General features: G+C 44.6%; 1 protein-coding gene across 1 annotated transcript; it reads left to right on the forward strand.

Moving 5' to 3' along the window:
* Positions 1–1,588: 1,588 nt before the first annotated feature.
* Positions 1,589–54,705, forward strand: LOC133090081 (proton-coupled amino acid transporter 1). The gene is made up of 11 exons (XM_061188354.1): positions 1,589–1,679; positions 12,929–13,076; positions 18,759–18,849; positions 19,719–19,807; positions 20,279–20,374; positions 22,424–22,508; positions 23,084–23,302; positions 28,751–28,849; positions 33,082–33,248; positions 43,906–44,075; positions 53,712–54,705. Exons 2-11 carry the CDS (start codon positions 12,934–12,936, stop codon positions 53,981–53,983), a joined length of 1,431 nt encoding a protein of 476 aa, XP_061044337.1. The 5' UTR covers positions 1,589–1,679; positions 12,929–12,933; the 3' UTR covers positions 53,984–54,705.
* Positions 54,706–60,948: the final 6,243 nt, after the last annotated feature.

Consider the following 60,948-nt stretch of genomic DNA (forward strand, 5'->3'; position numbering starts at 1 on the left):
TCACTCTTGTGTACGTATAAGTGCCAACTTTGCACTTGCACAATCCTGAAAGGGAGCCCCTCCTTAAATTTTCCACCCAAGGCACCAGGCTCTGGGCCTGGTGTGGATATGCTTCTATTTTTCTTGGGTAAAGAGTGAAATTGCTCCATCATAGGATAGGTATGCGTTTAACTTCATAAAAAACTGCCAATGAGTTTTCCAAAGTGGCTGCACCATTGTACACTCCCACCAGCAAGGGATGAGAGTCCCAGTTGCTCCACATCCTCACCAACACATGATTGTGGTGATAGTTTCACAGGTGAATATATATGTTGAAAGTTATCAAATTATACACTTTAATTATGTGCAGTTTATTGTATATAAATTAAACCACAATAAAGCTGTTAAAATATTCAGTAAAAATTATATAATGCAGAAACATATTCCTATTAGAAATGTTAGGCAAGAACTTCCCTGGTGGCACAGTGGTTAAGAGTCTGCCTGCCAATGCAGGGGACATGGGTTCGATCCCTGGTCCAGGAAGAGCCGCGGAGCAAGTAAGCCCATGCGCCACAACTACTGAGTCTGCGCTCTGGAGCCTGTGAGCCACAACTACTGAGCCCTCGTGCCACAACTACTGAAGCCTGCACGCCTAGAGCCCATGCTCTGCAACAAGAGAAGCCACCGCAATGAGAAGCCCGCGCACCACAACGAGGAGTAGCCTCCCCCGCTCGCTGCAATTAGAGAAAACCGGTGTGCAGCAATGAAGACCCAACGCAGCCAAAAATAAAGTTATATTTTAAAAAAAAGTTAAAAAAAAAGATAATGAATATATTTGTCACCTTGAAAGTTTCCTTATGTCCCTTTATAATCACTCTCTCCTCTCCTGATCTCCTCAGCCATTCCCAGGAAACCACTGATGTGTTTTCTGTCAGTGTAGATTATTTTAAAATTTCTAGATTATATAAACATAATTTTTTTTTCTGGCTTCTTTCACTCAGCATAATTAAGATGTATCCATTCTGTACCTGTTTCAATGGCTTTTTTTTTTTTTTTTTTTTTTTTTGCTGCGTAATTTTTAAAAGTAAAACCTGCTAGGAGGAGGGAAGAGGAGCGTAGATAAGACATACACCCCCTGTTGCCATTAAAAAAATGTTACTTACATTTTTAAAACATATTAAAAAGAGGGTGTTGACTTACCTCACCGCCCCATTTCCAGTCGCAACCACATGTTTGGGCAAACGTTTAAAAGTATGACGAACGTTTTGAAAAGATGCAGTATTTCTCGATTATTAAGCGCAACATATGCTCGGTGAGACGTGTTAATGTACGGCGAGGGTAAAACTGAGCCACCTTTCACAAGCCCACAGCTCAGGAGACCGCGCTCTCCGCCGGGCCTGGATCTTCGACGCCCGGCTCAGGCCCAGTTCCCGCGAGCACCGTCCTTCCCACAGTGGCAGCTCCCGTCGCCAGGTGGTGCTGCGAAGCCGAGCCCCCGAGCCCGGCGAGAGGGGAGGAGCAGCCGCGCGCGGGAGCATGTGACCCGGGCCTCGGGTTTGGGAGCCTGGATCACGTGATGGCGCCCGGAAGCGGCTGCCAGGGCAGCGGAGGGTGGGGATGGCTAGGGCTCCAAGCTGAGGCAGGGAGTGGTGGGCTGCTGCGCTGAAGCTGGAGCCAGAGCCGGTGTCGGAACCCGAGCGGTGAGTCCGCGCGCTGATGGCCTGGGGCTGGCGGCGGGTCGTCGCCTTCTGCTGGACCCACGTCGCCTTCCTCCGGGCTCAGCGGATGCTCCGGGTCAGGCACCGACCGGCTTGGGCTGCAGGTCCTAGTCTCCTCGGTTTCCCGGTCGCGCTGCGGTGCGATGCGGGCACTCCTCCTGGATGAGGGGAGCTGGAGAATCCCTAGTCCTTCGCGTTGTCTCCCTTGACCTCCCCGACCTGTTTGACAGGTGTGGAAACTGAGGTCCCGAGACGGGTAGAATCACCGAAATGACCAGCTAGGGCTTCTGTTGCGCTTTCTAAAGGGGTCCGGACGTCGCGGGCAGGTTACCCGCCAGCTGCGGGAACCCTGTTTGGGACTTGCTAATAGCGGGTCTTTGGGTCATAGAATACCGAAACTACCAGGATTCTGCGAAATTATCTTCCGCAACCCCTTTCTAGAGCTGTGGGGAAATCGAGGTCCAAGAAGCGGTAGGGGTTGCCTAAGGTCATCCAGTGAGTTAGTCACAGCCCTGCGACTAGAATCCAAGTCTACCTGAGCTCCAGTGGCTTTTTGCTTTTAACCACATTGCCTCCTGCAGAAAACTTGACAGGTGGAAAAGCACGCTTTTCCTGTCCCCTTTTCTTTCATTCCTCTCCATTTTTTAGCTCTGCATTCTCCATCGCCGCCGGGATCTGCTTGGCTCTGGGTGTGGTTCCCTGATTCAGTGTTCACCGATTTTTCTGCAAACTCATCATTCTGTAGGTTTTGTTTCTAACCGTTCTGCAATTTTGTGTAAGTCATACCAAAATATGAAATAAGAAGCAGAGTACACTCCTGGGAAGGTAGGTGGCTCCCAGCTGAGGTTGTGGAGAGCCCTAACATTAACTTGAAGAATGTCAAGACCTTTGCTTTATTTTTAATATAGCTTGTTAGATTTGGGGAATGCTGGTCATTCGGATGGATGTTTTGCAGTTATTTGAGGCTTGCCGAAAGAAGATAGCAGCGTGGTGTAATGGAAAGAACTGAGACTGGGGAATCAGGAGATTTTGTTCTAGTTCTGACACTTGCTTTGCAACCTTGGGTAACTCCCATCCTTGCTTGGGTTTAGGTTTCCTAGTCTGAACAGTGATGGGGTGGAATCCCTAAGGTCTCCTTCTGCTGTGACATTCTCTGCATCTCAGTCTGTTTTCTATTCAGAGAGATTTTTTTCTCCCGTATATTAGTATTTCCCTTGCAAAAGGTTTAATTCAGTTGTCCAGGAAGCAGTTTCCCTACTTATTTCTAGGTTACCATGAAATGCACCTCCTCTTTCTACCTATCTCTGTATTATATCTAAGCTAAATGCTGATAGCTGAAAATGGTTTTGACTTTTATTATTTTAAATATGATCAAGGCCCTCTTTGATTCTTGTTGAGAGCCTAGTCTACAGTAATTAATGTGCTTGTATGTTTAGAGTGTGTTTTTTTAAAAGATGTTCTTGAAGTCAGGAGGACACAAAAGACTTGACCCTTCGCTCTGGGTTTGAGACTGTTTGGGGTGGAGGCCTTATGCAACAGAGCCTGCTCTGATGATCATATTAAGTCTCTCTCCCTTTGTTTTCTGATTGTGCCATTTATAATTGTCTACTCTTGAGTCCTTGTTTTTCCCTTTAAAGCATGTATCTGTTCATTTGGCCTCATCCCTGTGGCAGCTTGAAGTGCTCAGAGCTTTGTCTATTTTAAAGGCAGTGTAAGGAGGCGGATTCCATTTCTTTTGTAATGTTCCAGAGACCACAACTGGGACCGGTGGATGGAAGTGCCATAAAGGAAGTGGTTTTTGGGTGAGCATAAGAACTTTAAAAGAATTAGCGCTCTAGCATGTTGCAACACAGAGCATGGCAGTCCCTGTCTCTGGAGGTCATTGTCACTGGGCAGTTACTTTTGGGAATGTTGTAGATTAGGTCATTGTGTTGGGTAGAGGGTCAGACTAGATAAAATTTTAAGTTTTCTTCTAACTCAGAAGTTCTTTGAAATTCTAGGACTGGACTTGTTAGCATGTGGGATGTGAGGTAGAGTAGATGGAACCGAGGTCCACTTTTGTGAATGCTTTATTTTTCCCCTTTGCTCAGGTAACAATTCTCATATTAAATATTCCACTTTTTCTTTCTTTTTATACCTCCTCTCTTCCCCAGTGAGTGTCTCAGTTCTTTAAGTTCTTAATACCTCTTCCAGGGTCAGATGCTGAAGAGTCATTGCTGTTAATGGTATATTCCTTCTTTCCATTCTGACCTGAAGTGACACCCTAGAGCTGGGCTGAGTGAGTGGACTTTGGTTTCTACTTTTGCTGACTGGTCCTCATACTTTCTCCCAGAGATGTGTGACTACCCACTGAGTCCTAGGCTAGCTTTCTCGACTTTGGTTTCTACTTTTGCTGACTGGTCCTCATACTTTCTTCCAGAGGTGTGTGACTACCCACTGAGTCCTAGGCTAGCTTTCTCGACTTTGGTTTCTACTTTTGCTGACTGGTCCTCATACTTTCTCCCAGAGGTGTGTGACTACCCACTGAGTCCTAGGCTAGCTTTCTCGACTTTGGTTTCTACTTTTGCTGACTGGTCCTCATACTTTCTTCCAGAGGTGTGTGACTACCCACTGAGTCCTAGGCTAGCTTTCTCGACTTTGGTTTCTACTTTTGCTGACTGGTCCTCATACTTTCTTCCAGAGGTGTGTACTACCCACTGAGTCCTAGGCTAGCTTTCTCTTTTTCCCATAGAGGAAGCTCACATTGTCTTAACCCAGATCTTGTACCTCCTTCCTTTGGCCAGGCCTTACTGGGTCTGAGCACACAAAGCTAATCTCTATTTAATGAGTGTGGGGTCCAGTGGATAGGATATTCTGCATATGCCAAAAGAGAAACCTCCTGATGCTGTATTTGGTGCTGTCTCTTCTTTTTCCTCCCATACATTTCTCTTGGAATCCTTGACACCCAGGGCCAGTTCTCAATGACCCTCTCTAGTCGGAAAGACTCCTCTGTGCTTCCCTTTTCCAGGAAGTTCAGGAATCTGTCTACATGGGTTACTGGGATGCTCTTGGCACAGAGATCACTGTTTCCAAGATGGAGACCTGGCTCAGCTCTCCAGAGTGATGGAATGGAGGAAGTCCTGCAGCGCTTTATTTGTGTAGTGGCTCCCTGACTTGAACTTCTGACTTCTGTCCTTGAACTTCTCTCTAGTAATAACACAGTTGCTGCCATTAATGAGGGTCCATTATGTACCAGGCAACATAATTAACATCTTTTCCTTCTACCTTCATAACAATATTGTGATGTAAGCATTCTTAATGACATTTTTCAGATGAGGAAATTGAGACAAAGGGAGATCAGGGTCACACAACTAGGCTCTGAACTCATGTACTTTTTATTATTCAGGATTCCCCCTGTAGACCTAATCCTGCCCCAGTTTTGTTCCCAGGGAGATTTTAGGGAGAGTAGATGGTGTGTTAGAAAGAACACTGGACTAGGAATCTGGTATGCTGGATTCTAATCCCAAACTGTTAACCAGCTGGGGCCTTGGTTTTCTCACCTATAAATGGGAAACTGGAGCTTGGTCACCTGTCAGTCATGCCTGGTCCTAACATTTAGAGATTTTTATAATTGTGGGTAAAAAGTGAGTGTGTTTGCTCTTTCAGCTGCTTCCGTGCAGAGCCTGCTGATATCAGCAGCTGTTCTGCGGCTGTCCTTGCACCAGACCCTCTCAGGCAGGAGTCTCAAGTTAGGGAATGTACTTTTTTGGTAGATCAGATGGAGTCCTATCTGATGTCCTCTAAAATAAATCATGCGGATGTCAGAAATTTTCACTTCCCTCTCTGTAGACCACATATAGGAACACAGTCTGTGTCCTTGTTCATGTTTTTGGAATTCCAGCAACAGAGAAGAGAACGTATATCTAGAGAATTCGCTGTTTCTCTGGGTTCCAGAGAATGTAATTGTTTCAGAATAATAGGTAGCACTTTTAGTTTGCGTGTATCACCATTCCATGAACTTTGGTAGGAGGCGAGGCCTGCGGTATACCTATCATAAGATCATATATATGTGTTGTTTTTCATAGTGCTTTATATAAATCTGCCTGTAATCGGGATCATCTAAGAAGCTTGTTAAAATTAAAATGCTCAGGCTGAATCAGTTTGGGCCCAGAAATCTGTTTTGGTTTTTTTTTTTAGCAGTTTTATTGAGATATAATTCACATAGCATACTATTCAACCATTTAAAGTGTACAATAGCTTTTCCACTGAACTCACAAAGTTGTGCAACCGTCAACACAATCAATTTTAGAACATTTCATCACCCAAAAGAAACTCTGAACCCTTTAGCTGTCACCCCCTAATCCCTCCCAACTCCCTACCGCAAACTCCAGGCAACTACTAATCTACTTTTTGTCTATAGGTTTCCCTATTCTGGACTTTCATATGAATGAAATCATACACTATATGATCCTCTGTGACTGACTTCTTTCCCTTAGAATAATGTCTTCAAGGTTCATCCGTGCTGTAGCATCTATCAGTATTTCATTTCTTTTTATTGCTGAATAATATTCCATTGTATGAATATTCCACATTTCATTTATCCATTTATCAGGGTTTTTTTCCCCCATTTTTTGGCTACTAGGAGTAATGCTGCTATGAACATTTGTGTGTACGTTTTTCTATGGACATACATTTTCATTTTGGTATGTACCTAGGAGTGGAATCATTGCTGGATCTTATGGTAACTATGTTTAGCCTTTTGAGGAACTGCCAGACTGTTTTCCAAAGTGATTGCACCATTTTACATTCCCACCAGCAGTGTAAGAGGGAACCCTCTACGATTTGTCTACATCCTTGCGGATACTTATTATTATCTGTCTTTGAGTCTAGCCATCCTGGTGGGTGTGAAGTGGTATCTCATTGTGATATTTGTTTCTCATTTACCTGAGGGCTAAGGATATTGAGTATTTTTGCAGATGATTATTGGCTTTTTTCACATCTTCGGTGAAATATTATTCAGATCCTTTGCCCATTTTTTAATTGGGTTTTCATTTTATTATTGAAGTGTAATATATTTGCAGAAAAATTTTCCCATTCTGTGGGTTGTTTTTCACTTTCTTGGTGGTATCCTTTGAGGCATATACATTTTAAATTTTGATTAGGTCTAATTTACCTATTTTTTCTTGTGCTTCTGCTGTCGTATATAAGAAACTCTGCTTAATCCATGGTCACAAAAGTTTATACCTATATTTTCTTTTTTTTAATTAATTAATTAATTAATTAATTTTTTTGGCTGTGTTGGGTCTTCGTTTCTGTGTGAGGGCTTTCTCTAGTTGTGGCAAGTGGGGGCCACTCTTCATCGCGGTGCGCGGGCTTTTCACTGTCGCGGCCTCTCTTGTTGCGGGGCACAGGCTTCAGACGCGCAGGCTCAGTAGTTGTGGCTCACGGGCCTAGTTGCTCCGCGGCATGTGGGATCTTCCCAGACCAGGGCTCGAACCTGTGTCCCCTGCATTGGCAGGCAGATTCTCAACCACTGCGCCACCAGGGAAGCCCTATACTTATGTTTTCTAATAAGAGTTTTTATAGTTTTAGCCCCTACATGTAGGTCTTTGACCTATTTTGAGTTAATTTTTATATATGGTGTGAAGTAGAGTTACAACTTCATTCTTTTGCACGTGGATATCCAGTTGTCCCAGTGTCAATTGTTGAAAAGACTATTTTTTCCTCCATTGAATTGTCTTGGCACCCTTGTCAAAAATCAATTGACCGTAGGTATGAGAGTTTATTTCTGGACTCTAAATTCTATTCTATTGATCTATCTGTCTGTCCTTATGCCAATACTGTATTGTCTTGGTGTCACTGTAGCTTTGTGTAGCAATTGGGAAGTCCTCCAACTTTGTTCTTTTTCTCCAAAATTGTTTTGGCTAATTTGGGCCTCTTGAATTTCCATATGAATTTTAGAATTGGCTTGTTAACTTCTGCAAAAAGGCAGCTGGGATTTTGATAGGGATTCAATTGAATCTGTAGATCAATTTAGGGAATATTGCCATCTTAACAGTATTAAATCTTCTAATTCATGAATATTGGGATGTTTTTCATTTATTTAGGTCTTCTTTAATTTCTTTCAACAATGTTTTAGAGTTTTCATGTACAAGTCTTACACCTACTTGGCTAAATTTCTTCCTAAATATTTGATTCTTTTTGATGCTATTGTAAATAGAATTGTTTTCTCAATTTTGTTTTCAAATTGTTCATTGAAAGTACAAAGAAATACAACTGATTTTTGTATATTGATCTTATATCTTGCAACTTTGCTGAACTTATTAGTTCTAATGGTTTTTAGAGGATAATTTTTTATGTGTTTACAAGTCACCCTTAGAAGTATTGTTTAAATTTTAGTAATGAAGCTAACACTTTAGTACTGCCTCTCCCTCCCTCCTCTCTTTTCCTCTCCCCGACCTTCCCATGTGCCCTGAAAGAGACCTACAAACTCGTACAGATGGATTCTCCTTCCATTATTGGAATTCATCTTGTTTATTGTACTGAATTTGGAATAGAATTTAATCACTAAGTCTTAAATAGCTATCTTGAGAACATTTTAGTATTTTAAAAGTAAGTTCAAAAATGAGTTTAGTATTTTCAAAAGTATGAGTCTGATAGGTGGGGGAAAGATGCTCTTACAGTTTTTATTATCAGCGGTCTTTGTTGGAAATTAAAGAAATGTAAAATAAAATAAATACAAGGAGCCACCCATGCATCAGAAATAGCAAAAATAAAAATGATAAAATCCAGGAATTCCCTGGCAGTCCAGTGGTTAAGTCTCAGTGCTTTCACTGCTGGGGCCCAGGTTCAATCCGTGGTCGGGGAACTAGGATCCCACAGCCTGCATGCACAGTGTGGCCAAAAAAAAAAAAGATAAAATCCAAAGTTGGCAGGGTTATGCAAAGATAGGCATGTCCATATATTGCTAGTGACACTGTATGTTAGTTCAGTTATTTGTATGGTGATAACCATCTAGTTCTACTCCAAAGATATGACTTGAAAACTAAAAACTATTTGTAGGAATTTTTTTAGCTATGATGTAAGATAGTCCAAAAAAAAAAAAAAAAAAAAAAGCTCAAAAGCCAACAGTTGGGAGCTAGTGAATCAAATTATTTTATTAATATAATGACGGACCATTATATTACAATTAAAGATCATCAGTGTGTGTACTGTGTAGATTCAAGGAAGAGTAGATATAAAATAAGTGGAAAAAACCTTAAAATAATGAGAATATTGATTAATTAAAAATAGTTTATATGAGGAAAAAGAAGAAAATTTATCAAAGTTATACAAATAGTTGATATTTCAATGCAATTTTGGTTGAATGTACACTTGAAAAAAACAATATATACATATATACATTTGCCAGTAAACATGCAGACTTTTCTTATGTAGTACACTTTTTTTTTTGGCTGTGCCACGTGGCATGTGGGATCTCAGTTTCTTGACCAGGGATCGAACCCGCACCCCCTACACTGGAAGTGCGGAGTCTTAACCACTGGACTGCCAGGGAAGTCCCTTAGTACACTCTTTTGAGTCTAAATATCTTATGGAGATTTTTACTTTGTGTTGATGGGCCACACATATTGTATAAACTCTGTTCATTGTCCTCAAGAACCTGAAGGAAGAGCTGGTCTTGAACTCTTAAATATTACATCCGTCATTTGGACAGTTAACAGGGTCTAATAAAACCTCCCACAGGGCAGGAAATGGCAATTATAGCACTAGACGGTAGAAACCAGGTTTCATCACAGAGAGCCCAGGGCAAGGTGGCCATGGAGGCTTGCACTCAGTGGGGACAGCTAGAGAGAAGAGGAGGAGGCCTTGGTTGCCAGAAAGAGCCCTAGAAGGCACTCCAGGGAGTGACCACACCCACCCTCTACAGTGCTTCAATTCCTGCTTAGCAGCTCTGAGAGGGGGCTTCTGCTTGGATCTTTCCAGGGATAAGGAACTATCTCCTAGAGCGATCCATTTGGACAACTCCCTTTTTTTGAAAAATAAATTTATTTATTTATTTTTGGCTGCATTGGGTCTTTGTTGCTACACACGGGCTTTTCTCTAGTTGCTGTGAGCGGGGGCTACTCTTCGTTGCGGTACGCGGGCTTCTCATTGCGGTGGCTTCTCTTGTTGCAGAGCATGGGCTCTAGGCGCACGGGCTTCAGTAGTTGTGGCATGCGGGCTCAGTAGTTGTGGCTTGTGGGCTCTAGAGCGCAGGCTCAGTAGTTGTGGTGCACGGGCTTCGTTGCTCCGCGGCATGTGGGATCTTCCCGGACCAGGGCTCGAACCCACGTCTCGTGCACTGGCAGGTGGATTCTTAACCACTGTGACACCAGGGAAGCCCTGGACAACTCCTTTTGATAGTTGTCTTCCTTATGTCTAGCCAAGGACCTGCCTCCCTTTACTTTCCACCTACTGATCCTGTTTCTGAGTAATCTTTGAGGCTCCACAGAACAAATCTGATCCCTAGGACAGATTTTAAAGACAGTTTTTTTACCTCCCGAGTTGCCAGTTCTCCAGGTTGAAACTTCTCAGGGCTTCCAACCGTTCTTCATTTAGCTGGTTTTCTTCCCCCTCATGACCTTGGTGCTGACCCCTGGCTATACCGCAGTTTATCATTATCCCCATTATAGTGTGCTGCCTGGAACAGAGTACAAGGTATGGCAAAAAAGAACAGTTTGTCATCTCCCTGGGGTTCTCTCTTGTTGTAGTGCAACCAAGAATTGCATTAGTTGAATTGGCGTCTATTATGATATCATTGATTTCTGTTGAGCTTATCAACAACTAAAACCCATAAGTAGCATTTTTTTTTCCTTTTTCAACATGCACACCGTTGCCAAGCCACATCTTCCACATCCTGCAGTTGTTCATTGGACTTTTGATCTATAGATTTCAGCTTCTTTCTGAGCAGTTTTCTTAGTGATAATCTGCTGTGGGTCACAACATAAAGAGCCCTCTTTACAGTGTTTGAAATAAATTGAGCGTCTGTACCAAGTAAGCAAGAGTGGTTTTTGGTTGATGAGGAGGGATTGGGGAACTTGTCAGTGCCTGTTTTCTGTCCCTCTCCCTCAGTAATATGCAGGGTTCACCTGGAAGGCTGTGTTCCTCAGACGTTTTTGGTATATTGGAAGAGACTAGAAATTAGCTGCTGTTTGCGTAAAGAATTGCATTAATTGATTCCTGGAATATTAGAGCAATAGTTTGGTACACCATACACCCCACCCCCGCCTTTTTGAGCATGTGGAACTAAGACCCGAGACAAATAAGGAGAATTGCTCCAGGCTACTGAGCAAACTGGTGTTAGAGGCAGCTTTAGCACCGAGGCCTTCTGACATTCATAGAAATTAATTTAATTGCTTTTGCCTGAATAGCAGCTTTCAACTGTTCATACTGAGATACTAAATAGATTTTTTGTTTCCTGGCCCTCTTATGAATTTCATTGCCCCAGAGCTTAGATGACTTCCTTGAATTCCCCCACCATGTGAGTAAATGATGCAGACTTAGATATCTAGCAAAGTTGGCTCTGGTGGTGAAGTGAGGCAGGGACTTTCTGAGTCTCTGGGACTTCCAAGCCCTTCACTGGCTTTCTGTCAAGCACTTTCCTCGTGAGATTTTGCGTGGGGTCCTTCCTCCATTATAGTTGGTGGGAGAAAATGAGCTCACCCTTGGATCACTCAGGTGCTAGGTGGGGTCAGTTTCCAAAGAGTCCCTTGGGACTGGACCTCTGGGAGCACTTGACACAGAGCTGTCTATTCTCTGGCAGCTAGTGATGGGTGTTGGGCGGGACGGCGTGTTGTGATGGCCATCAGAGGTCCTGTCTCTTCACCAGGCATCTGAGGTAGCACATCAGACTCAGGATGGGCATCCAGCCGCGTGCTGGGGGAGAGCCCCTTATAGGCAGCTGGTTGTGCCAGTCTACCAAGTGTCAGAAGGATTTTTATTTGTAATTTTTAATGTTCATGGACCTTTTCTTCCTTACTTGATTGCGGATTCTTGGAGGAAGTTGAGTCTCTTTCATTATGACACTCCATCACTGCAACTGGCAGTGTATTCATTAGGTGTTTCCAGATTTAGGCAGGGCGTCAGGATGTATGTTTACGGCTTGGTGCTACCTGGCTGTAGCAGAGCAGGTCCCTTCATCTTTTGGGGGAACGATTCTTCATCTGTGAAATGAGTAGTTTGGAGTGACCTCCGAAGGCTCTTTTAGCAACCGTCTCTAGGATTCTGGGAGCCTACACAGCTCTCAAAATGTATCCTTATAGTGTATCTTAGCGAAGTCCTTGTATTTCTCTTTTCTGGTGTATAATTATTAAAAAACTCCACTCATGGGACACCACCCTCACCATCCTTCCTCAGCACACAATAGGAAGGGTTTCTTCTTTCACCAGCTTTTGAAAAATTGGCAAAAAGGGAGAAGGGTTGCGGCGGGGAGATGTTGCCACAAGGGCCAGTGGTGAGCACCTCTCATGCTCCTGGTCTTCCTCTGCGCTGCTTTCAGCTGCCATTTCAAAGTATGCAGGCTGGTTGCAAGAAAAGAGTCCTAGGATGAGGGAATGAGCATCACTGATGACCTCCAAAGAGTATAGGACATACCAGAAGTCATGGCAGAGAGAAAGAGAAGGTCATCTGTGGCTCTGGGACCTGGTGGCGAGTTTGAGCAGAATTAGATGATCTAGAAGGGATTTCTGGAATGCAGAAGGCTCTTTCTGGACCAAATGCAGAGGAAAAATAGAATACAGCTAGGAATATTTAGGTTCCCATCCTCTGAGAGCTTGCTCTTGGGGAAGATGGATGTAGATACAATGTCAGTATTGTTCAGGGTCCAAGAAATTAGCTCAAAGGAAGGGGTCGTTAATCCCAACCTAAGGAACGGGAAAGGCTGCCTAGAAGTGCCTGTCTGCATCTTCCCCCACCCCTCCCAAGCCCTGCCTCACCTTTGCTCTGTCCAGGTGTGCTGGCAAATTTAGAAACTTATGAGTGTGGCATCAACTAGATAGGTTGCGAGGGAGAAGCCAAGAGAGCTCAGCCCGCCCATGTGTACTTTGTACCTTTTTCATTTCTCTTGGTATCAGGCAACCTCATTGTACTTAATCCATAGTGCAGCTGTCACTGAGCTACTGTGGCAATGGCTGCTTCTGCCCCAGAGCCGACCCCAGGCTTGGAGCTAAAGACCCCAACCACTGGTGGTCTTAGCGCTGCCCCTGTCCCCCCAGTTACCATGTCCACGCAGAGACTTCGGAACGAGGACTACCATGACTACAGCTCCACCGACGTGAGCCCGGAGGAGAGTCCGTCCGAAGGCCTGAACAACTTCTCTTCCTCGGGATCCTACCAGCGGTTCGGGGAAAGCAACAGCACAACGTAAGTAGCTGTTCTGTCTACCCTCCTGGGTGGGATTCGTATTCCTAAATTCTGTATTAGTAACATAATCTCCATTAGAGTTATTTTTGCTCCCCTATTTTATCAATTCCCTACTTTACAGATGAAAGTAAGAGGTAAAGAGATTGAGTGAGTAATGGTGCTGAAGAGATTGAGTGAGTAATGGTGCTGAGATCTGCGCTCCTTGTCTGCCACTCTCTAGTCTGTTTCTTATTCTTTGTTCATTTCACCTGTGTGGTCCCAGAAGGCTGGTGCCGAGTAAGAGCCTGAACATCAGAAAAACTTCTAGAGAGAACATTCTCTTAATTTAGAACCATGAGTCATCTGTGCTAGAACCTTAAATGCCTCCAAGTCCAATTGGAAGCCTCCTTTGCAAAGTCTCCCCCAGACTTCTGTCCCCATCACCAATCAACTGGGACATTTGGTGGAAGAAGTAGGAAGAGGGAGGAATAACTTCTCCTGCCCTTAAAAGATTCAAGGGGTTGTTAAAGGTGATCTGCTTTGCATGCCCGTGGGAGGGCTTAAGTCTTCCCCTGGAAACTGAATTCCAAGTCTCATCTGGGTGAGGTTGGCCCTCTATGGGCCTCAGTTTTTCCAAATGTAAGATAAAATTGGACCCCCACCGTGAAGCTATACTGACTCACCCTTCAAATGAAAAGATTCAGAGGAGGGTTTTCTACTCCATTGAGTTGTCTGGCTCAGTTCTGAAAGTCAGCAGAGCCCCGACATTTTCTCTGGACCCCAGCATTCCATCTTTTGCAGCCCTTCTGTTTATTCCTCAGGCTTTGTCATCACCTGCTCTGTGTTCCCTTGTGGGTTGGGTGTGACTTACTGAGGGATCCATTATGTCCTTGACTCACACTGTCCCACTGTGACTGCCCAAGGAGACCATGGAAGCTTCTCTTGGAGTTCATTACTGGTGAAGCTCTGCCTGGCTGCAATCTCTCCTAGTGCAGGGCATTTTCCCTAGTGAACTCAGAACTAGAGGAGATGGTCGGCCCACATTATAAGCCCCTCTCCACCTCTAGCTGGTTTTCTGCTCATAAAGATTCAGTCTCCATAGCTTCTTTCTCCTGTGGCATGCTATTGTAGATTCCCCCATTTGCTTGCAGTGTTAGCTGATGGAAAAGATTGCTTAGACCACAACTGGCAGCAGTGAGGACTGTCTTTCCTCTTTTTTCCCTAACCTTACCTACCTAATTGGCTTCCCCCAGGTGGAAGGAGTGTCAGATGCAGCCAATGACATTTGATAGCTTCCCTTCAGAAGTCACTCTTGTTACTGTGAAATACTTCTTCCAAGCTTCTCTCTCTCTAGTTTCCTTTCCAGTTTTTGCTCCTTGTTCTTAGGCATCAGCTTGTCTATGCAGTGCTTGCCGTATGGGGTCTAGAGTTTCGTTTTTATTTTTTTCTTTTCTTTTTTTTGTCATTATGTTTTTTGGCCGCGAGGCTTGCAGGATCTTAGTTCCCCAGCTAGGGATTGAATCCGGGCTCTGGCAGTGAAAGCGCGGAGTCCTAACCACTGGACCGCCAGGGAATTCCCTAGATTTTCATTTTTAAAGGGACTTCTCTGAAGTTCAAAACCAACCAGCTAGTAACATCAGGGTGGTAGCTCATAGGTTTTGTATGTATTGAAGATAATGCGTGGTTGTCAGCTATTCTGAATATCTCTCTTTTTTGTTCACATTGGATTATAACTACTGGTCAACTGCAAATTATCTCCCCTTGTTTGCTGGAAATTGACCAATTGGAAGATACTTCCCTTGTCCTTGCTTTGGGACATTTTCCAGGGTGTACTTTTTCTGAGGGCCCATCCTGCCCTGACATTGTAATACAAGGTAGGTGACCAGGAAAGCCCATCTGTAAGTGATGGCAGGTATCACAATCCCATCATAAGTGGTACAGGGAAAAGTACTCCCTTGGGACTTGGAGGGTTGGTTGAGTACTTTCCTGGGGCCTGGATCCACACAAGCCTGGCATGTTATGTGTAGAAACATGCCAGGTATGATTAAGTATAAGCTGATTTGGGACCTAGTTAGCTCAATAGGTGAGAAGTGTTAGGGACAAGTTTTTGAGCTGGGTTCCTGTTTACTGGGACTTGCCCCACCATGTTATCTAGTTTTCCCAGGAACAAAGTATATGGAAAAAGTACATGGAACAAAGTACAAGAAGCAAAGTATATGTACTTTGTTACATGTACAAAAAGCAGGTACACACCAGGCTCTTCTAAGGGTTTAGGACTCAGTAAAAATCCCTAATCAGGAGTGCAAATAGGAACCCCAGATGCTTCCATGATGATGTGTTTGGTGAGGGTATTTCCTAAAACTTGAATGTTATCAAGCTGTCGACTACTTTGATGACAGCCTCATTTTTTACTCTTCTGGGCAAAGTTTTCTTGTTGCCCTATTGAGCTACATGATACTGCTCTTGATCAGGCTTTGTTACTTTTTCTCCAGGCTGGCAGGCTGCGAAACCAGTTGACTGAAACTGGTCTTCTGTAGCTTATCTGGAGCAGCCACTTGCAAAGTATGGTCTTCAGACCCTTTAGGGCTCCCAAGACCATTTTAAGAAGCCCACGAAGTCAAAACTGTTTTCATAATAATACTAAGATGTGATTTGTTTTTTCACTGTGTTGACATTTGCACTCATAGTTCAGAAGAAATGATGGGTAAAATTGCTGGCGCCTTAGTGTAAATCAAGACGGTGGCACCAAATTATGCTTGTCATCGTATTTTTCACTGTCACACATATACATATACAAAAAATAAGCCGGTTTCACTTAAGCACGTCCTTGATGAAGCAGTCAAATTACTAATTTTGTTCAATCTTGACCCTTCAGTACAGGTCTTTTAATATTCTGTGTGGCAAAATGGAAAGTACACATGCAATACTTCTACTGAACAACTAACAAACTATAGGTCATTCAGACCTGAGTACTTGGCAGACATTTTCTTGAAAATGAAAGTAATGAGACTGTCACCTCAAGAAAAACAATCAGTAGTATTTGTTGCCCACAGTGAAATTTGAGCTTTCGAGCAAAATCAGAAAAAAAAAAACCTCATATCCAGCACTGTGACCTTGACAGCTTCCCTCTACTCAAAGACTTTTCTGACTTTTCTGATGAGATTAGGGATGATATTAATGAATGTGATTTTTTTTGATATCGTATAATGAAATGTGCCAGCATTTGGAAGATCCACATAGCTCAGGGAATCAGTATCTTCCCCGATGACCAAAGGGCGATGTTAGAAAATTGTGCGTGGGTAAAAGATCCATCCAAGGAGCAAGATCACCGGTGGGTTTTCATGTAATAGAGGATGAAAAGGTCAGATTCCACATTACAACTAACTTCTAAGAAGCTACATGTGTCGAGTTTTGGTGTAGTATCAAAGAAAAATTATCACAATTGTCAGAAGAGGCTATTAAGATACATTCTAACTACATGTCTGTGTGAGGACAGATTTTCTTCAGGTACTTCCACCAAAACAACATATCACAACAGCTTGAATGCAGAAGTAGATAGTCCAGCTGTCAAACAAGACATTAAAGAGATTTGCAAAGAAGTAAAATAGTGTCCTTCTTCTCACATTATACTTTTTGGAAAATAGAGTTACTTTTTGTTAAAAATTGGTTATTTATATTAACATGTAATAGGTTTATTGTTATTTTAAATTAATAAATGTTTTAAAATTTCTTGGTTTAATTTATAATATAATATACGTCAGCAGACATAATCCATATAAGCAAAAACTGTTTGGGATCCTCAATACTTTATAAGTGTATAAAGGGGACCTAAGACCAAACAAGTATAAGAACAGATTTGGAGCGTCAAGAGACGACAGAGATTTGTGAGGCTTATTTCTCCCTCCCACCCCCCGCAGTTAAGACTCTGCAGTCCATGGAGTTGATTTTGTGATAGGTTGTATGGTTTTGGGTAATCCCAGCTCATAGCCATTGATTAAAAAGCATGATTTTGGTCAATTGCCTGGAATCCTGCTGTTTCAGAGCTGAAGTATGCTGTTCTGGTCCAGTCGCCTCACTCTACAGATGAGAGAACAGGCCCAGAGAAGGGAAGGGAATTGCCATATGGAGTTAATGGCAGAGCCAGGGCTGGAGGGACCTGATCTCCCATGAAACCCAGCTCAGAGGCATTTTGGGGAGGCCTCTGGTAGGCAGGTGGTTTTGGTACAGTGCTTATCTTTGACCTTAAGTGGATTAAACATTTGCCAAGATAGAAATTTGCTTAGTCCATCATCCTGCACTTAACCTCCTGGTCACTGGCCACTGATAATGAACGAGTCACCCCTGGACCCTTACAGTCCTTTAGTTTAATCCAGGAGAGCGCTTGCCTCTTCTCATTCAGACTTGAAGCAGTTTTCTTGATCTTGCCTGAGAAGCTTGGGAGACAGTAGGAAGGTCAAGAGATTTTCTTCCTGGAGGTAGAGGGAGAAAGGTTACTGAAAGTAAAATTCCTTTCCAGAGAGTGTAGATGGGTCTTATTTATTACGGTCTTTACAAGTTAACACATGACTTGCTTTCAGTTTCTACTGAATTGCAGATTTGAAGAAATATGTGGAAGCATCATTTAGGAGGTATTTAGGTTATTTGCGCAGAAGAATTTCCAGACAGTGCCAGGGACCAAATCCTGATTAAGTCTGTGGTACCATGTTTGATCTTTTCCGTATCCTGCTGGAGTAACAGAGGATGGAAAATGCTAAAGATGAGGCCACTGATGTCGGTCCTTTGAGGAGCTCCCATTCTGTATGGAATGCCCATCCTCACCCAACCTGAGCGGCCACAGAGCTGACACGCTCCTCTGTGTTGGTGCTCACGCCTGTGTCTGGGGGCGTGTTCCCAGGCTCTTCTTCCTTGTTGGCACACACACAGAGCCCTGCATAGGGCCCTGCTGGGCTCAGCCCAGGTCTCTGCACGCTACAAACCCTCACCTCCCTGCCCCTCCCTGGGCACTGTTCCTGGGCTTTTCCTAGGACAGGGATCTTTCTACCTTGGGTGGTTGTTAATGTGTCTGCCTTATCTCCTTGGAGACTTTTATTAGTTTCTAGAGACTGAGGTCCGTATCTGGTTCATGCTGATTTCCACCATTGCATTAACACAATGTTTTACACATTATAGATGGTATTTGTTGAGTGAAAAAATAATGAGGACACTTGAGAGACTTTACAGTTGCAGCTTCAGGCGGACAGTCTGTACAACAGATGAGGGAAAACTGTGTCCTGAAGGCAGAAGGATAAACTAGGTGACTGTGTGAAGAGGGCTTCTCCAATCTTAGGCATTTGACTTTTTTTTTTTTTTTAATAAAAAGTACACCAGGGACTGCAGACCCCCACTGTCCCTCTGATCTAATCTCCAAGAGAGGTGGACTTTTCAGATGCCCCAGGGAACAGAGTTTATAGCCCAGTGACTAAAAGAGTGGGCTCAGGGGCTAGACAGCCTGGGTTTGAATCTAGGCTCACACTCAAGGTACATGGCCTTGAGCAAGTTGCTCCCTCATGCATAAGGTGAAGTTAACACCTATCTCATAGGGTTGTTCTGGAAATTGAATGAGATAACTCATGAAGGCACTTAGCACAGTGCTAAGTGCTTGCTCAGTAAATGCTAGCTCTCGTTATTGTTAACATGCCCTTGTCTGCCTTCTTCCCACTTCAGGTGGTTCCAGACCCTGATCCACCTATTAAAAGGCAACATTGGCACAGGACTCCTGGGGCTGCCTCTGGCCGTGAGAAATGCAGGCATCTTGGTAAGGGTCTGCGTGTCGGTGCAAGGAAGTATTGTGACAAATTTTAGGAGACAATGGTTTTTTTTTTTTTTTAATTTACTTCATGGAAAACATTTTAAAATGGGAAGCTTTTCTTTTTCAAATTCAGTTGAGAAAAAGCAAAGTTCAGGTGTTCATTCATCTAAAGATATTTATTGAGGATCTTCTGTGTGCCAGGCACTATACTAGACTCTTAGAATATTATCAGTGAATAAAAACAGACAACAATTCCTTCCCTCATGGAGCTTACTTTGAGGCGAGGAGGAGGTACTTGAAAAGTTTCTGGCAGTTTCTATCAATAATATTAACTAATGAGTTAGTAACAGAAGTCTGTCCATTTTCTACACAGTCCTTCCATGCCCTGCCGTTAGATGGCCAACTCTGAGAATCTTATTTTTGTCTTTCATGATTCTCCCCTTATAGGCTGCCTGTCCAAAGCCATTCTGGTTTCTTTTAAAGTCGGAGAAGCTCAGAGACGGGGATTGTCCTCAGCTAAGGACGGTCTTGTGGCATTGCTCTAGAGAGAACTCTCCCCCTTCCACCACCCCTTAGCCTGTCTCTTCTTCCCAGACAGTCCCAGGAGCCTTCTATTCTGCCGATTGGCAACAGTCTCGGAATAGCCTTATCTTGTGTCATTCTCCTCCGGGAGATTAATTCTCTAGAAGGCCTGCTGAGGTTCAGATGGTGCCCGTCCTACTCAGCTCATCTCTGTGAGCACATTTGTCTCTCGAAAGCTCTGCTGGAAGTTCTGTCATTGGAAGGTTCCCTAGTAAAGTTTTGATCATTTGCAAATCCAGTTCTAATTCTGTCTGCTTGTCTCTCCCCCTCTTACCCACAACGCCTGTCCGCAGATGGGTCCCATCAGCCTGCTGGTGATAGGCCTCGTGGCTGTGCACTGCATGGGTATCCTGGTGAAGTGCGCTCACCACTTCTGCCACAGGTGAGAGCCCTCCGGGCCACCTCTCGAGTGACAGATTGTCCTTTGGGGTTCCGTTGCCAGCACTGAAAGTGAGCACTTAACAGAGATCACTCTGGACTCTGTGCTGGCTGAAAGTGGCTGCTAGTCATCACAGCACTGCCTTTCCCTGGCGATTTTTGTGTTCTTTCTTAGCTTGTTGTCATCTGTCGCACTTACTTATATCCAGTGGACAGAGACCACATTCTGGTTTTACGTGCTTTGTAATATTTACCCCATTGAAAAGGTTTACCAGATGGTTGTTAATTATAAGGAGAGTAACCGTCCCATTGACGTAAGACTTCTGCTCCTTGAAAGCATCAGACCCAGGACTCAGTGGTACGTCTCGGGTGGCTGATGGGGAACCGGCCCAGGTCTCCGTGAGCTATGTTTGTTCTGTCATTGTCGTTGTCTGACCCCTGCACTCTGCCCTTCCTCTCCCTCCCCTCCTCCCAGACTGAACAAGCCCTTTGTGGACTATGGGGATACGGTGATGTACGGCCTGGAAGCCAGCCCCATCTCCTGGCTCCGGAACAATGCCCACTGGGGAAGGTAATGGGTTTCCTTTTTCTTTGCGGCTGTGGCCGCCCGGTGTGGAGGCCTTCAGATAGGGAGGTGAGGTGTGGGAGACAGTGCAACTAGTGGGAAGAGCATTGCTTGGGTCTGTGGACTTGAGTTCTAGCTCAGCTCTGCCAGTGGTCATTTGTGTGACCCTGGGCTGTGTGACCCCTCCCTTCCCTGGGCCTCAGTTTCCTCATTGGTAAAACTTGGGGCCTGGCCTGAAAGATATTTAAGGGCTCTCCCAGCTTTGACAGTCTGTGACCAGTGATTATATTTCATCCCCTTGTTTGGTCAACAGATATATTTAAGCACACTCTTATAAGTGGTACAAAACAATTTTAGGTATAGGGACGGGGGTTTCCCTGAGGGATATTATGTAGTCCTGGCCCTCCAATAGACAGAGAAAGATGCATGGGTATCTTGAGAACAAGAGATCAGGAATAGGATATACCAGTAGAGACAGTCATGAGCTAGAAATACACCCCAGGAACCCTGAGAGGGAGGAGCCCTAAAGACGCTCTTGTCCGCCGTGCCAGATGAGAAGCGCACATGATAGGAGCTTTCAGGGCAGGGCACTGGGCAGGAGAAGGAAGGCTTCAAGGAGGAGGTGAGGTGAGCCAGAATAAATGGGTTTGTTAGGGAAAGAGACGTTTCAGGAGCTGGGTTGGGAGGTGTTTGGAAGTTTCTCCTTATGGTAACTTTTCAGATGCCTGGAGAGAAATATTCTACTGTTTGTTTCCTATTTGAGGAAACGGTGCATATAGATGTAGAAAATTGATAACATCGAGGGCTGAATCCTTTTTTTAAAAAAAATTGAATCACATTAAAGTTATGTTCTCCAGAAAAACTCCTTGTTGTGGTCATAGGGAGACTTTTACCTTCACACATAGTCAGCTTCTTCCTGTGATGCAGGATTATGTAATTCTTTCAGCATAGTCGTTTTCTGTGCCCGGGAGAAGCCAGATTGCCAAGTGACCACTGTTGGTTGGTTGGTTGTTAGTTGATTCTTTCTTCTCTCTTCTTCTCTCCTCTTCCTTTCTTCATCTCTGTTTTTTCCTCTCTCCTCCTCCTCTCTTTCCCTCTAGCCCCATATCTTCCCCCTCCTTCCTTACTCCCTCCCTCCCTCCCTTCCTTCCTTTAATAAAATTAATGTGTGCTTGTGGTTAAAAAAAAAATTTTTTTTTGGAACAAGATAGGAGAACATAAAGTGAAGAGTAAAAGTATATCCTGGTCACAGTTGCATGGGTTTTCTTTTGGAATTTTCTGAATATATACAAACATACACACATTCTTAACATTTTTTACACTAATTACCATACTATGCATACTGACTGGAAACTTGTTTTGTTTTTTTCCCTTAAAGGTCTTAGACATTTCTCTATCAGCACACGTAGATTTAAGATATTCTTTTTACCTGCTGTATTCTGTTTCATCTCATAATGGCCTATAATTTAATCATTTTCCTTTTGATGACCCCTTAGGTTGTTACCAGCTGTTGTTGTAACAGTGCTTCAACCAGCAGCCTGTTTTGGTACATCTATTTCTGTGTCCTTATGTGAGAGTCAGTTGGTTGTTAGATCCAAGTTATAGAAAGAGATCCGTGAAGGGGTCCACTTCTTGGGCTTTTATGCTGAGGGTTCCCTGTAGCTTTAGGACAAACAGTGTGAGAGGGGATAGGCGGGCCATGGGAAGGGGGGTAGCCAAGGGGCTGGGTAGTGGTCCTGGTGTATGTGCTCCGCCCCGGCCAGTACAGTCTCAGGACTGTCTCGAGTCTGCCTGACCACGTGCAGCATTCCTGACACGAAGCCAGGAAGGGAACCTCGGGAACCACACACATAGCACCTCCTTCACCTTCCTCCAAGGCTCTAGACCAGTGGCACGTGGCACATTTTCTCCTCTTTCTTGGGCACACTCATCCTTGTCACCTGATGGGAAGGGTCTGTGATGACTTGGGAATAAGCGCTGTTCAAACACCTGTCTCTCTGGCAGTCTTGCTTGCTATCATTACGATCTTTGTCTTCCTTCCTTCCCCACCTGCAGGCACACTGTGGACTTCTTCCTAATCGTCACGCAGCTGGGATTCTGCTGTGTCTATTTTGTCTTTCTGGCTGACAACTTCAAACAGGTAGGCCCTGGTAAAAAGAGAGACTGGCAAGAGATGAGTGGACTTTCTGTTTAGGATCTCTTCCAAGCCAGTTTTGTTCAACACAAGAATTGAGATCTTGACACTTTACATAGAACAGTGTCAGTGTCGTTTGATTTTATCTAAAGACCCAGGGCGTGGGACTTCCCCCGTGGTCCAGTGGTTAAGACTGAGCACTTCCACTGCAGGGGGCACAGGTTCGATCCCTGCTCAGGGAACTAAGATCCTGCATGCTGCGCGGCGTGGCAAAAAAAATTAAAAAAAAAAAAAAAATGAAAATTAAAAGAAAAAAAAAAACTTTATAGAGACTCAGGGTGTCGAGAAACCTCAAGATGTCTTGCTGTCCTGTCTTTAGGTAAGATGTGATCAAACCCAGCTCAGACATTCAGGTGGCTAACAATTACGAAGATCTCCAAAGACAGTTCACCGACCACTAACTTTCTATGTGGCCTTCTTCACACACTGAGCCTTTAGCCAAGAACCCCTTCCGGTGGGAGGGCCACTGGCCTTTGTCATTTGAGAGGGTTTCTCTGCTGCTTTTCTTCCCCTCATTCTAGGTGATAGAAGCAGCCAATGGGACCACCACCAACTGCCACAACAACGAGACGGTGATCCCGACGCCCACCATGGACTCGAGACTCTACATGCTCGCCTTCCTGCCCTTCCTGGTGCTTCTGGTGTTCGTCAGAAACCTCCGAGCCCTGTCCATCTTCTCCCTGTTGGCCAACATCACCATGGTGGTCAGCCTAGTTATGATCTACCAGTTCATTGTTCAGGTATGACCCCAGGCTCCCCGCTCCACCTCTTAAATAATCAGAGAAACAAAGAAAGTGAGTAAGTAGAACATAAATAGGGGTTTGTTACTTATGAGCAGTGTACTTAGGTTAGGGCTTCTCAGCGTGGGCACTGTTGACGTTTGGGCCGGATAACCCTTTGTTGTGGGGCCGTTCTGTGCATCGCGGGATGTTTAGCAGCATCCTGGTCTCTACCCACTAGGTGCCAGTAGCAACCGCTCCCCAAGTTACAACAACCAAAAGTGTCTCCAGACATTGCCAAATGTCCCCAGGGGGGCAAAATCACCCCCACTGAGATCACTGGTTTAGACTTTTTCCCAGTTAGAGAATTAAGACATGATCATTGTATAAGATTGGAAAAGAGAGAAAAATATTAAGATGATTCTTATATTAACTCATAACATTTATATTCTTATATTAAATAATATAAGAATCATCTTATTATATAATATATTGTAATAAGGAATATTATATTATTATTTTACCACTCCAGTTTTATATTTATTCAAATAGTAAGTAATTCCTTACCACTCCAGTTTTATATTTATTTGTCAGAATTGTAAATCCGGTGATTATTCCACCTCACATAGCCCATGTGGGCAGGTCTGTGGAGGTGCAGGAGAAGACATCTGTATATAGATGGGTAGAAGATCAGGCTGAGGAAAATGTGCCCTTAAACACTGGTTGATTATAGACATTTGCCAAGACTTGAGAAAAGGAAAAAAATGAAAGCATGTGAATAAAAGAATAACTTTAAAAAAAGGTATGTAAATTTAATTCCCCAAATAACTCATCAATACATACTTATTAAAATACAGACAACACAAGTACCTTTTGAACACTCTGTCTCCACCCTGAGTCTCCTCCACTCTGGGACCCTCTGTGTGTTTCTAGGTCCTGCGAATGCATTTACACACTGTATTCCTATGTAGAGAAATATATAAAGCAAAAATTGGTTTTGTGGGGTTTTTTTAACATAATTTAAAAAATTATTATATGTAGTGTTCATCTGCCTTGCTTTTTTTCTTTGACAGTGTCTCAGAAAGCCTTCCATGCTGATATACCTGGTTTTATCTCATTCTTTTTAATTGCTAAATAGTATCTCAGAGAATAGACGTGCTGTGGTTTCGTAGCCTGTCATGTATCATCTGTAGTGTCATTTAGTATTATGACAGTGAATATTTGTATGCCTTCCTTTTTGTGGACATGTATAAATACTTCTCCAAGATAAGCATCTAGAGGTGCTAGAGAGGCAATTGCTAGGCAGTGTGCACTGTAGAATTTTTTATATTGCCAAGTTGCTTTTTCCAAAAGCTATTTACCAATTTCACGTTGACTCCCTTCCACAGTTTGTAAGCAACCCCTTCTAGCCACACTGTATCAATCTTTTAAATTTGGCTCAGTCTGACAGGTGAACTTAGCCTCATTTTCACAATCTGCTTAACAGTGACCCGGTTGCGCCCTGATGAGGTTTCTAGGAAAACAGTGGGTCATAAAATACAAGGACTTCCTGTACTGAGGAAATGACATAATGCATTTAGACTAACAGTGTCATCAGTGAGCATTCACTGGTATTTCCTTCTCCCAGTAAGTCAGGTGGATGGCAGATATTGACTCTTCTCCTGCAGAACTATTTTCTTTTTTTCTGAATACAAATTTTTTATTCTGGGTGCTTTTTACCATTTCTAACATCATAAATAGCAAAAAGCAAACAAACAAACAAAAACATTGCAAAAACAATACAAAAAGATTTAAAATATATAATTTACATATAATAATCATGTAAGTATATGTCTTCATTATATATATTTTATTCATAATTTTGTTTATAGCTTTATTTTAGTATCTTTTATGGTTCTGGTAATGTAAGTGATATCCTTTATAAAAAGCCTTGCAATATTCTTACTAGCAGTCAAGGTGCAAGAATACCAAATCAAACTAGCCAAGGATCTAAGCAGAACTGTTTTCTAATGCATAAAATAGACAGCTGTCCATGTCCCATTTTTTTATGGGACTGGAAAGAGGACCTGTGAACACATGAATGACCATTTCCAGAGAGTTTCTTTCCCTATCTGGCCAATTAAGTTAAAACAAGCAAGGGTAAATAAGTGTATGATTTAACTTTGTAATTAGAGATCTCAGTCAGTGCCTAGGACACACTGCAGTGAACGTTAAAGACAAAAACGGGTGATGCCAGCTCACGTAGACACCGCATTTAATGTCAAACCACTGCAGGTTGTTGGACTGTGGTCGTTGCTGTGATCAGAGGGCTGGGATGGGAATATGGGTTCCATAGCATCTCAGTCCCCCCTGAAGGTAGTGTCCATCCAGGGCATTGTCTGTGCCTCATACAACCTGCGCTTTTGGATGAGGCAGCCCTGCTGACTTCCCGAGAGCGATTCTGAGCCTGTCTCTGCGCTCAGCCAGGAGGTAGGTTGTGATCTGATAGTGCTATCTGCCCGGGTCTGGCTGTGTGTCCAGGAGCTTCATTTTGATGTGGTACACAGCTAAAGATGTCCCTCTGGGTTGTTTTTGTTGCTGCTGTTAGTTCTGTCTCATCTTGGCATTTTGCCCTCTTTACCTTGTATTTCCTCCTGCTGTCCAAATTTCCTGAATTTTCACCTAAACCCGAGCCTGTACGTGACCCGTGCTCTTGCGCCTCAGGCTCATGCCATTGTAGGAAGTCGCCTGATGCCTTCCACGCGAGCAGGTGTCTTCATCATGTGCATGACAAATGGCACAGTTCTGAGCAGAGTGCCTTGCCCAGAAGGGCTCCCAATAAATGTGTTATCACTGCATATCCTTAATTCTTTTTTTTTGGCCGCATCGCACAGCTTGTGGGATCTTACTGAGGTCCCCTGACCAGGTACTGAACCCGGGCCATGGCAGTGAGAGCTCGGAGTCCTAACCACTGGGCTGCCAGGGAGATCCTTGATTCTGAGATGTATTTTTTCACAGTTAATAACGTTTCCAAAATTGGAGTACATCTGACAATGCTTATGTACATTTAACAGCATTTTTTCAAAAAGCTGTTACAATTATATGATACTGTGGTACAAATGAGGAGATAATATGTTGCAAGTGAGCCGATTTTAATTTGTACATTTCTTTGTAAATGAAAGTTTTTCCCCAAGTTTAATTCGTGGGGGTGTAAGGCAGTAGCAGTCATTACATATGTAGAATTATAAATTCCTTCTGCTGGTCTCATTCACACCGGTATCCCCTGACATGTATTTTGAAATTCCCTCTCAGATATCCCAGCCCGATCTGATGTATGACTCTGGGCAGTAGTCATCCATTAACCAACAGATCCACTAACCTCCTGTTTTCAGGAACTTTAGTTACACTGTGACTCAGGGATAATTACAGGGTGATCTCACCCTCATATTTCATCAAAGAACAGAAATATTTACGAGTCTTCTCTTCATTCTAGGAACTGAAGTGCTTCTTTTTTCTTTTTTCTTTTTTGGCTGTGTTGGGTCTTCATTGCTGCACGCAGGCTTTCTCTAGTTGTGGCGAGCAGGGGCTACTCTTCTTTGCGGTGTGCGGGCTTCTCATTGCAGTGGCTTCTCTTGTTGCGGAGCACAGGCTCCAGGCGCACGGGCTTCAGTAGTTGCAGCACGCGGGCTAAGTTGTTGCGGCACGCAGGCCCTACAGCGTGCAGGCTTCAGTAGTTGCGGCACATGAGCTCTAGGGCGGGCAGGCTTCAGTAGTTGTGGAGCGCAGGCTCTAGAGCACAGGCTCAGTAGTTGTGGCACACGGGCTTAGTTGCTCCACGGCATGTGGGATCTTCCTGGACCAGGGATCGAACCCGTGTCCCCTGGCAGGCGGATTCTTAACCACTGCGCCACCAGGGAAGTCCCTGAAGTGCTTCTTATGAGAGATCTAACTGATTTCTTAGCAGGGGATCAGGAAGAAAAAAAAAAGAAAGCATTTAAAAAATCCTTTATATTTTAGGAAGACTATAATATAATTGCTTTGAAATCTTTTAAAGAGAAGCCTATTACAGAGAGGAATAGTAGATATCTTTTTGCTCTCTGATATTATTCCATCACACTATTAGAACATGCCCCATATCTCTCTAGAGACCTCTTTAGTGAAATCAGTTTTAAAAGATTGTAAAAGGCAGTTTTAAAGTCATTTTTTAATCTAAAGGCCAAATTCTGAAAGGATGGCAGCTTCTCTCTCCTCTGAGTCCTGCTCCTTCAATACTGTCCATCACTAGAGACTCTTGCCCATTGGTCAGCTAGGTGGGTACATACTTACATTGTACCTGCAGTTATCAAGTGCCTTGGTTTTTATTTGCCTTCTTTTAAAAATGCTGTTTTTGCTATATTTTTCCCCATATGTGCTGATACTCCTGTCGTGTGCCTATCAAAAATATTTTCCAAGTGTTGATTTACAGAATTTTTGAAAAAAGAGAGAAAGGGAAGTAGAGAAAAAAAGAGAAAGTGCTCATCTAAAAATCTACCACCTTTCCCTCCAGCTTTATCTGTGTGGAGTGTTTATGTAGTTGTATCATGGTGAATATATAAATTTTAAAAATATTTTTCTCATTACTATTTCATAAGCAGTTTTCATGTACTACTTAGTTATCCCACTCTTTACTTTTTAAATAGTGCATAATATTCTGTGGTTTATTGGATGTGCAGTAAACTAACTGTTCAGATGTTTGGGAGCATTTGTTATCACTTACTGTTAAAAAGCCTTGCTCAACTTTTTTCATATTTTCATCATTTTTTTCCTACTTAGATTATATTTCTGGGGATGGGATTACCTAGTGAAAGAACATGATTCTTTTTATGCAGTCTCTAACATTTGAAGTTTTTTTTTAATAAATTTATTTTTTTATTTTTGGCTGCGTTGGGTCTTTGTTGCTGTGCGTGGGCTTTCTCTAGTTGCGGCGAGCGAGGGCTGCTCTTCGTTGTGGTGCGCGGGCTTCTCATTGCAGTGGCTTCTCTTGTTGCGGAGCAGGGGCTCTAGGCGCACGGGCTTCAGTAGTTGTGGCACGTGGGCTTCAGTAGTGTGGCTCGTGGGCTCTAGAGCGTGGGCTCTAGAGGGCAGGCTCAGTAGTTGTGGTGCACGGGCTTAGTTGCTCGTGGCACGTGAGATCTTCCCGGACCAGGGATTAAACCCACGTCCGCTGCGTTGGCAGGCGGATTCTTAACCACTGCGCCACCAGGGAAGTCCCAACATTTGAGTTTTTAATGGTACTTTGGGCTAGTCTTTCCCCAAAGCAAGTAGGGTTTTCTCAGCTTGATGGAAAAAAAAAAAAGAAAGGCTATAAATGACCCCAAATCATCTGTCAGATGTTAGACTTTCTCCCTTCAGAGGATCTTGGACTTAGGAAAGTTTTGACCTGTCTGATGCTGGGGTTGAAATCATGAATCTCTATATAGCCTTTGCTCTGTTTTATTTTCTCTCTTTCAGGATATCCCAGACCCCAGTTTACTCCCCTTGGTGGCATCCTGGCGGACCTACCCTCTGTTCTTTGGCACGGCCGTTTTTGCATTTGAAGGCATCGGGATGGTAAGAGTTGCACTGTGATTCTCTGGTGCCCTCAGTGTCCTTGAGGTCTGCTTTAAGGAATGCTGAGGAAATGCTATTAGAAATTATCTTCTGAGTTTTATTGGCCAGTTAATGAACAGCGTTTCAAAGACTCCACTGAAGTTTCCCAGCTCCAGCTTTTGGAAGTAAGTTGTATGTAATTTGAGAATGTTTCCCTTCAATCCCTCTCTGTTGCACACTCACCTCCTGTGTGTGCAGTAAGCAGCAGTGCAGGGCAATTCTGAACACAGGGTCTAGATTCAGACTGACTTGGGGTGAGTCCCGGCTCTGCCAGAGAGTAGCTATGTGACCTTGTGCAAGGACTCGCCTTCTCAGAGCCTTCATTGTTTGCTTCTGAAAAGTGGGCTTAATGTTTAGTAGTTGTTAGGATTCAATGAGATATGTGTAAAGTGCTTTGTACGGTCCCTGACATATGGTGAGCATTAAGTACTTTTTATTTTCGTTAATAATACTATTGATTTTATTGTTAAATCAATAAACATATGAATGAATTCTCTGCCCTGGAACACTGTTGAGCTGTATTTTCCTTGTATAAATGAGTAGCCTTTACTCCTAGCTCAGCTTCCCCGTGTTGGTGCTGTGATTTCACCAAATTCTTCTCCTAAAGGGAGGAATCTGTCACTCAGGTGTACCTATTTTGGTTTTTATTTGTGTTTTTCGTAATAAAGATCCAGAATTCTTCTCTGAAGAAAGTTATTAGCTCTGCTGGCCTAGGGCTTAGGAAATGGGAAGACAGTTCTTTCATGGAATATCTTTTTGTCCCCATTTGATTGTCCTGTCACCTTATACACTTTTAAGAAAACCTAGAAGCTGGACATTTTTTGTCACAATTTGAGGGATTGCCCCGGTGGTGTCCATGGAATGTGAAGCTCTAACAACATGGGGAAGGCTTTTTGAGTGATTGTGTGTACGTGGTTGTCCTGAGGTTTTGAACCTTTCCCTGTGCTTGCTCTTGGGGCTTCTCATTGCCCAAGAAGAATGTCTCATCTTTTTTTTTTTTTTTAATTTTTTAAAATAAATTATTTATTTTATTTTTGCGTTGGGTCTTCGTTGCTGTGTGCGGGCTTTCTCTAGTTGCGGCAAGCAGGGGCTACTCTTCGTTGCGGTGCGTGGGCTTCTTATTGCGGTGACTTCTCTTGTGGAGCACGGGCTCTAGGCGCGTGGGCTTCAGTAGTTGTGGCTCGTGGGCTTAGTTGCTCTGTGGCGTGTGGGATCTTCCCAGACCAGGGCTCGAACCCGTGTCCCCTGCATTGGCAGGCAGATTCTTAACCCCTGCGCCACCAGGGAAGCCCCAGAACGTCTCATCTTGATTCACAGACATATAAGGTTTCCCTGCTGCTGGGGCAGAGGCCTGAAGGGGCCTGTATTATAGCAGGAGAAAGAGGTCCCGAGCACTCGGGACTGGAAAGAAGAGGCTGAGTGAGTGCGGAAAGATGCCCGGGGTTCTTAAGGAACATTGTACTGCATTTGTCAGTTTTCCCTAACAGCACAGGGCAAAAATTGTTCTTTGCTTCATTTCATTAGCTGAGGCTTGGATACGGAGTGATTCTGTAATCGTCATTATCTGTTACTTCAAGATTTGTCCATGTTTTCTCTTTTTACAATAGAGACACTGCTGTTTTGACTGTTAGTTTGGATCTGAGGGCTGTTGGGCATGACCGGTAAGAGCTCTGGACTCACTGGGGTTTCCCGTGCTCTCTCTGTTTCTGCACCATTGGCCTGGGCTGGCCGGGCTGGAGGAGATGGGCACCCTGCCCTCTGGCTCCTGAGACCCTCCATAGAAAGAAACCGAAGGAAAGCTTAGAAACTGTTTCTCATTGGATGTGGATCAACTGAAGCTTGAGCCCCTTGAGCCGGTCGGGGGGGTTGCTGAGGGCCGGTTGGAGATGCAGAGCAGTGATGCGCCCCAGAGCCCCAGGCCTGCAGCAGGCTCGCAGTGTCTGCCATCGCCGGGTGTGTCTGGCTCAGACCTGCTCTGCCTGGTGGCCGCAGGCCCTCAAGGAAAATGAGCATAATGACAAGATCAAAGACAGCTGGGGACGGGGTGGGGCAGTTTGATGTTGCCCTGAGTCACATTTCGGGAGTCAGACCAGCCAGGGGCGGTTGACAGCAGATCATGAAGGTTGTCACAGTCACACTTGCTATTTTTCCTTTCCCTATACGAACCAGCCTTCATTAAGGGCCTTTCCTAACAGTATGGAGGTTCCTCAAAAAACTAAAAACAGGGACTTCCCTGGTAGTCCAGCGGTTAAGACTTCTCGCTCCCAACGCGGGTTCGATCCCTGGTCGGGGAACTAACATCCCACATACCGCAACTAAGCCCACATGCCGCAATTACTGAGCCTGCGCACTCTAGAGCTGGTGTGCCGCACCTAGAGAAGCCCACATGCCACAACGAAGACCCAGCACAGCCTAAATAAATAAATAAATAATAAAAATAAATTTATTGAAACAAAAACCTAAAAGTAGAGTTGCCATGTGATCCAGCAATTCTACTTCTGGGCATCTACCCAGACAAAACTGTAATTTGAAAAGATACACACACCCCTATGTTCATATCAGCACTATTCACAATAGCCAAGACGTGGAAGCAACCTAAATGTCCATTGACAGATGAATGAATAAAGAAGATGTGGCATATATACACACACACACACACACACACACACACACACAATGGAATATTACTCAGCCATTGAAAAGAATGAAATAATGCCATTTGCAGCAATGTGGATGCAACTAGAGATTATCATACTAAATGAAGTAAGTCAGAAAGAGAAAGACAAATATCATCTGATATCACTTATATGTAGAATCTAAAATACGACCCAAACAAACATATCTACAAAACAAAAACAGACTCACAAATAGAGAGGACAGACTTATGGTTGCCAAGGGGACAGGGGTAGGGAAGGATTGAGAGTTTGGGATTAGCAAATGCAAACTATTATATATAGGATGGATAAACAACAAGGTCCTACTGTATAGCACAGGGAACTGTATTCAATATCCTGCGATAAATCATAATGGAAAAGAATATGAAAAAGAATATATATATGTATGACTGAGTTACTTTGCTGTGCAGCAGAAATTAAACACAACATTGTAAGTCAACTGTACTTCAATAAAATTTTTTAAAGGAAAATTTTCATAATAAAAATTTTAAGTATTAAAAAAAAAATAAGGGGACCTTCCTTGGCTTTGGCTAATGTTAAAGAAAGTTCTGGGCTCCCTGGTGGTGCAGTGGTTGGGAGTCCGCCTACCAATGCAGGGGACGCGGGTTCGAGCCCTGGTTCAGGAGGATCCCACATGCTGTGGAGCAACTAGGCCCGGGCGCCACAGCTACTGAGCCTGCGTGCCACAACTACTGCAGCCTATTGCACCTGGAGCCCATGCTCCACAACGGGGGAGGCCACCACAATGAGAGGCCCATGCGCCACGGCTGGGGAGAGCCTGCGTGCAGCGGCAAGGACCCAACGCAGCCAAAAATGAATAAATTTAATAAAAAAAAAAAAAGAAAGTCCTCTGCTGTGAGGGAGAAGGCCGTGAGGATGAAATAGAGTCTGGAAACTGGGTTTTGTTATACATCTCCACGAGCCTCAATCTCCAGGGTCCTCTCGGTTTCTCTAACTTGGAGATTTCACTTGTCACTGCTAGTGCCCACCCCTTTTGAGGTAAGGAAACAGTTTCTGGGAACTGGAGTGGCAGTTTTCCCTGACCTGCATTTTGCACTCTTGGGACAGGTTAGCAGAGCTTTGATTTCAGGTGAGGTACAGCTGGCTTGGGCCACCACCCGTGTCTCTTCCTTGTTGCGCTGGATGGGCATGATGCGAGAGGGCCTGCTGGGTGCCATGCCACCTGCATTCGAGGGGCAAACAGCACTCCCAGCCCACAGGGATCTTGTAGCCAGAGGCAAAGAGCCAGCCTGTGCTAGGAGTCCTGGCTTCCGGGCCTGCCCGCCCTTACCTCCTGGGACTTCCTGCTTAGACAGTAGGCTCCAGAGCTCCTCCAGCTCGGCAAGCGTTAACTAATGAGGAACAGCTTGCATTTGTCTGTCTAGTCAAGGACAGATGTGCTTTGGGGGAATTTGGGGATAGAGAAGTTACTTTTTTCTGAGAATATTACTTTGTTGTTGTCATTGGCCATTAATGTTGCTTTATTCTATGCTTTCTCTTCTCTCACTACTCTCCTAGGTTCTGCCCCTTGAAAACAAAATGAAGGATCCCGGGAAGTTTTCGCTCATCCTCTATGTGGGAATGGCTATCGTCACTGTCCTCTACATCAGCCTGGGGAGTCTGGGGTACCTGAAATTTGGAACTAAGATCCAAGGGAGCATAACCCTCAACCTGCCCAACTGTTGGTATGTGGGGGAGGATGGAAGCCTGGGAGCACCGGGTTTTTTAAAAAATTAATGAGGGTCAGAATGTGTATTTTTCCTCCTCCCTATCTCTTAAATCAGCCCACTTCACTTTTTAAAAATTTTTATTTATTTTATTTATTTATTTTTGTCTGCGTTGGGTCTTCGTTGCTGCGGGCAGGCTTTCTCTAGGTGCGGCAAGCGGGGGCTACTCTTCGTTGCGGTGCGCCGGCTTCTCATTGCAGTGGCTTCTCTTGCTGCGGAGCACAGGCTCTAGGCACACGGGCTTCTGTAGTTGTGGCATGCGGGCTCAGTAGTTGTGGCTCGCGGGCTCCAGAGCACAGGCTCAGTAGTTGTGGCACATGGGCTTAGTTGCTCCGCGGCATGTGGGATCTTCCCGGACCAGGGCTCGAACCCGTGTCCCCTGCACTGGCAGGCGGATTCTTAACCACTGCGCCACCAGGGAAGCCCCAGCCCACTTTACTTTAACTCTCCCTTGCCACCAGCCCCCAGCCTAGCACCATCCCTCCTTGGCTGCCCACTAAGCCTTTTGGCTGGTTTCCCTGCCTGGGTCTGACTCTCTCTCCAGATCTGTTCTCTTCCTGTTACCCGTGTGAGCCATCTAACCCTTAGTCTAGTCATGCACTTCCCCACTGAGAAGGTTCAAAGGCTTCCTTCAGTTCTTATGATAAAGAGGAAACCTTCAGGTACAGTCAGGGCCACTCAGGCTCTAGCCCCACCCCTACCTTATTCCTTCTCAGTGAGGAGGACTCAGCCTGGGCGTCACTCTGTTTGAGAAACTTCTCTGATGTCTCAGCCGCAGCAACTTCATGTCTAGGTCAGTGGCCCTCCTCTCTGCTGCCCTGGAGTCCCGTGAGGATCCTGTCCTAATTCTTCTCCCATTGTGTTGTAGTTGTCCGTTTACCTGTACTGTGATCTCCCTACATTGTAAGCTCTGAGGGCAGCAACTGTCCAGTTCTTCATTCTGCTCCTAGCCCCTGGCACAATGCCTGGCGTACGATCAAAACCCAGTGAAAACTTTTTGAATGAAAAGGAGGACTAAGCGCTGAGACTGTGAGGCATTTATAAATGAGGAGAGGTTACCAGGAAGCCAGTGGGGCACAGAGGATAGAGGTGATCTGCCGTGTCCCAGCTCTATGGCCTTGGACAGATCACAGCTTCTCACTGCCTCAGTTCCCCTTTCTGGGAAATAAGAATAGTCATTTTTGCCGGGATTGTCATGAAGATCAAAAGATGTGTGTGAGCTTTCTAATACTGTACTGGCACTATGGAGAAGTAGGATGCTGCAAGAGCTTTATGCTTTGGGTGAGTCATTCTGATGGAAATGGATGCTGCATGGATTGGTTGATCCCCTGACTGATGGTGCCATTTCTCCCTGGAGATCTGAGCCCAGAAGCGTCAAGCATCCAGTCCATTGACCTTGAACCATTCTAAATAGACAGAGAAAGAGGAGGGCAAACGTGCTTGGTTCCCAGCTTCTGCTGTGCGTGTCCCATGGCTGTCACCTGCTCCATGTGCAGGTGCGGATGGAGCCTCTCACCATGGGCCCGGGATGCTTGGGAACCCTTCTGTATCTCATTTTCCCTAAGTCATGGTTGCTGTATTGTAGAGAAGCACAGAGACATACTGAAATGCTTCCTAAACAGGTAGATGTCACAGGGTGTGTCTTAAGCAGCAGTTCTTTTCGGAAGATTACAATGTCATTGCAGAGAGCAGCCGTGAGCAGATTCTGAGAAGCTTGTCAAATGCCCTAGGGATCAGAATAACCTTTCAGGCCAGTCTGGTTTTAGAGCTCTGATCAGTGATGCATTGTACCAGGACAGATTGAGAAAATTGAGAAAAACATTTTTTCAGGAGTATCAGTGTTTCGCACAGGACACCCTAATCAGCAGGGCTCTGGGGGCTAGGTTTGTTGTATGGCCAGCCAAGTGGTAGCCCTGAAATGGGCTTTTGTTTTCTGAAAGTCTTTCTCTTTCCCTCTGATGCTTGCTTTTAACTTTCCAAATGTTCCTGCCCTTTCAAGAGAGAAGAGTCAGGTGGTAGCTCGCATAAGTGAAGATAAATGGATCAGGAGCCACAGAAGCAGCCCACATAATCTGAAGCCATAGCTGAGCATCTGTCTTCTTTCCTCTGATGTTTCAAACCCACCTACCCTAATCTTTCTGCCTCCATTCGGGTGTGATTTATTTGGCCATCCCAGCAGGTGACTATCCTGATTCTAGACTTCCCAGCACTCCAGAAGGCTTTGGTGCTGCACTGAGTTTAATTATAGAGCCACTAGCTGGTTTCTTCCCCAAGGATTTTTATCATCTCTTCTTGGAGCAAGTAAGACATTTTGTCAATCTCAGTTTCTCCCAGGGTGTTCTGCTCATAGCATTAGAACATCTTCTAGGTATTAATTTCGACCACAGAGGAATTCAGTATGCATCATGCACAATATAATCACCACTTTTAAATAGGTTTCCAAGGGAGGGAGGTCCGTGTTTCTCGCTTCATAATGCATGAGGGTCTTATTTGAAGTGGAGCTTTGCTTAGGGGCAGTGTCCTTCCCTTTAATGATCAAGTCAGATCTGTGAATACTTATTGATCAGGACTTTTTTCTCCTCTGCACAGTCCTAGGCCTGGGATAAGATAGAGATGTCCCATGGTGAGTTAGCAGTCTCTCTGAGAAGCTACCCATGAAGCAGTAGTAGGATAGTAACCCTAGTGGAATGGAAAGATGGATTTTGCTCCTGCCTCTTGCCCTGTGTGGTCACTGTCTGATTCTAGGGAGCACTGAGTTGGATGGGAAGGATACAAATAGGCTTGTTGGAGATACACTGTATTTTTTTTAATTTATTTTTATTTTTTATTTTATTTCTTTTTATAACATCTTTATTGGAGTATAATTGCTTTACAATGGTGTGTTAGTTTCTGCTTTATAACAAAGTGAATCAGTTATACATATGTTCCCATATCTCTTCCCTCTTGCGTCTCCCTCCCTCCCACCCTCCCTATCCCACACTTCTAGGTGGTCACAAAGCATCGAGCTGATCTCCCTGTGCTATGCGGCTGCTTCCCACTAGCTATCTATTTTACGTTTGGTAGTGTATATATGTCCATGCCACTCTCTCACTTTGTCACAGCTTACCCTTCCCCCTTCCCATATCCTCAAGTCCATTCTCTAGTAGGTCTGTGTCTTTATTCCCGTCTTGCCCCTAGGTTCTTACTGACTTTTTTTTTTTTTCTTAGATTCCATATATATGTGTTAGCATACGGTATTTGTTTTTCTCTTTCTGACTTACTTCACTCTGTATGACAGACTCTAGGTCCATCCACCTCACTACAAATAACTCAATTTCACTTCTTTTTATGACTGAGTAATATTCCATATTATATATGTGCCACATCTTCTTTATCCATTCATCTGTTGATGGACACTTAGGTTGCTTCCATATCCTGGCTATTGTAAATAGAGCTGCAATGAACATTTTGGTACATGACTCTTTCTGAATTATGGTTTTCTCAGGGTATATGACCAGTAGTGGGATTGCTGGGTTGTATGGTAGTTCTATTTTTAGTTTTTTAAGGAACCTCCATACTGTTCTCCATAGTGACTGTATCAATTTACATTCCCACCAACAGTGCAAGAGGATTCCCTTTTCTCCACACCCTCTCCAGCATTTATTGTTTGTAGATTTTTTGATGATGGCCATTCTACTGGTGTGAGATGATATCTCATTGTAGTTTTGATTTGCATTTCTCTAATGATTAATGATGTTGAGCATTCTTTCATGTGTTTGTTGGCAATCTGTATATCTTCTTTGGAGAAATGTCTATTTAGGTCTTCTGCCCATTTTTGGATTGGGTTGTTTGTTTTTTTGATATTGAGCTGCATGAGCTGCTTGTAAATTTTGGAGATTAATCCTTTGTCAGTTGCTTCATTTGCAAATATTTTCTCCCATTCTGAGGGTTGTCTTTTGGTCTTGCTTATGGTTTCCTTTGCTGTGCAAAAGCTTTTAAGTTTCATTAGGTCCCATTTGTTTATTTTTGTTTTTATTTCCATTTCTCTAGGAGCTGGGTCAAAAAGGATCTTGCTGTGATTTATGTCATAGAGTGTTCTGCCTATGTTTTCCTCTAAGAGTTTTATAGTGTCTGGCCTTACATTTAGGTCTTTAATCCATTTTGAGTTTATTTTTGTGTATGGTGTTAGGGAGTGTTCTAATTTCATACTTTCACATGTACCTGTCCAGTTTTCCCAGCACCACTTATTGAAGAGGCTGTCTTTTCTCCACTGTATATGCTTGCCTCCTTTATCAAAGATAAGGTGACCGTATGTGTGTGGGTTTATCTCTGGGCTTTCTATCCTGCTCCATTGATCTATATTTCTGTTTTTGTGCCAGTACCATACTGTCTTGATTACTGTAGCTTTGTAGTATAGTCTGAAGTCAGGGAGCCTGATTCCTCCAGCTCCGTTTTTCTTTCTCAAAGTTGCTTTGGCTATTCGGGGTCTTTTGTGTTTCCATACAAATTGTGAAATTTTTTGTTCTAGTTCTGTGAAAAATGCCAGTGGTAGTTTGATAGGGATTGCATTGAATAATCTGTAGATTGCTTTGGGTAGTAGAGTCATTTTCACAATGTTGATTCTTCCAATCCAAGAACATGGTATATCTCTCCATCTCTTTGTATCATCTTTAATTTCTTTCATCAGTGTCTTATAATTTTCTGCATACAGGTCTTTTGTCTCCTTAGGTAGGTTTATTCCTAGATATTTTATTCTTTTTGTTGCAATGGTAAATGGGAGTGTTTTCTTAATTTCACTTCCAGATTTTTCATCATTAGTGTATAGGAATGCTAGAGATTTCTGTGCATTAATTTTGTATCCTGCTACTTTACCAAATTAATTGATTAGCTCTAGTAGTTTTCTGGTAGCATCTTTAGGATTCTCTATGTATAGTATCATGTCATCTGCAAACAGTGACAGCTTTACTTCTTCTTTTCTGATTTGGGTTCCTTTTATTTCTTTTTCTTCTCTGATTGCTGTGGCTAAAACTTCCAAAAATATGTTGAATAATAGTGGTGAGAGTGGGCAACCTTGTCTTGTTCCTGATCTTAGTGGAAATGGTTTCAGTTTTTCACCATTGAGGACGATGTTGGCTGTGGGTTTGTCATATATGGCCTTTATTATGTTGAGGAAAGTTCCCTCTATGCCTACTTTCTGCAGGGTTTTTATCATAAATGGGTGTTGAATTTTGTCGAAAGCTTTCTCTGCATCTATTGAGATGATCATATGGTTTTTCTCCTTCAATTTGTTAATATGGTGTATCACATTGATTGATTTGCGTATATTGAAGAATCCTTGCGTTCCTGGGATAAACCCCACTTGATCATGGTGTATGATCCTTTTAATGTGCTGTTGGATTCTGTTTGCTAGTATTTTGTTGAGGATTTTTGCATCTATGTTCATCAGTGATATTGGCCTGTAGTTTTCTTTCTTTGTGACATCTTTGTCTGGTTTTGGTATCAGGGTGATGGTGGCCTCGTAGAATGAGTTTGGGAGTGTTCCTCCCTCTGCTATATTTTGGAAGAGTTTTAGAAGGATAGGTGTTAGCTCTTCTCTAAATGTTTGATAGAATTCGCCTGTGAAGCCATCTGGTCCTGGGCTTTTGTTTGCTGGAAGATTTTTAATCACAGTTTCAATTTCAGTGCTTGTGATTGGTCTGTTCATATTTTCTATTTCTTCTTGGTTCAGTCTCGGAAGGTTGTGCTTTTCTAAGAATTTGTCCATTTCTTCCAGGTTGTCCATTTTATTGGCATAGAGTTGCTTGTAGTAATCTCTCATGATCCTTTGTATTTCTGCAGTGTCAGTTGTTACTTCTCCTTTTTCATTTCTAATTCTATTGATTTGGGTCTTCTCCCTTTTTTTCTTGATGAGTCTGGCTAATGGTTTATCAATTTTGTTTATCTTCTCAAAGAACCAGCTTTTAGTTTTATTGATCTTTGCTATTGTTTCCTTCATTTCTTTTTCATTTATTTCTGATCTGATCTTTATGATTTCCTTCCTTCTGCTAACTTTGGGGGTTTTTTGTTCTTCTTTCTCTAATTGCTTTAGGTGTAAGATTAGGTTGTTTATTTGAGATGTTTCTTGTTTCTTAAGGTAGGATTGTATTGCTATAAACTTCCCTTTTAGAACTGCTTTTGCTGCGTCCCATAGGTTTCGGGTCGTCGTGTTTTCATTGTCATTTGTTTCTAGGTATTTTTTGATTTCCTCTTTGATTTCTTCAGTGATCTCTTGGTTATTAAGTAGTGTATTGTTTAGCCTCCATGTGCTTGTAAGTTTTCAGATTTTTTCCTGTAATTGATATCTAGTCTCATAGCGTTGTGGTCGGAAAAGATACTTGATACAATTTCAATTTTCTTAAATTTACCAAGGCTTGATTTGTGACCCAAGATATGATCTATCCTGGAGAATGTTCCATGAGCACTTGAGAAGAATGTGTATTCTGTTGTTTTTGGATGGAATGTCCTATAAATATCAATTAAGTCCATCTTGTTTAATGTATCATTTAAAGCTTGTGTTTCCAAATATTTTCATTTTGGATGATCTGTCCATTGGTGAAAGTGGGGTGTTAAAGTCCCCTACTATGATTGTGTTACTGTCAATTTCCCCTTTTATGGCTGTTAGTATTTGCCTTATGTATTGAGGTGCTCCTATGTTGGGTGCATAAATACTTACAATTGTTATATCTTCTTCTTGGATCTATCCCTTGATCATGATGTAGTGTCCTTGGTCTCTTGTAATAGTCTTTGTTTTAAAGTCTATTTTGTCTGATATGAGAATTGCTACTCCAGCTTTCTTTTGATTTCTATTTGCATGGAATATCTTTTTCCATCCCCTCACTTTCAGTCTGTATGTGTCCCTAGGTCTGAAGTGGGTCTCTTGTAGACAGCATATATACGGGTCTTGTTTTTGTATCCATTCAGCCAGTCTATGTCTTTTGGTTGGAGCATTTAATCCATTTACATCTGAGGTAATTATCGATATGTATGTCCCTATTCCCATTTTCTTAATTGTTTTGGGTTTGTTACTGTTGGTCTTTTCCTTCTCTTGTGTTTTCCTGCCTAGAGAAGTTCCTTTAGCATTTGTTGTAAAGCTGGTTTGGTGGTGCTGAATTCTCTTAGCTTTTGCTTGTCTGTAAAGGTTGTAATTTCTCCATCAAATCTGAATGAGTTCCTTGCTGGGTAGAGTAATCTTGGTTGTAGGTTTTTCTCCTTCATCACTTTAAATATGTCCTGCCACTCCCTTCTGGCTTGCAGAGTTTCTGCTGAAAGATCAGCTGTTAACCTTAAGGGGATTCCCTTGTGTGTTATTTGTTGTTTTTCCCTTGCTGCTTTTAATATTTGTTCTTTGTATTTAATTTTTGATAGTTCGATTAATATGTGTCTTGGCGTGTTTCTCCATGGATTTATCCTGTATGGGACTCTCTGTGCTCCCTGGACTTGATTAACTATTTGCTTTCCCATATTAGGGAAGTTTTCAACTATAATCTCTTCAAATATTTTCTCAGTCCCTTTCTTTTTCTCTTCTTCTTCTGGGACCCGTATAATTTGAATGTTGGTGCGTTTAATGTTGTCCCAGAGGTCTCTGAGACTGTCCTCAGTTCTTTTCATTCTTTTTTCTTTATTCTGCTCTGCAGTAGTTATTTCCACTATTTTATCTTCCAGGTCACTTATCCGTTCTTCTGCCTCAGTTATTCTGCTATTGATCCCTTCTAGAGAATTTTTAATTTCATTTATTGTTTTGTTCATCATTGTTTGTTTGCTCTTTAGTTCTTCTAGGTCCTTCTTAAACGTTTCTTGTATTTATTCTATTTCCAAGATTTTGGATCATCTTTACTATCATTATTCTGAATTCTTTTTCAGGTAGACTACCTATTTCCTCTTCATTTGTTAGGTCTGGTGGGTTTTTACCTTGCTCCTTCATCTGCTGTGTGTTTTTCTGTCTTCTCATTTTGCTTAACTTACTGTGTTTGGGGTCTCCTTTTTGCAGGCTGCAGGTTCGTAGTTCCTGTTGTTTTTGGTGTCTGTCCCCAGTGGCTAAGGTTGGTTCAGTGGGTTGTGTAGGCTTCCTGGTGGAGGGGACCGGTGCCTGTGTTCTGGTGGATGAGGCTGGATCTTGTCTTTCTGGTGGGCAGGTCCATGTCTGGTGGTGTGTTTTGGGGTGTCTGTGGCCTTATTATGATTTTAGGCAGCCTCTCTGCTAATGGATGGGGTTGTGTTCCTGTCTTGCTAGTTGTTTGGCATAGGGTGTCCAGCACTGTAGCTTGCTGGTTGTTGAGTGAAGCTGGGTCTTGGCGTTGAGATGGAGATCTCTGGGAGATTTTTGCCATTTGATATTACGTGGAACTGGGAGGTCTCTTGTGGACCAACGTCCTGAAGTTGGCTCTCCCACTTCAGAGGCACAGCCCTGACGCCTGGCTGGTGCACCAAGAGCCTTTCATCCACACGACTCAGAATAAAAGGGAGAAAAAATAGAAAGAAAGAAAGAAAGAAGGTAAAATAAAATAAAATAAAGTAAAATAAAATAAAGTTATTAAAATAAAAAATAATTATTAAGAAAAAAATTTTAAAAAGTAAAATAAAAAAACAAAAAAACGGTCGGACAGAACCCTAGAACACATGGTAAAAGCAAAGCTATACAGACAAAATCACACACAGAAGCATACACATACACACTCACAAAAAGATAAAAAGGGAAAAAAATATATATCTTTGCTCCCAAAGTCCACCTCCTCAATTTGGGATGATTCGTTGTCTGTTCAGGTATTCCACAGATGCAGGGTACATCAAGTTGACTGTGGAGATTTAATCCGTTGCTCCTGAGGCTGCTCGGAGAAATTTCCCTTTCTCTTCTTTGTTTGCACAGCTCCCGGGGTTCAGCTTTGGATTTGGACCCACCTCTGCATGTAGGTCGCCTGAGGGCGTCTGTTCTTCGCTCAGACAGGACGGGGTTAAAGGAGCAGCTGATCTGGGGGCTCTGGCTCACTCAGGCTGGGGGGAGGGAGGGGTACGGATGTGGGGCGAGCCTGCGGCAGCAGCGTCCAGCATGACGTTGCACCCGCCTGAGGCGCGCCGTGTGTTCTCCCGGGGAAGTTGTCCCTGGATCACGGGACCCTGTCAGTGGTGGGCTGCACAGGCTCCTGGGAGGGGAGGTGTGGAGAGTGACCTGTGCTTGCACACAGGCTTCTTGGTGGCGGCAGCAGCAGCCTTAGCGTCTCATGCCTGTCTCTGGGGTCTGCGCTGATAGCCACGGCTCGTGCCCGTCTCTGGAGCTTCTTTAAGCAGCGCTCTTAATCCCCTCTCTTCGTGCACCAGGAAACAAAGAGGGAAGAAAAAGTTTGTTGCCTCTTCGGCAGCTCCAGACTTTTTCTCGGGCTCCCTCCCGGCTAGCTGTGGCGCGCTAGCCCCTTCAGGCTGTGTTCACGCTGCCAACCCCAGTCCTCTCCCTGGGATCTGACCGAAGCCCGAGCCTCAGCTCCCAACCCCCGCCCGCCCCGGCGGGTGAGCAGACAATCCTCTCGGGCTGGTGAGTGCTGGTTGGCACCGATCCTCTGTGTGGGAATCTCTCCACTTTGCCCTCCGCACCCCTGTTGCTGCGCTCTCCTCCACGGCTCCGAAGCTCCCCCACTCCGCCACCCCGCTGTCTCCGCCTGCAAAGGGGCTTCCTAGTGTATGGAAACCTTTCCTCCTCCACAGCTCCCTCCCAGAGTTGCAGGTCCTGTCCCTATTCTTTTGTCTCTGTTTTTTCTTTTTTCTTTTGTCCTACCCAGGTACGTGGGGAGTTTCTTGCCTTTTGGGAGGTCTGAGGTCTTCTGCCAGCGTTCAGTAGGTGTTCTATAGGAGCTGTTCCACATGTAGATGTATTTCTGATGCATTTGTGGAGAGGAAGATGATCTCCGCGTCTTACTCTTCCGCCATCTTCAAGCTCCTCCACATTGTATTTTTAATTGTTTTTATTTTTGAAAGGATATATGCCTGTGGAAAAGACTCCAAATGTTCAAAGGGCATACAGAAAATGTTAAGTTTCCACTTGCCTCTCCAGGACCCCAGTTTTACAATTTTCCATTTCAGAGACAACCGTATTACCAGTTTCTTATGTTTCCTCCTGAAGATGTTTGGTGTATGTAAGAATGTCACATGTATGTGTGTGTGAAGGGGAGTGTTTTTCCCTCTTTTTCCTTTTTTAGACAGTTGGTACCATACTGTCGACACTGTTCTGCTTCATGCTTTTTTCACTTCATCGTATATTGTGGAGCTCGTACCATATCAGCACCTGGAGTTCTGTCTCCTACTTTTTAACAGTTATATGGGGGTGTCATGATCTATTTAACCAGTTCCCCACTGATTAACATTTAAACTCTTTTCAGTCTTTCAGACTTAAATAATGCTGCAGCGACATATTTTTTATGTAAGTTTATGTGCGCATGTGCAAGTATATCTACAAGATAAATCCCTAGACCTGAAATTGCTTGTCCAAAGGACACGTGCGCTTGTAACTTGGATAGATATGGCCAAATCACCTTGGGACTGTTTTGCACTCTCATTGCTGGTGTATGAGCGTGCAGAACCGGCTCTGAATGTGTCTCGGCTCTCTCTGCAGGCTGTACCAGTCAGTTAAGCTGCTCTATTCCATCGGCATCTTCTTCACCTACGCCCTCCAGTTCTACGTCCCGGCCGAGATCATCATCCCCTTCTTCGTGGCCCGTGCGCCTGAGCATTGGGAGCTGGTGGTAGACCTATCCGTGCGCACCATGCTGGTCTGCCTGACATGTGAGTAGAGGACAAGATCATTGCCTTGTCTGTTTTCTTCCAGAGGGCACCGAGTCCCCAGGGCTTTCATGAGAGAGAACTTGTATCATAGTGAAATGGCCAGTGCTGTGTGAGCAGAGAACGTGGGGTGCAGTCTCAGCTTCAGAGTTGAGGCACGTCCATGAAGGGAGTGAATTGATTATAGATGTGCTCTAAAGGACACGGGAATGGAAATGGTGCTTTATTTATAGATATGGCCTAAAATGCAATGGCGATGGTCATAATTCATGGTAAACATGCGCAATTACTATTCCGTATGAAATATGGCAAAAGTTTAAAAGAGAGCCATTTAACCCATATGCATAATGAGTACTATAGGTTACTTTGATAGCAGGTGTATGTTTGTTTGTTTTTTCAAATAATCGTGTTTCCAATGTGACAGTCTATTCCTTGGATTTCATTTTGAGACTGCTTGATACTATTCTAGACACTTTTGGATGTTGGTCTTACTAAAATATGTTTCTTAGAAAATTTCTGTTGATTAACCTAAGTGTTTGACTTATCACTTTGTGTTTTATTCCTCTTCCCTGACCACACACCCAGGAGCGTGAGTTGAGAGATGAGATATCACCCTATTTGCTCTTGGTTAAAACTGGTATAAGTTCAAAACTAAAAATAAATTCTTTTTTTTTTTTTTTTGAAGATTCTGTGAATTGATAGAATAGAGAATTGTTGAATAAATTGGTCTGTAATATCTAATTTAAATTTCTAGGCGATTTGCAGTTTCTTTCCAAATTGAATGCTTGAATCATAGATTTCTCTTTTTGGCTGTGTTTAAGTTTTTGGTTTTTTTTTTCCCTTCATTTTATTCTTTTGGAAAAGAAACGTCTTTCCTTATTATATTGAGACTTCCCTGGGACTTTCTTTAAATTATCCAGTCCAAGCCTCTGTCTTTGGAGTAAAGATAGGTCTATGTGATTTTTTAATTAGACCAGAATGGAATGTTTTAGGGATGAATGATGTGAAAGTTGTCTAGCATGTGCTCAGAGTATAGAAAGTCAGAAATGACTTTATTGGTTAACTGTTAGGAAGAGGAGGACAGGGAAGAGGCTGTCCATCCTTACCCAAGCAAACGTGGGGATCAGACTAGTGCCCATCCTGGAATGGACCTCCTCAAGCCACCTGCAGTTGTCTTCCTGATATTACTTCTAGGACAGTGGGTGGAAGTTCAACATCCTGGATCTGCGTGGAAAAAACTCACTGGAGCTGAGGAACTAAAGACTGTCCCTTGACCGTAATCTTGGGCAGCTCTCCTGCTGAAGATTTCTTATAGGGTGGACCTGGGTAGGACCGTGGGTACCTTGGATTCCCCAGCCCCAGAGAGCTGATGGCAACCAAGAATCTGACTTCTTGTAGCCTTTATTTGACAGCCCTTCCGGCTCTCTGCTAGACCAGCCTAGAGAAACAACCGACTGCCTGCAGGCCACTGCTGCCCCAAAGCAACTGAAAGGAAGGAATGTGATATAGCTTGCTTTTCCAGTAAATTGCCTTAATGTGTGATAAGATAGGATGCTTGGACTCTTCTAGATTTTACTCCTGTCTCCTGCTGGCAACTCTGGAGGCTTTGATCAAATATGTATGTTTCCTCTGTGGATGGATTAGCTCTGAGTGTTGAGGAGACAGCTTCCATGTGAAAAGTGTTCATAATGTCAACTCTCAGGGCCCTGATTCTTGAATCCAAGGGGCGTTGGAAGAAAGGTTAGGGATAGCTCAAATAATGAGCTTTGTTTCAGAGTGGTTCCTCTAGAGAAGGTAGGTCTGTCTGGGTACAATGTGCTGTCCCTGCCGGAAGAGCTGGGGCACTGAGCTGGCCCTGACTCCTCTCACCGCCCCATTTTCTTCTCAAGCCTGGCTTAGCCTCCGCTACCATATGTCGCGCTTCCTGCCAGGTTCCTCTCCGCTGCGCCCCGCAGGAACCAGCAGTCTCTGATTCACAGACCTCATACTATCCTTAGATGCCTCTTGGTTTTCGCTTTGCTTTTCCTGGCACTGTCTGTGGGTCTCACCTCCCTTCTACAGCGTGACTCTCAAATGACATGAGCCGCTTTTGATCTTCAAGCGCATTGGGTTGTTTTTCCCTTCTCCTGTGGTCTCTTGTGACTTAGCCTTACATTGTCATCCTATTAAAGGGTGCAACCCCTTCATCTCCCAGCCCTAGGCTTCTCTTGCTTTCCCTGGAGACTGTGAAGTAATTGTGGGATTCAGGGGAGGCATTTTACTGTAGCACCAACTTAATGCATTTATCTGAGTTCATTTATTTTTGTTTCTCTGTACCTTCAGATCCTTTTGCAGAAGGTTAATTGGTATATGATTTTAGATCTTTGATATAACTGATTGTTTTCAATTATACCTATAAATTTTAATGGCCGCTCATTTTATTGCTATTTTGGGTATTTTCTTGTCATTTTCTCAACTTTCTCTCCTCTTCCTCACCCTCGTCCCCAAGGGAAGCAGGAGCATTTGGTCCAGCCTCATTTTTTTTTCCACTTGGAATTCAACCTTCTCACCACTCCTCCCCATCCACCAAAGATGGCTGTGTCTACTTTTTTTAAAAAATAAATTTATTTATTTATTTAATTTTGGCTGCGTTGGGTCTTCATTGCTGCACGCGGGCTTTCTCTAGTTGTGGTGAGCAGGGGCTACTCTTTGTTGCGGTGCACGGGCTTCTCATTGATGTGGCTTCTCTTGTTGCAGAGCTCGGGCTCTAGGTGCGTGGGCTTCAGTAGTTGTGGCGCACGGGCTCAGTAGTTGTGGCTCATGGGCTCTAGAGCGCAGGTTCAGTAGTTGTGGCACACGGGCTTAGTTACTCTGCGGCATATGGGATCTTCCCGTACCAGGGATTGAACCCGTGTTCCCTGCGTTGGCAGGCGGATTCTTAACCACTGTGCCACCAGGGAAGCCCTGTGTCTACTTTTTGATGCTTAATTTCACACTGTTGGAGAGGAGAGAAAATAACACACGTCAGAGACTGGTGCTCATTTTCTTATGATTTCATGTGGGACAGTAGTTACTTCCAGCCTGTATGTTTGGACATGCAGGCTTAGCAGGCCACCCTATGTCCAGACCTTGTGTAGAACAAGATGCTGGAAGAGGCTGGCTCCACCTGAGGGCAGCCGGGGCTGTACGAAGAGTAGTTTCTTTGGATTCCTTGAGGCCCTAACCTGTCCTTCAGTGGGTCGAGTAGTTTCTTTGGCTTCCTTGAGGCCCTAAACTGTCCTTCAGTGGGTCGAACTGATTCTCTGTGGCATTTGCCACTTGAAACATTTTATTTCAGTTAGGTATGAGAATGTCACAAACCTGTTATTGAAGATGGAATAACAACAAAACCATCTCAATTAAGAAGCCTGTTTAGACTAGAATGTAAAACATTCCAAGCAGCCAGACCCTTTAGAGCATGAAGCTTCCAGGTCCAAACAAAGCGGTTTTTGAATGCCTTTTGGCCTTTCACACGTCTCGGTCTTGCAACTATAAAGAAAAAGGGCAGCAGCATGAATAGCTGTACACCGTGCCCCCTGTCCCCACCGCGGGGACGGTCGCAAGGCTTCACCTTCTTCATCTGTAAGATATGAAGGGTATCTGATCACCTCATGTCTAAAATTCTGTGATGCTGCACAACTACTTTGAGCCTGATTTTAAATTTCTACCAAAGTATTGCTCGAAAAAAGAAAGTTAATGTAAAAACACCTGAAGACTGTCTAGATCTGGAGTAAGTAAAAATGAAATTCCCAATATCCCAGTGACTTAAAATAAATTTTTTTGCATTTTATCTTCTGTGTTAATCCTCATGGGCGCTTTTTTTTTCTTCTTTTTTAAAATTTTATTTATTTTTGGCTGCGTTGGGTCTTCGTTACCGTGTGCGGGCTTTCTCCATTTGCAGCGAGCGGGAGCTACTCTTCGTTGCTGTGTGCAGGCTTCTCATTGCAGTAGCTTCTCTTGTTGTGGAGCACGGGCTCTGGGCGCGCGGGCTTCAGTAGTTGCAGCACGTGGGCTCAGTAGTTGTGGCTCGCAGGCTCTAGAGCAAAGGCTCAGTAGTTGCGGCACACGGGCTTAGTTGCTCCGTGGCATGTGGGATCTTCCTGGACCAGGGCTCGAACCCGTGTCCCCTGCATTGGCAGGCGGATTCTTAACCACTGCGCCACTAGGGAAGTCCCTCATGGGCGCTTTTTACAAATAGTTGCAATCCTAGCGTACATATAACTTTGCCTTTTGCATTTTGTTTAAAATTCCGTCATGAATATACATAGCCTTCATAGATATTTTTATGACCGCATGGTATTCCATTTTATTGATGAATTGTATTTACTAAACTATTCCTTTAATGTTGGACATTTAAGTTGTTTCCCGTGCTTTTGTATTATTTTTAAAATTTATACTCCCACTAAGTGAAATTGTATATCCTGTCCAAGACTGCTATTAATTTTAAAGGCAGATTTCTAGCAATTTAAGGGTCACACAGGTGGGCCTCACCAGCATTGATCATAATAAATAGCAGTAAGCACTTCTGGACACGGGAGCTGTAAGTGTCCAAGGGATTTCTGTCAGTGCGTGTTTGTCTCTAAAGTGCTTTCTCTCCTCTTGTGCATAAGTCAGCTCTTTCTGCTGCTGGTCTACAACCACAGGCTCCAGAATCCCAATCAGTTCCTTCTCTGAACATGCCCATTGGCCTCCTGCTGCTTCAGCAGTTAAAGTCACATTTTCAGTGTTTCTTAACCCAAAGGGAAGATGTTTTGTAATACCATTGGAGCCCTCTTCACTAATCATGTGGTCTGGTTGTCCTCAGGGCCCCCTTTCTGTTCATGCCACAGCTAGGCTAATACAGAGGTCTGGCAACTGCCAGTTGGGAGTTTGTGGTCTTCCTCTTTGCATGGGGTGCTGTTTTCGTGGGGGAGTAGGGATAGGGTATTCCCAGTTGGCTGCTTCCCGAGATCTCTGCCTTCTTGGGTTTCTTTCTAGAGGGCTTTATTTTAACTCGTGGAGTAAAGACATTTAGTGCTAGAAGAGGTTTTAGTTGCTCCTGTATCTTTCCCAAGTACTGATTCCCACCTCTGGAATTAGTGAAAACTAGTTTGCCACATTTTGCCTTGTGGTAAACAGATGTCTTGGCTAGTGAGCCCTCAGTCTGGGTCCCTTTCTCTTCCTCTTCCCCCAGTGTATTAGCGGGAGGCTCACTCTTCCTGCCTTCTCCCCCCATTATCTTTCTCCAGTGCCAGGCTGTATTTTGGTTCAGCTGAATATCCAGGCCAGCTAGGACGGGAAGACAGTGCTCCGTTTGCAACCCTGTGGTCCTGGCTTTAAAAGAAATGTTTTGCCCTTTTTAAAATATTTCTATTAAGGATATTTTTGCTAAACATACTTATCTTGTATATCTGTTGAAGTAAAAACAAGAACAAGTGTTTAGATTGCTTTTTAAAGTCGTGATGAAATGGAACATCTCCATCCAATCTGAGAAAAGATTCTGATCTCACAAGCTTCTGTTTCTGTTTTCACTTAATTCTTATCAGAGTGGAGCACGAGTGACTTCACTTAACTCGTATCATGAAGCACCCATCTGTCCTCCAGGCTAATATGAGAGAGGGAAGGGAGAGGACAGACTGTCAGAGCTGGGAGGGCTGGGCAGGTCCTCTGACTTATCTCCTCCAGGGGCTCATTGTCTCTGATAAAATCCTCCCTTCCCTTGAGTGGGCTGGAGCATCCTGGGGACCAGGAGGAATAACTCACACTCCCTTTAACAGTACAAAAGCAGGCAGGCTAGAAGCTACGTTTTCGGCCCAACCATGTGTTCTTAGAGCGGAATCCCATCTCTCCGCTGTGCCACTCTGGAGCAGCACACGTTGCTTCCCAGTTGACAGTGAGTTGAGGGACATATCCCAGAACACATTCCTACGTGACTAAATCTGCATTGCACAGTTCCTTAAAATTTCAGAGTCGAGTGTGACTTGAGTGATCATCCAATGTTAATACAATCACCATGCTTCATGGGTAAATGAACTGAGGCTCAGAATGGGAACTGATTTCCCCCCAGGTCACACACAGCCTACTACTGAGCAGGGACGGGTGATGCCATTAGCTAACATGTGTGAAGCACTTGTTATGTGTGTAGTACTCTAAGTTCTTTACGTGAATGATCTCATTTGACCATCCCTTTTTAGCAGTACGGGAGATGAGTCTTAAACAGGTTAAGTAACTGGCTGGTCAGTGGTGGACTGGAGCCTAGGTTCTGAGTCCAGACCCTTAATCACACTCCTATACCAGCCCTCTCCCAGGCTTAGGTCTGATGGCTGCCTCAGCTGTTTCCACCCCACTGCTCACCCAAACTGGAACATCTGGAGCCACCACTGTGTGGTTAAACATTAGGCAGAGAGAGACCCAGACCCCAGAGAGGGCAAGTGTCTTATTCCAGGTCACACAGCAGATCAACATTTGTTGAGCGTCAGGTTATCCATGATGAGAATGCCATTTTGCCATCAGCCTACAGACACTTCACTTCCAACTTTCCTCCATATTCAACCCTGAAGGTTTGAGGGACATCACCAACTCTATTTAGAAATAACTAAAGGCTGAAACAGACTATTTTTAACTTGCAGAGCAAGTTGAAAGCTTATCCTTTTTTTAGACTTTCTGAAGGCTTCAGAACAGTGAGGGTATTCATGGATAATTGCCATGATGGTTGAATATAGAAGAAGGAAAGAGGAAGGGATTGCCCCAGGGCTATAAAACCCTGGGCGGCAGAGGCAGATCTGAGGCTCATTTTCCTTGTACCCCCTTTTGTTATCCAGGCTTCAAAATCCTTGTCTGGTGTCCTCTACAAAGCAGAGAGAGGTCAGGGCTGACCTGTACCGGATTCTCTACCACATGATTGTGGTGCATCCCTGGGAAAGCTAACCTGATATCAGACTCCCCCAGTTCTCCACAGACAGGATCTTTCTGCCGATCAGCCAGATCCCCTGTTCTCCCTCCTGCTGCATGTATCATTCTGTATTTTCTTTTTTGGCTGCGTTGGGTCTTCGTTGCTGTGCACGGGCTTTCTCTAGTTGCAGTGAGCGGGGGCTACTCTTCATTGCGGTGTGCGGGCTTCTCACTGCGGTGGCTTCTCTTGTTGCGGAGCACAGGCTCTAGGCGCATGGGCTTCAGTAGTTGCAGCACACAGGCTCAGTGGTTGTGACACACGGGCCCTAGAGCGCGTGGGCTTCAGTAGTTGTGGTGCTTGGGCTCAGTAGTTGTGGCTCGTGGGCTCTAGAGCGCAGGCTCAGTAGTCGTGGCACATGGGCTTAGTTGCTCTGCGGCATGTGGGATCTTCCGGGACCAGGACTCGAACCCATGTCCCCTGCATTGGCAGGCGGATTCTTAACCACTGCGCCACCAGGGAAGTCCCATTCTGTATTTTCTTGATCATCAGGTCTATGATGTGACTGTAGCAGGGGCTTGAGGTCCTGGACTCTAGTCCCAGCTGTGTCACTTTCTATCATTTAAATTCTTCTGACCTTTCCTTCCACAGGGACCATAATAATGTTGTGGAGTTCCGTACCCGTGGAGCAGAGGGAAGTTCAGCTCAGTGAGTGGATGCTCCCCAGTGCTGTCTACTAGACACACTAGACGGTCTATGTGCTGGGAGTGTTCTAGGTGTGCTGTCCAGGACAGTAGCCACTAGGCACAGGTGGCAGTTGAGTCCTTGCAATGTGGCCAGTGTGATTGGGGAACTGAATTCATTTAGATTTAGATAGCTAGTGACTGCGGCGTTATCGGACAGCACAGCTGCAGAGTGAGTGTAAGACAGGTGATGTGACCCTGCTTCTCCCCTGCTAAATCTCGGCTCCCAGCATGCCTCTCCCTTTACCGCATGGAGTGGTATTCCAGTTTAAAAGTAGGTGTTTCTCATAAAGCCTGGCCTCTAAATGCAGCCCACTGCTTTCGTCTGCTGCTCAGCCAAAGAAGCAGCGATCGATTCAGACAGTCCATCTGGAGGGTAAAAAGGCTGTATTGGACTCTGGCCAATACAAGACGTTCTGGCCTCTCACCACTGTGGTGCCTTCCTCAGAGCAATTTAACTACATTTCTACTTTATGAAATGAAGTTAGAACTGAAACCCCCGTGTCTAGTGTGAGTCTCTCATAGGGATCAGTGAGGTTACAGATGTGCCCTGGATCGCTGTCTCAATGCCCAGGACCTCCGGCTGGAGCCCCGCAGTGGGGAAGACAATCCATCAAAATACATTCGATGACTAACGAGTTAACAATGCACTTTCCATAAGCAACAAGATATATACCAGTGATGAATAATATTAACTGTATTATGTGCCTGTTGTACACCAGGACTCTAGTTAAGTGCCTGTGTAATCTCCTTTGATCATCGCAACATCTCTGTGATGTAAGAGCTTTTTGTATCCCTGTTTTGCCAACAAGAAAACTGGAAAATAGAAAGGAGCCATGTGTCACTCAAGGCAGAGCCAGGGTTCACACACAAGTGCCTGATTCCAGAGGCCATAATCCTCAATAAACCTGTGAAACATTGGCCTTCACCCCCGAGTGGAGAGCAGAGTTAGGTGGGAGCAGTGGGGTCAGTGGGTACTGGAATAAGTGTGGTCAGTGGAGCCTCCTCCCCTTGGTTTTAAACAGAGCCGTCTGGCCAGCTGGCTGGTGGTACAGGTGCTGGTGTGCTCTGGAAGCCGATGGCGTTTCCTCATGCAACCCCTACTCATCTTTTTAAAAAATATTTGTTTATTTATTTAATTTTGGCAGCACTGGGTCTTAGTTGCAGCACGCATGATCTTTAGTTGCGGCATGCGGACCTCTTAGCTGCAGCATCTGGACTCCTAAGTTGCGGCATGTGGGCTCTTAGTTGCGGCATGCAGGAACTAGTTCCCTGACCAGGGATCGAACCCGGGCCCCCTGCATTGGGAGCGTGGAGTCTTACCCACTGGACCACCAGGGAAGTCCCTCCCCATTCACCTTTATCATCAGTTGCACCTTCCTCGTGTACACCTGGGCTGAGTTTCAGGTGTGGGAGCCACTGGTTTGTCCTGGCACAGGGACGCAGTCCTCATGGGGGGCCTTGCTTCTGAGGTTGGCCTGCACACAGACCTGCTTCTCCTTTCCCTGTATGAAAACGCTCTGTGCAATGGGGCTGACATGGGATCGTTCCAGAAGAAGGAGGGTGTTCTCCCCACTTTGCTTCTTGTCATTCAAGTAGAGCGGTTTGTGTCGGAGGTACCCTCAGTGGTAAGAAGATGAGCAGTTGCTCAGAAAAGGTTCACCTCCTCTCCTGCTCTCCACTTGCTCTCCTTTGGTAGGACCGGGTGACCCTGGAATGTAATTTGGCTCCTTTTCCTCAGAAAGGTGGAAGTCAAGGACTGTGGCAGGCGAAGCTGGGAACTCTGGTTTCCAGTCCCAGTTCTGCCATCCTTGCTGTGAGACCCGGGTCATGCCATATCTCCGGGCATCAGTTTTCTCATCTGTGGAATGAGAGATTGGACTGGACGATGTCTCAGCTTCCTTGGAGCTCTCCATACTATGAGAAGAACACTTGCTAAATTTGCTGAACAGTGAGGCGGTCTCTCTCAGCTCTGGGCAGTCATCAACAGGCATGTCCTCTCTCCCACAGGCGTCTTGGCCATCCTCATCCCCCGCCTGGACCTGGTCATCTCCCTGGTGGGCTCCGTGAGCAGCAGTGCGCTGGCCCTCATCATCCCGCCCCTCCTGGAGATCGCCACCTACCACTCAGAGGGCATGAGCCCCGTCACCATCGTCAAGGACGCCCTGATCAGCCTCCTGGGCTTCGTGGGCTTTGTGGTGGGGACGTATGTGACCCTCTACGAGCTGATCCAGCCCAGCAGCACTCCCATCTTAGTCAACTCCACCAGTGCCTTTGTATAGTGGGCTGGGTGCGTTCCCTGCACCGGCCCACTCCGCCCTGTATGTTCCCCAGCACCTGGCCCCAGAGCCTCAGGTAGGGTCCGGGCTCTGGGGAAAGGCAAGGTTGCCATCCACGTACCCTTACCTGGCACCTGGGTTCCCTGAGCCAGGTAGGGATGAGGGCAAGGTAGAGGGTGGGCAGCAGATATGCAGGAGGTACCTCTAGGGGCAGTGCCATCTCTGTTCATTTGTACTTATTTTAACCCGGAACTTTTCAACTCTTTTCCCTGATCACGCCTCCTCCCTTACTGCCTGCCCTTCTCCTTCTGACCCACCTCATCCAAATTATTCCTGTTGCACAGCTCACTTTATTTAAAAATTTTAGTGTCTCTCACCTCATGTTTTCTCCTTGCCCGGGCCAGGCCTAGATGAAGTCAGTGGGAATGCCCTTCTTTATGCCCTTGCCGGGCCCATCTCTTATCTCTCTCCCAAATATTTTACCTCAATATTCTCCTACCTGTTCAAGTCTCCACCTCGTAGTGGAGCCTACCTAGTAGTTTAAAACCAGCTGCCCAAAGCTGGAGTTTTTAGCCTTCACTGTCTCTGGCGTTCTGTCATCCTCCGCGACACCTCCTCTTCTCCGGTTTCCTCGTGTGGGTCACGGTACTGTTATTATCTTAGTTGCTGGAACTCCTGGAAGGTATCAAGTGCTGCCAAAATTGAAAATATTTATATTTTATTTAAAATTAGCCTTTGTTTTTAGAGTCCGTCTCTGGATCTGGGACTATTGTGAATCGTTCCTTCTTCAGTAAACTCTTACTCAGCTTCGCCCGCTGAGAAGCAGCTTAGTGCAGGAGATGTCTGCTTAGACCCTCAGCACCCTTGGCCAAGGACCCCAGAGATTTTCATCAGGATCATCAGAGTGTGGACCTTTGTGGGGCACCATGGGCTTTGCCTCCCGTTGACCAGACAGATTTCCTGCTGAGAAGACATGTAGGACTCAGGAGATGTTTGCCGGTGCACAAGGCCGAGGGGAAGGATGGCCACATGGGGTGTGTTTCTCTCCATAGGAGCCTTAGAAAATGGCTGCTTTGTGCATTCAGGCCTGTTTCCCAGCCTCAGCCCCTGACAGACAAGCGGCACGGCAGCGTCCAGGAAGACACCCAGACTCTTGCCATGGACAAGAAGACGAGGCCAGTGTGCCCAGAGCGTGTGAAATTCAGTCCCTAGAGTTTGCAGCAGCTGGTCCGACACTACGAGTGGTGCTCAGTTGTTTACAATCCCCGGAGGATGAGGAGGATGGGCAGAAACAGTGCCCGCCCCAAGCTGCCTCCAGGACCTGGACTTCTAAAGGAACCACTTGGTTGGGACTTCAGTCTCCTGTGTTCTAAACACTAATCGTGCCCTTGTCCCTCCCCACCGCATGCCTCCCTCGGTATCAGAAAAGAAACAGCCTCAGGGCTGACTCACCTCAAGGTCGGCCTTCAGGTTTGGGAACAAACTGCCGAGAAGGCAGGGGAAGGTCCCTTGCTTTCGGCTGCCCCGTCTTCCCTCTTGGTGTGAGAAGTACTGCAGAAGGGTGTTCATTGACTCTCCATCTCTTGAGCTGTGTGTGTGTGTGTGTGTGTGTGTGTGTGTGTGTGTGTGTGTGTGTGTGTGTGTGCGCGCGCTCCCCTGCATATATAACAGGGTTCTGCTGTCCTCCACCCCTGCTACCAGGCTCTTACCTGAAAGTGGGGAGAACAGCACCACTTCATCAGGGGTTTTGTTTTTGTATTTCACCAAAGCTCCTAGGGGCTGTGACTCGCCCTCACAGCCCCAGCTTTTTCTTTCTCTTCTGTTCCAAAGCCAGATTCTCTCACTGCAGTGACTCCTGACCTACCTAATAATTTATTCACTTAGGAAGATGCAGTCAGTGGTGATTTGGTCTCCCTTAGGAAAATGACACTTTCCCCCATCCTTTCTGCTCTTTGGTGGTCACTCACAGGTGCTTACATGACCAGGGTTCTAGCTGGAGGTGGCAGCAGCCCTGCCCGCTGAAGGCTTTCCCTGCCCTCGGGCTTTCTAAGTATCTTCTAGTACCAAAGTGTAACTTCAAGAACTGTCAGCTCCTGTTTGCAAGCCCCGGTTCCAGCAGTCTTTCCAGAGCGGTCCTGAGAGTTGTTTTCAGCGAGAAGGTGCAGGCCAGTAGAAGGGGATCAGATGTGTATCCCACCCACAGCTTCCACGGCAGAGGCTCTGGGCACTGCTAGAGGCAATCCTCTCCAGGTGGGTCTTGAGACCCGGCCTGTGATGCTGGGACCTGAGGACCGGATGGCACAATACTGAGGTCCTCTGGCCCCAGGTCTCTTGCTTCAGGGCCCCTGCCCAAGGAAGGTGGTGCATAGGAGAGACAGCTCTAGCCTTGGGGCTTCGGGAAGCTAGTTTGGCCTGGCCTTCGTCCTGTTCAATTGCTTTCCCGTGCTTTTGCTGCTTTGACAGCCCGATTGCATGGCTGCTTCAGGAGACCTAGGCAAGGCGGACCCCATGGGGACCTTCCCGCCTGTGCAGTTGCACAGCAATGAGGTGTCGAGTAAAGGGTCGGCCAGAGGTCGTAGTGGCGGAAGCCCTTCCTCTTCTGGAAGCAGCCCGCGGGGCCAGCTCAGGGAAGCTTACTCCTCTGCTGCCCACAGGGCTTCTCAGTCAGGGAGCCCTCCCTGCTTTCCTCCCAGTGCTCTTAGGAACCAGCTGCCCAGCCTCTTCCTGGGCCCTGCTTTAGTCTCTGGTGAGAAAGCCCCCGCATCAGTAAGAGACTGATCAGGGAGCAACAGAGCAAAGGCTTTCAGGAGTGTGAGGCCACATCTGCCAGACCAAACCAAACCGTGGGGCTTTCTGGCCCAGTGCTGTTCGGCTCTGTGTCCTTCTCCAGTCTCCCCAGGGCAACCCCAGATTCCATCAGCCCAGAGGTAGCTTCTCAGAGCCCCTTGTTCTGTCCTGCAAATGCCACTATTGGGAGCAGGTTTCCAGCTCCCTGTAGGCAGTATACCTCTCCGTAAATGTAGGTTCTTGCTGGGAACAGCATGACCTGGCATCTACTATTCACTTTCTCCTAGAAGTTGTACCATTCACCAGTGGCATTATTTATATTTATGTTGTGCTGTCGTCCAGCTGCTAGGAGCCCTTCATCTGCACAGACCCTGGCCAGAGGTATGTGACTGTGTGGCATGTCTTAGCCTAGAGTCTGCCGCTTACACCTCCTTCTCTGTCACTCACCTCTCCAGCCAAATTCATGGGCTGATGCTCACCATTCACTCTCTACTCCCAGGCAAACAGGTACATTAGGAAAAGCTTTTCCCCCTCCCTGTTCTCCTGTCTCTCTTTTTTCTAAAATTTCTCCCTTCCTCAATTGTAGGACATCATCTCTGTTTAATACTACATGTTCACCTCATGCTTTTTGGAAGTGCGGAATCTCAATTTATGTTTGTTTACAGCTCCCTCTATTCACTACTCACCGCAAGGGGGTCTGTATCAGTTTATTTCATGGCCGATTGGATGTTAAGGCGAGACCCGGCATCGGCCCCGGTCAGAACACAAAGCTGCTTTGTCACAGTGGAAATAAAAAATGCAGGTGGCATGACTTGGTGTACAGGAGTCGGCTCGAAGTCTGCTTTAGAATTAAATTTTTCAAAGTACATTACACGTCTCCAAGGGGAAAAGAGAGTGGTTTGTCTTTGAAATCACGGTCAATACTTTTAGGCAGTCCTGCTGGTTGCAAGGCTGTTTGCTCTCACAGCATCTGCCTGTGGCATTTCTTCCCTGTCCTTGTACCACTGGGTCCTTTCCTGGCCAGGAGACATAAATGGTGCTGAGCTAAGGTTGCCAGAGTTGCAGTGGGGAGTGAGGGTGAGGGTGCCTGTTGTCAGCCGTGTTCTTTTGTTTCAATCAAGGTGGTGCTGTAGAAGTGACTTTGTTTTACTGAACAATAAAATTATGTGGCTCTGTTGTAGAACATGTCAGTGGATGTGTGAATAAGAGGAATATGAAAAACTACCGTCCAGCAGGTCTTGATAACAAGACAGTCCTGTGTATGTTATGTGCCTGTGTTGGATGTGTGTTTCCCGCATGGTATGTATAGAGATGTGGATCATGCTGGAGCTCATGGAAGATCTTATTTTGGGTTCTGCACACGGATCGTGTGTTAAACTTTTCCTTAATAAATGAATTTTATTTTTGATTTTTGAGAGGTTGCAGTCTGTGTCCTTGTTTTCACTTTTTTTTTTTTTTTGGTTACTCAGATCCCTTTACTAGATCTTATGTCAAAATGTTTCTGGTTTATGTCACAGAGCTCATCCAGGGGTGTAGTGGGAACAGCAGAACCATCTGTGGATGGAGAGTCCCCAAGAAAGGGCGGTAGTTATTTTTCTATTAGACAATCCTGCCCTTCCTAAGTGTGCTCCTGCTTCTCTCAAAAACTTGAGTAGGAATTCTCAGCCCCCTCTGTGTGTGTCAGATGACCCCCCAGGACGGGTGTGATGGTCAGTTTTAAGTGTCAAGGTGGTTGGGCGATTGTATTGAATAACCCAGTTATTCAGTCAAACACTAACCTAGGTGTTGCCGTGAAGATGTTTTGTAGATGTGGTTAATGTCCGCAGTCAGTTGCATTTAAATAAAAAGATTATCCTCAAAATGTGGGTGGGCTTTGTCCAATCAGCTAAAGGGCCTTAAGAGCAAAACTGAGGCTTCACTGAGAAAGAAGAAATTCTGCCTCAAGACTGCAGCATCGACTCCTGCCCGAGAGTTTCCAGCTGCTAGCTGGCCCTGTAAATTCTGAACTTGCCAGCCTGCACAATCACTGAAGTCCTTGAAATGTCTGTCTGCCTGTCTGTGTCTCTCTCTCTTTCTCTCTGTTTCCTCCTCTCTCTCTCCCCCCACCACCTCCTATATATATGTAAGTATGAATATCTCCATCTTACTGTTTCTGTTTCTCTGAAGAACCTGACTGATACAAGAGGTAACACCTACCTTGACAAGATAGATTTCAGGACATGCAAGAGATGACTCCCTTTTTGTCACATTTAAGAGGAAAAACAAGGCCATCCAAGCTGCCCCTGAGATGATTTGAATACTGATCTTCATTGGCTGACTAGATTAGACTTGTCTAAAAGCAGAGCCCTCAAGGAACACTGTTGAGGTGTAAAACTTTACTGACAGAGGAAGGTGGGGAAAGTATGATGACTGTTTTCTACGATCAGTGTTACTACTGGAACTGGCGGTGGGTGGATAGGGGGGTCAAAGGCATTCAGTGACTGTTCCAGGACACCAGCCAGCAAGGGGCAGAGTTGGGATACGTATGCGAGCCCTGTGGTTGCAGAACCCAAGCCCTTCCCAAGGCAGTGGCTGCCTTGCTCTCTTTGTTGGAGCCTCAGGAGGGAGGGCCACCCTTAGGGACTATTGAGAGGGTTAGAGAGAATGTTATAAAGTACCTGGCATGAAGGGCTTATGAAACATTTTATGAAACATTAGCTGAATTGAAGAAAACCAAGGCTTAGAGAAAAGCAGTTTTACTTGTTTTTTTTGGTTATGCATTCATCATAATCTTGTCTTGCTCACTGGCTTTGGGCAGAGCATTCAACCCTTCTTAGACTGTTCACCTCTTCATGTTTTTATTCCTGCTCATGTCTGTACATAATGCCATAATCCCCCCTTCCAGGTAACCAAGGCCCTCAAGGTAAGCCCACTGCACTTGCACGGACATAAATTGAGTGACAGGGACTGGATTTGGGTCCTAAGTCTAGCTAGGGCGTTTTGCCAAGTAGGCTGGCTTCCTCAGACCCAGCCCATTGCAGACATGTGCCAAGAAACTGTGTGTCTTCAACTGGTACCCTTTACTAGACCCTTGGCCTTTGGTCTCCCCCACCTCTTTTTTAAAAAATTGGGGTATAATTTACCTAAGTCACCTGTTTTTTAAGTGCACAATTTGATGAGTTTGGGCAAATGCATGCAGTCAGCCGACCACCATTTCAGTGAAGAGCAGAATGTTTACCACCCAAAGGTCCTTTGTGCTCCTCTGCAATCCCATCCCCATGCCACTTGGCCCTTGGAAACAACTGAACTGTCTGTAGTTTTGCCTTTTCTAGAATGTCATATAAATGGAACGTTAAGTATGGTCCTTTCTGTCTGACTTTTTTCACTTTGCATAATGCTTTTTATATTCATCTCTGTTGTGACATGTATCAGGAGTTTGTTTTTATTGCGGAATAATATTCTGTTGTGTGGCTGAACCATAGTTTATTTATTTACCAGTCGTTGGGCATTTGGGTTGCTTCCAGTTTGGGGTGTTATGAATAAAGCTGCTATAAATATTCATGTACAGATATTTGTGTGGACATATGTATTTATTACTCTTTGGTAAATGCCTTGGAGCGGAATTGTGAGGTTGTATGGTTAAGTGTATACTAACTCTATAAGAAACTGGAAAATTGTTTTCCAAAGTGGATGTACCATTTTGGATTCTTACCAACAATTTGTGAAAGTTCCATTTGCTCCATATCCTCACCAATACTTCATATTGTGGTTTTTTAAATTTTACCCATCTTAATGGCTATGTAGTAGTACCTCATTGTGATTTTAATTTGCATTTGCCTAATGACTACTGATGCTGTGCATCTTTTCCTGGGCTTATTTACCATTGGCCTTTTTTTTGAAAGAAAACCTTTTATTTATAGACAACATGATTGTCTATGTAGAAATGCAAAGTACAGAAATACAGAATAAAATTTACCGCTAGAGACAATTAGCTCATTCACAGTGCTGTGCAGCCATTACCACTAGCTAATTCCAGAATATTTTTATCACCCCAAATGACAACCATATACACATGAAACACTTCCTATTCCCCCCTGTTTTAAAATGTACCTGGGATTTGTTTTAATTAGGTATGGTAAGGCACACAGAAACAGATATGACTGTCACGAAGGATGAAGTTTTTATACTCACAGATCCATAGA

The sequence above is a fragment of the Eubalaena glacialis genome, chromosome 4 (assembly GCF_028564815.1).
Source record: "Eubalaena glacialis isolate mEubGla1 chromosome 4, mEubGla1.1.hap2.+ XY, whole genome shotgun sequence".
Taxonomy (NCBI): Eukaryota; Metazoa; Chordata; class Mammalia; order Artiodactyla; family Balaenidae; genus Eubalaena; species Eubalaena glacialis.

Excerpts from the sequence above, each read along its gene's own strand:
- LOC133090081 (XM_061188354.1), top strand. The coding sequence starts at position 12,934 with ATGTCCACGCAGAGACTTCGGAACGAGGACTACCATGACTACAGCTCC. Across the intron at positions 22,509-23,083 it reads TGGCTGACAACTTCAAACAG|GTGATAGAAGCAGCCAATGG; the intron begins GTAGGCCCTGGT and ends CCCTCATTCTAG. Across the intron at positions 33,249-43,905 it reads CTCAACCTGCCCAACTGTTG|GCTGTACCAGTCAGTTAAGC; the intron begins GTATGTGGGGGA and ends CTCTCTCTGCAG.